The sequence below is a fragment of the Mus caroli genome, unplaced genomic scaffold (genome assembly GCF_978045245.1).
Source record: "Mus caroli unplaced genomic scaffold, Mus_caroli_1 scaffold_15, whole genome shotgun sequence".
Taxonomy (NCBI): domain Eukaryota; kingdom Metazoa; phylum Chordata; class Mammalia; order Rodentia; family Muridae; genus Mus; species Mus caroli.
This window is the reverse complement of record NW_028227270.1, coordinates 5,026,241-5,098,329: the sequence shown is the minus strand read 5'-3', so window position 1 is coordinate 5,098,329 and position 72,089 is coordinate 5,026,241. Positions and strand designations below refer to the sequence as shown.

Sequence of the window (72,089 nt, the reverse complement as noted above, 5' to 3'; positions counted from 1 at the left end):
AATGCAGGTGACCTTAGCTGAGATGCATAGCATAGGGGATATGGAACCTGAGGAAGCCACCCCCTAGAGCCAGCAGGACCCCCAGTGAAGAATAAAGACACCAACCCACCCACAAACCTTTTGACCCAAAATTTGTCCTGTCTACACACCAAAAGAGAATGGAACAGAGACTGAGGGAATGGCTAACCAATAACTCACCCAACTTGAAGACCCACCTCATGGGCAAGCACCAATCCCTGACACTATTAAAGATACTCTGTTATGCTTGCAGACAGGACCCTAGCATAACTGTCCTCTAAGAGGCTCCACCCAGCCTCTGACTGAAACCGTTGCAGAGACCCAGACTGAGCTCTGGCACTCTTATGGAAGAGTTGGGAGAAGGAATGGGAGCCCTGAAGGTAATAGGAACCCCACACAAATGCCAAAAGAGTCAACTACCTTGGACTTTTGAGGGCTCAGAGACTGAGCCACTAACCAAGGAGCATAAGCAGGTTGGACCTAGGTCTCCCCAAACATTTGTAGCAGATGTGCAGCTTGGTCTTCATGTGGGTCTCCCAACAACTAGAGCTGGTGCTGTCCCTAAAGCTGTTGTCTGTCTATGGAATCCATTCTCCTAACTGAGCTACTTTGCCTAGCCTCAGTGGCCAGACCTAACTCTGCAGAAACTTAATTCATCGGATTAGGAGTTAAAGAGGGCAGTCTCTACCTTCTCAGGAGAAAGGAAGGGGAAATGAGAGGATGGACTGTGTGAGGGAACAGGAAGGAGCAACTATCAGGATGTAAATTTAGTTAATTAATTAATTAATGGGGAAAATAGAAAAAGAAATTTCCAGCTAGACATTGTGGCACACACCTTTAATCCCAGCATGCAGGAGGTAGAGGCAGGCAGATCTCTATAAGTTTGAGGCCAGCCTGGTCTACAAAATTCATTCAAGGACGCTACAGAGAGAAACTCTGCCTCAAAAGTGTGTGTATGTGTGTAAACATATATATGTGTGTATGTGTGTATACATAAATACTTATATACATATGTAAGCATACATAAATGTACGTGTACATGTGGTGGGGAATGATTAATCTTTGGAAGTTATTTTAGGCCACTAAGATTAGACAGCCTAGCATTTACATATGTACTATTAGATGTAATTGTCACTTAATGGGCTTACCTTAAAGGCACACCTATAGCTGTTGTACTATACCATTGTGCACAAGCAGACTACAATGAAGAGATTCTATATGGTTTTTCTGTTTGTTTGTTTGTTTGTTTGTTTGTATACACCCCAAGAGGGGCAAGTTATGGAAGATAGTTTTCATGATTTTCTCCTACAATAGATCAATCACTCTGTGATACAAAACAATATACCATCTTGTTTGCACGTCTTTAGACTGACCCAGTATCTGCTGAAGGCTGAGTCATTTTACAACATACACAAGTGCCTTGCTACCCAGCATCTGAATTTCTACGGCCCATTGATTTCTTTGAATTTAATGTGATGTTCAAATGCACTGCCATTTTCAGAGCCTTTCATTGAGCTTTTTTTAAATAGGATAATACACAGATTATAGAATATACCTTCTGATGAAACAGCAGATTTTAGCCCAGTGTCAACAAAACCAAGCAAACTGCTAACCTCTCAAACAGTTTTACAACATGCCAAACTTTTTTCTCCCTCCTAAATTTTTGCCTAGACTCTTGTAATGATTGGATAATTACCTCTCCCCACTCACTTTTCCTTTGACAGCTTAGTCCCAGCCTCTGGGAGTTGAATGTCTAATTGGTCTAATTGGTTGAATTGTCTAATGTCTGCTTGGATTGTGGAATCTTGAGACTTCTTGAATTTAGCCAAACCAGACAGCCATAGGAGTGAGGAAAGAAAAAATGTCTTCCATAAGTCCTAGCCTCCCAAAGCACCTAAAAGTACTAAAGAAGCAAGAGGCTCTGGTAGAGTCTATCATCCCTCAACCATCTAAAGGGTTAAAGATGTAACAGGCTCTGATACTTCAGCCACTCTTCATGAACCTGGTAACTGGACACAGTGAATGCATGGTATCAGAGTAGAGCCTCATAGAATCACTACACTCAATAAATGTCCAATAACAATGGTAAAGACTTAGACGGACTATATTTAAAATATTTCCCCCTTAATTCCCCTCCTAAATCTGGCTTCCATCTTTACCTCTTTATGGTATCCAATGACCTCCATTCAGCCAAGTTCAAAGGCATTTTCTCAGCCCTTATCTTCCTTGATCTCTCTGATGTGTGGGGCACAGCTTTTCATACCTGCCCCTTTGAAGGCTTCTGGCTTCAGTTCCTGAGACATTTCTATTGTCTTTTATTTCTCCTCATCACCACCCAGATCTCTTCCCTTATTTCTCACATTTAGAAATGTCCTTCTCTCTTCTTTATGCCTTTCCTGTCACTTTTCTCCCAACAGATCTTTGGTGAAATTCTATATCACTTGTGTCTCCCTGATCTTTTTATTCGATGCATATCCTTTTGTTTTGACTGTCATGTAGAAGAATAACTTCCAGATTCTTCCCCTCCAATGCTCATCTATTTCTTTCTGTGTAGTGTACGGACATCAAGAGAAAATCTAAATTTAAAAACAGAGTTTCAGGATAGAGCTAATACATACATATGTACTTAATTGTCACTTACTGCCCTCCATGTCTCTCTCTCTCTCTCTCTCTCTCTCTCTCTCTCTCTCTCTCTCTCTCTCTCTCTCTCTCTCTCTTCTTTTCACAACATCTATGTAGACCTATACATCACGAAAGAAAATGATTCATGAAGGCAAGAACTTTATGTTTTCTTCATTTTTATTTAAACAGAATATGAATGACATGCGGCAAGCACTAAATAGTTAAATGCACTGGGAAATGAAGGAGGAGGTAAACAGAACACACATGCCTGGTAAAGAAGCAATCAGGTTCAGAGCATTAGAGACACCACCATCGACTTCTTGCCTACCTCAGTGCTTTAGTCTGCGTTCATGTATTCTAGACTCTGGAGTAAGGATATACAGATACACTACATAGGCAGCACCCACCAGACTTCGTGTTTAAAGAAAATAAAAATGCACTTCGCCTTTGCATTTTAAGCTGAATATTTTAACTTGGAAGCCAGCTGCCTGCCCCAAGGTTATTTACAACATTTTTTTTATTACATAGTGTTACTCCACCATAACTTTTGTGGTCCCTCAGCCATGATTTGCTAAAGCGGTGCCATGGTGGATGACAGACAATTAGAAAGAAAAAGGAGCAAAGAGGGAGCACATTCCATATTTCAAGATCTAAGGAAACTAAGAACCATGCTACTTCTAAGTTTCCCTTAGCAATAATCTAGCCATGGAGCCTACCCAGAGCCAAGGGGACGAGATGTGCTGCCAAGCCTTGTGCTAAGAAGGGAGGGGACGGCGAGGTGGCTCTGTAAGCAAACTCCTTGCTGGACAAGTGTAAGCATCTGAGTTCAGATAAGTTTATAAAACACAGATTCAGTCCCCAGGTATCTGGAACTCCAACACTGAGAAGGCATAGAGAAGAGAGCAGATGCCTGTACCTCATTGGCCAGCTAAGCTATAATGAGAGAACTTATTTCAAACCATAAGGTGAAGAGTGACCCAGGCAGAGAATCACACAACATTCACTTCTTGTCTTTATATGCATGCTTACAAGTGCCAATGTGCATCAGCATGTATATGTGAATATACATAAACACACATGCACACACACATGTATACACACACAAAAACACACACACCAAAAATGAGGGCAGTGGGTAGACAGATACCAGTCTAAATAGCCATTCTCAGATTCTCTTTCTTTAAAAAAAGTCCCCAGCACTTGGGAGGCAGAGACAGGCGGATTTCTGAGTTCGAGGCCAGCCTGGTCTACAAACTGAGTTCCAGGACAGCCAGGGCTACACAGAGAAACCCTGCCTCAAAAAAAAAAAAAATCCCTTTTTTTCTTAAATGCTGGCATGATTCATCTTGATGGCTAAATGTATATGAGTACACTGTCTCTGTCTTCAGACACATCAGAAGAGGTGTCCCATTATAGATGGTGGTGAGCCACCATGTGGTTTCTGGGAATTGAACTCAGGACCTGTGAAAGAGCTAAACTCAGGACCTCTGGTAGAGCAGCCAGTACCAGTGCTCTTAATGTGGGTGTGCATGCATGAGTGTACTCATATCTTAGGCTTTTGTTTGACTTATTGTTCTTATTGTTGCAAACAAGTATCTGATGATAATCAATTTGAGAGATTTGTTTGGTTGATAGTTCCATTGACGGAAGAGAGGATATGGATGCAGAAGGGGAAGGCATGACAACAGAAGCAGGAGGTGGGCTTGTCATATTACACTGCTACTCAAGAAGCAGAAACTTAACAGGAAGTGGATCCTGACTCTAAGGTCTCAAAGCCCGCTCCCAGTGACTCACTTTTTCCAAAAAGATTCTTCACCCTAAAGTTTCTACAGTCCTCTGAAGCAAAGCCACCAGACCACGACTAGATTTTCAGTCCAACGAGCCTATGAAGGACATTTTACATTCCAACTCAATAGCATGTCTTTATGCTTCTATAGGCCTTGAGCAGAGGTTGAGGCCCTACCATGAGTGTGAGCAGCCCCATTTTGTGACATGGAGTTGCAGAATGAATTAGGAAGGAAAACTGAATGGATCATTCATCAATCTCTGCTTCCTGACTGGAAGCAATTAGACCAGCTGCCTCACACTCCAGCCACCAAGTCTTCCTTACCATGATAGAACAGTCCTTCAAAACAGATTTTAAACTCTTCCGAGCATAAGTTGTTCTTGTCAAGAATTTTGTGGCAACATGAAAAGTAACCAGCACACATATCAACTATAACAAACACTTCTCTAAACCATCATGACACACCTCTTATCTTCCTGTCGGTATTCTTTAGTCAGCCACATTTATAGCAAAAGCCAAGTGACTTTTCAGAATCATAGTCTCCATGCTGAATTCATTATATCAAAATGGGATCAAGTTCCATCTAGTATCAATAGTACTGGGTACACACTGAGTGTTCAGCACTTTGATAACTTCGAAAGGTTAGGTTTTATAAAAAGCCTGGGGTCTCAGATGCTTTAAGAAGATCACTGAGCACACATGTGCCTGTCCCCTCAAGCATTTCTTATCATGCAGACTTAAAGTGTTCATCATGTGTCCATTATTTTTTCCTTGATACAAAGAACTTTCAGATGAATGTTTGATGAGGGAATTTAAAAGTCACACACACATACACATGTGTGTGTATCCATATATATGATGGAATTATCATAAAAACATATGTAAAACATATATAATATATTAGATGCAAATATATACATCATATATAATAAATATATGTATATAATGTATTTGTATATTATTTAGTACCTACATACACACACACATAGAGAGAGATGATGGGTTTATTTTAAAAAACAAAAACAGGGGGCTGGAGAGATGACTCAGTGGTTAAGAACATTGACTGCCCTTCCAGAGGTCCTGAGTTCAATTCCCAGCAACCACATGGTGGCTCACAACCATCTGTCATGAGATCTGATGCCCTCTTCTGGAGTGTCTGAAAACAGCTACACCTAAATTAAATAAATAATTATTTTTAAAAAACCAAAACAAGAAACAAAAACAAGGGGCTAGAAAGATGACTCAGCAGTTAAAAAAATTTGTTGTCCTGGCAGAGGACCTAGATTTGGTTTCCATCACGGAACCAATTCACAACTACAATTCTAGTTTCAGGTGATCTAATGCCCTCCTCTGGCTTCAATGGGCACCATCCATCTATGTACATGATTTGCAGAAAAACATAGGTATATGTATTCCTATATGAGCATATATAAAACGAGCATACATATGTATGTACATACATAAAAGAAAAATAAACATTTATAATAACATCTAACATTAGCCCAATACTATGCACAAGTAAATGTCCATAAGCAGCAGTTTCCTATAATCCTTTTGTACAAAGCCATTTTAAGGTTAGGGTTGTCAGGCTCTGTTCTGAGCCTCCCTGAGAAGATTTTCTAGGGGTTTGTGAGTCAAAAAAAAAATGTTAGCACATAGCTATTTCATAGATGCTGGGTTTTGTTTGTTTGTTTTTTGCTTTGTGAAAGGGTTTGATTGTCAGTTCTGACTGGCCTAGACCCTGCTGTGTACCCCAACATAGTCTCAAACCTGTTTGCTTTCTCCTGTCTCTGCCTCCTGTATGCTGGATTAGAGGTAAACACCACCATGCCTAACTTGAAAGCAAAACACTTATCAGAATAATTCTCTCACACCATTTGCTTTTTAAGCAGGCACTGAGGTGCAGAAGCTACAGCACTTGTGAGAGCACCAGGGACAGAAAGAAGATACAGGGACAGGAACTCAGACATCATCTAGCGACCAAAAAACCAGAAAGTGAGGCAATTCATTCTCAGCTTTTCTTTTTTTTTTTTCACAAGCAAAAGTTATTTTGTCATTAAAAAGTTTATTATGATAACATGTAGCAAGTTCTTTAAATGAAATAATAACATTGTAAGTTTGCCTTTTAAGTTTACCATGTAACAAGCAACCATAAATGTATGTGACTCTCCTTAAGAAACATGTTTTTCTCTAAGTGTGTATAGTGGCCTGGAGATAAAGAAATGCCTCGATCTATTGCCCTAAGAAGATAATTGTTAGGTTTGTTTTTTTGCAGCGTGTGGATCCTGCCCACTATCTTCTCAACAGCATCTTCCTTGACACCTGGTGTACTGGCTAGTTTTGTATCAACTTGACACAGGCTGGAGTTATCACAGAGAAAGGAGCTTCAGTTGGGAAAATTCCTCCAAGAGATCCAGCCTTAAGGCATTTTCTCAATTTGTGATCATGGGGGAAGGTCCCCTTGTGGATGGGACCATCTCTGGGCTGGTAGTCTTGGCTCTATAAGGGAGAAGGCTGAGCAATCCAGGGGAAGCAAGCCAGTAAGGAGCATCCCTCCATGGCTTCTGCATCAGCTCCTGCTTTCTGTCCTGCTTGAGTTCCAGTCCTGACTTCCTTCAGTGATGACCAGCAATGTGAAAGTGTAAGCTGAATAAACCCTTTCCTTCTCAACTTGCTTCTTGGTCATGATGTTTGTGCAGGAATAGAAACTCTGACTAAGACACCTGGGTTTAAAGAAAGTGGACATCACTAAAAACACCTATAGATAATACCCTCTGAACTAATGCAGACCTTACACAGTGGAGTCACTAACGACATCATATGACTTCTTGGATGCACTGTATATGAAAGAGAGATGAAGAGCCTGACAGCAGTGCAGAGAAGCAGGTGCCCATGTCACTGGCAACCAGGCCTTGGACATGCTCCTAGCCTAAGTGGTGCCTGGAATCTACTTTAGGTAGAGACACAGTGTTCTGTCCTGGCAGAAACAGCCACACTCTACCTGTGGTACAAGAGAAACCTACTCTTGTCTTAACATTCCCTGTTTTAAAAGACCTAAAAGAGGTTTTGGTCTACGGGGTCCCTTCAGAAGATTTAGATTCAACAACCTAAACATCGCACAGATCAATGCTCTACTCTACAAAGTTACAAGATGGCAGTCTAATGCCACACTTATCTTTGCCCCAAGAAACCTATAACCACAGCCAAGCAAGGCGACCATCATACACACCACAAAGGCATATATTTATCCATCGGACTGATTTCACATTGTTTACCCTTAGTGCTAACAAAACACAAATAAACAGCCTCACTCAAATGCCAATATATAATCTAATGGAAAAGACCTCCTCTACTGAGGGTTTGTAAGCAGCATCCAACAGCTCTGGTTCTAAACATCCCTGTATTTTGCCTGTCTGTATTTTCTTGGAATATTAGTTAATTCTCTAAATTGGTGTTAAAATTCTAAAAGCTGTGGGGAATTATTTCCAGAACATTTTTTCCCTTCCACAGAGCATCCGTGTCTAAAATAAATTCTAATTCTACCATTTTATATGTTTACTTTCACTTGCGAGACTAGCATACTGACTGAGCCTAGATACGATCAAAATTACTTTGTAGATTGTTTCGGCCTCGGAACACTTTCTGTGAAGACACTGCTGGTTGAAATCACTCCAAGACCCTTTTTACGCATGATACTCAAGGACATTTTCCATTAATGTTAATGAGACATACTAGTCTCCTTTGATGGGTTTATAGAACTGAAATGCAAGCTTTTGTTGGTGATATACTATGCTTCACACAATTGTTCCAATCTGGCAAAAGGGAGGAACTTGCCCATGTGCAAAATGCAAGAATGACTACTGAGACTGAGGTTATAAAATCAAAAATTAAGAATATGGGATAAGAATAAGTGTCTAATACACTTTCACACACACACACACACACACACACACACACACACACACACACACACATACACACACCCAAAGCACTCAGAATTCTAGGTAGGAAACTTCAAAATATTTTCATTTATTATGAAAAAAACTGAGTGATTTCAGAATTTTCTACAAAGTTTTACTTTCTAGGAATTGATAATCCATATTTTACTCCTCTGATCTTCGTAGGAACCAGCACTTAATTCTTAGTGAGAGTAAATGGCCATATCGTATCATACAAGGAAAGACACTCCTATTGTCTGGTGAATTAACATTTAATTGTTATTTCAGTTGCTTGGCCACTTTCCTTCAATTCTTTCTCCGTACAAAGCAACCTCCCATGACGAAAATTCTTAGACAACAGAAATAAAACATTAAATAACTCTGGGCTACATGTGACATTGTTATTAAAATGATATTTTAGCCCCTTAGCCCAAAATGTTTTCTCTCATTAATATTCAAAAATAAATTGTTTAGAAGTATGTGTGTCCATTTTAGAAAAAAACAAACTCTTTTCTTTACTATTTTGTAATAATCCCGCCAGAAACCAACTATAGATTTGTGCTTATTAAACATATTTCAACGACCCTGAGGGGGACAGTGACCAGGATTTAAAGTGAATAAGTAAAGTATAAAATTAAATTTAAAAATTATTTCAAACTAAACGTCTTTATTTAAAATGTTAACAATTATTCCAATGACTCATTGTTAAAATCTTTCAACCAAATATTTTTCTACTGTTTTAGCTGCTCTATAGGCCTTAATTCTAACAAAATTAAAGCAATTACATTCCCTGAGAGTAAAATTTAGAGTATCAAAAGAGCTACAGACTAGAACCTACAAGTAATATTTTTCAAATCTTTCTTTTGCATTGAACAAAGACTAGTTTGCTGTTTTGTGTTACAGACCTCTATGAGAAAGATAATAAAACATACTTAGAACTATGAATTTAAAATATATATATATTAGAGTAAACTCTTTCCTGGCTCTTAAAACTGAATTCCCACCATGCTCCACCTTATCATAGTCAGTGGTGTGTCTACTACTATCTCTCTATACCTGCTAAGTTTAACAAGTTTCAAGCAACACGTTGTATTCATGACAGGCCCATATAAACAATCACCTTTATCCATGAGAAAAAGAAACCTTGGTGCCAAGTTACAGTTAGAGATTATTTTGTGGAGAAACAAAGAACTTTTACTTTAAAACCTCCCTACAGAAATTGGTACATTTCATGAAAGTGAACGACTGAATTTGCCCTAGCCTATCTAGGTTTCTGGAGGTACACAGTCCTTATGCAGAAGAGAGACTGAAAAAGGCTTGCATTTGCTGCTCCACGAAAACAGGGAGAGAATGTTTCTCTCAACACTGCCTTTAACAATAATCCAGGAATCCAATTACTCTCACCTACACTTATGATTGGTATAAAAAGAGGCAGTAATAATTCTCTGTGTATGTCTCTGTCTCTGTCTCTCTTTCTCTGTTATTCTCTCTCTCTCTCTCTCTCTCTCTCTCTCTCTCTCTCTCTCTCTCTCTCTCTCTCTCTCATCTGCTGTCTTTCTCTCTCCCTGGTCTCTCCTTTCCTTCCCTCTCCCTCTTCCCCCCTCCACTCACTCTCTCCTCTTCTCTCTCCCTCACCAAAAATTGAGAATAACAAGAGGCAACTAGAACCCTTTCCCCTCTTTTTCCCCCCTCTTTTTTTTTATTTGAACCAAGAAAACAAAGCCAAAGGGAATGAGTAAAATTATAATTAGGTTAATCATGTTCAATTAATTTGAAATACAAGCCACAAAATGTTTACTAATCCCCAAGACTGGTTGTTTGTTACCCCAACAAAGGATTGTAAGATCTAACTCTTGGGTTCTCTTGTTCCCAAGCACAAGGCAGTGCCAGCATCTCTGATGGAAGCCAGTGAAGAAATACCAAGGTTTCCATGGTTTGTCCAGTGGAGTGGTCACAAAAACACAAGTCAGGACACTGACACTCACTTATGCTAGCCGTGGATAAAGGGCATCAGCCAAGCAGGGACACCCTGTCCAAGATGCTGACGCATTCTTTTGGGTACATTTTGAAAGGAAAGAAGAGCAGATTATTATTGAACTAAATGTTTTTATTGATCGCCCTTGAGCCAGTGCCCACTGACCCCGCAAACCATAAATGGCTGTAGCACAGAATAGTCATTTCCAGGCAAGTCTCGGAGATACTGAATTCTCCCACGGCTCTCTCCACAGTCCCTCGGATCCTCTGCCTCCTGGGTGTGTAGAAACAAGGAAAAAGGCAGAGGTTGGGTTTCCCCAAGGTTCTATCCAGGAGACCTGGAGGCCATGTGCACTCACAGGCACATGGCACAGCTGCCCAGTGTGAGGACCAGATCAGCCCAGAGCTGGAGGACATCCCCACCCAGCGCTGGTGGCATAAAGCAGACAGGGCGCGGGCGCGGGGGCGCAAAGACAAATCAATGTTTTGCAGCATTCTCCATTAAACAATAAAGCAAGCTGTAAAGCTTCAGGTGCTGTGTTTGCTGTGCGGTCTGCGCAGCGCGGTGGCTCCGGCCCCGGGAGCCGAGTGCAGTGGGCCGGGGAGCGCCTCTTCGGCTGATCCCAGGGAAAGATAAGGAGCCGCCGAGCCACCAGCTCTGTCTAGACTCACGACCTCACAAGTCAAGCGCCTTGTTTGGATTAGCCCTCCAGATCTGCCAACCTGATCAACTCCTGAAAGAGAAGGGCCCAGAAACACCCCCTTTTCCTCTTCTGGGCTACGACAATTGTCGCTCCTTTAAGGGATCAAGGGCCGACTTGCCCGCGGGAGTGGTGGGGCTGGTTAGACCAGTGTGAGGACCCCCGTCCCACCCCCAATTCCCAGCACTCCTCGCAACTAGCTGGTCTCCCAGCAAACAGGAAATGTAGCCGTGGGAAGACCACTAGAAATGCATAAAGAAATAAGTAACCAACCCAGTCAATTGCACAAATTACATCACTCAAAAAATGACGGTAAACTTTTTGATCAATAAAATCAAGAAGGATCCCAGTCAAGAAATAGGCAACATTCTAGTTAAGCGAAACCTCCCACCAGTTTCCTAAAAGGGCTGCCAGTGAGTTTCCTTACCCTGCCTGATCAAATCATAAACTTGGGTATCCTTTCTGGAAAGAAAACAACAGTATTTTCCTTTCATAAGTCATGTGTATATACCTGCTTCACATTTTTGCAGAAGTATAGCAGAATTATTTTGCTATTTTATTTTTTATTTTTTGTAGGTACAAAGAGTGCTAAGTCCTCTGAGAGGAGACTGTATTATTGAAGGATCAGATACTGACTTCTAGGAGCCCAAGTCTGAAGCATCATAAAATTAAAGAATGTGTTTGTAACAATGCTCACAAGCACTCCTCCCCCCTCCTCTGATGCCTGTGAACCAACGTCTCTGTCTACACTTCAGAAGTCTCTGGAGAGGTGTGGAGAGACCCTCCATCATGCTTGGGACAATGTAAGCTGTGAAGTTTATGTTTGTGGCGCCTGGGCTCAAACAGCCATTCAGTGGCTTGCTCGGTTATCAAGAAAACAACAATCAGGAAAGATGGGGAAACAGATTCTCTGCCAGAGCCTTGAATAAAGTACTTTTAGCTCGGAAAACACCACGTCACCATGTATGTGTTATACTGCTTTTATTACAAATCTGTAACAAGAACGTGTTGTTGTTGTTGTTGTTGTTGTTGAAGGCAGATCAATACTTGGTATTGCACATGTCCAAAGAAAATCTACCTTGCCCTGTTGTGACATAATCTTTAATTGTTGGTTTGCAGAGAGGGAAAGTTCAGTCAGTAGAACTCAAACCTAATTGGGATTATAAATCTCCTTGACAAAAGTTAACTAAACTGAACATTACAAATAAGAAAATAAGCAGTTTCTACTCGGTTCACTTGTGTTAGGGATGAGACCGAAAACCCAAAACACATAAACTCTTTTTGGGGAGTAGGGAAATGAATTAAAGGGATTTTTTTTTTACTCCTTTTGCAAAAAAAAAAAAAAAAAGCTACGTGATACCCCAAGGGGAATCAGAAAAGTTATACTTCAATGATCAATTTTATTTGTAGTTTATACGTGCAAAGTACTAAGGAAAGCTATTCAGTGTTTCTAAGACAACTCATTGTCTAAGACACACATTGTCTTTCTGTTTGGTAGTCAAAGGGATTAAGACAGATCTGAAGAGAGGTCAACAAATAGAGTTTAACAAGCTGATGGGGCGAGAGGCAAGAGAGTACCACCAAGTTGGCCCTTGGATATTGAACTCCAGATAAGTTGTTCATGGGCAACACACACACACACACACACACACACACACTCGAGCACACACACACCTATGCCTAATGATAAATAATCAAAAGTGTCATTGCAATGGATTGTAACTTAAAAAGAAACGTTTTAATAGTAAGAAAAAGTGTTCTCTTCTTGGATGAAAGAGGAACAGTCAATTGGAGAGGTTACTCTCCTGAAGAAACTATAGCTTAATCGTCTTACCTTTGAGAATGTAGGGGCTGATAGGAATCCCCTGGTTTAAGATGAGCACCCTCGATGTTTTCAGTTGCATGAAATAATGGCTTTCGGAAGCTAGGGGAAATGAGTCAGGGTATCCAGAATGAAGGACTAGGAATGAGAAACAGGAGAGTGGGGGCACAGACAACAGCAAATAAGGGGTTTGTTTAGAAGAAGGGTGCTCAAAACCGAGTCTCCAGAGGTGTGCAGAGGAAAGGAAGGAGGGAACCAAGATAATCTGCAAGCAGGAAGGCATGTCAGCTACTCATTTTAGCACACCCTCTAAGGAGACTAGAAGGGGAATCTTTCTCATTAATAATACAGGAACCCCACCCGTCAATCCACTCACAGACCCCAGGCAACAAACACATTGGATCTAGCAAGTGAAGTCAAAATTATTCACCACTGTCTGCTATATTACTTATATTTCAAGCTATGGACTGGACTTCGGAACACACTGATATCTATAGATGTGAGATATCACAACACACACACACACACTTTTTATCTCAGAAATCAGTGCCTAAATGGAAGATAAACAAAGATGTGTGTCTTGCACCAGTCCCTCCATTGCCTGAAAAGTCTCAAGTTGCACTTGCTGTTTCTGTCCTAATGCATGTCAGTCCACCACAGGCTATTGGTGGGGAAAGGGACTTCAGAGGCCTTTACACCTCCTTGGTTTGCATAGTCTAGTATCTTTGTAAGCCCAACTCCAAATTCACACTATACCTGCCAACCTTGGGCATGCTCTTCTTTGGTAGTTTTTCTACACGGTGAGAAAAGGGGAAAACAAACGGCAGATGAATTTATATAGCAGCCAAGAAACTAAGAAAATCACCTCTAGTGGTGAGAAGTTAGGGACAGTTTAAAAAAAAAAAAAAAGGAATGGAAAGAGAAGAAAAGAAGATGGTGGGGAGAGCCTTTCGTGGAAGAAGATCCGTAGGAGATAAGACAGAACTCTTGGTTTTTTTTTTCCCAGCAAACAACTACAAGCCATTATTACCACCCGCCAAATTATTACCCCTCTGTCAAGAATTAGACACAACAATCAAAGTAATCAAGGGCATGTCTAATGCACTGTAACGTTTCCAATGCAAAGTTTGTTTTCTTTCTGCCCTCGTGGTAGAGCCTGTAATTAACCCGTTATGTAGAACGATGCCAAACAAAAGCCTAATTGAGGCTCACTTCATGATTTGCGCAGGTTTGGAGAGGGTGAAAGCAGACTTAAGAGCTGCCGGCCTCGGGCGTCACGGGGTTTCCAGCCCAGCCTCCGGCCTCCGCCCTGTTCTGAGTCAGGGGCTACAGAGGGTGCCACATCACACACGGTTAGGATACTTAGCTTTCGTATTTATTAAGTTGTCAGATACTGAAAATGGCATTATACTCGCACAGACAAACGAGAAAGAACCTGGCATGGGGAGTGGAGGTCAAAGGGGACAAAGAGAGAACCGAGTGGTACTGACTCTAAACCCGCAGAACAAGAGCGCAATTTGAGCCAGGACTTTGTGTCCATCCCTAGGTTCTGTCGCTTGCAGGTGAGCCTTTGCTAAACGCGGCGTGGGTGGCAGTGTCTGATCCAGAGCGCACGTCCGCTCTTTCCACCACAGCCAGTGGGGCGCCTGCAACGCACAGAGCGGGGTCGCTCACTCCAAAACAAGGCGGTTCCCAAACAAAACGCTTTCCGCGCCTCTCCCTGAAAGCCAGCTACCTTTCTCTCAGGGGGTTGAAATTAGAGATGGGAGGGAGGAGCGGTGGGGGGTGGGGAGTGGACGGGGTAAGAAAATGCAGACACCTACAGTTCTGAGAACTGCTGAGAGAAGCCTTTCCTCTCCCAGTCTTTCCTACCTTCTGAGCAAAGAAAGCAACCTTTCTCAATCAGCCAGCGCTAGTCTACCATGGTCATCCTTCACTGGCTAGGCTAAGTTTCTTCATCAAGAGTTTATGTTTGACATGTGGGTGATTTTAACGATCTTAAGCTGTGACTTTGGTATAAAGCACTTGGCGTTAAGAAAATTTAGCGATTCCAATCAAAACCCATTCTTAGAGACCTTCTTCCTTTTGGGATAGATGTCGGGGTGGGGGTGGAGGGAAAAGACAGGGGGAGGGAAAGGATAGGGGCAGAAGAGAAAACAGCATCTCCTTTTCAAAAAACCCGTAACATTATCACAGCCGAGAGCGAAAAGACTTCTATTGAAATCGAAACTTGCAAACCCGACCTGAACTACTTGCAACACAATATCCCACCTAGTCTACTGTATGTCATTTTAGCCCAATTCGCAAGCAAATCCTTCATTTCAAACATGCCAAAGGTTTGCTAATAAACATATAAAAGAGGGACCCTGAATCATTGCGTTTATTTAATTATCTATGCCAAACGTTTATTAGTGAAATAGTCCTGAAGATATAATTCTACATATGGCGCTTTGATTTCACATAATATTTAAAGAAAAAAAAAGACAAAACACATAAAATTAGACATATAATTCAAAGACCACGGTACAACCTTTATCTTTTTTTTTACTTCAGCAAACAAAAAAAAAAAGTCAAATGACATGAAAAGTGGCAAGTCTCCTGACAATAAATAATAAATTACTTTATAATTTTTGCAATGCAAGAGCAAACAAAAAAGTTTCCTTTTTCCTCTTTATTTCCAGAAAGAGCGAAAACAGTCATTTTAACCAATAACTATACACATCTTTGGGGGAAAAGTTCTTGGACAGACAGGAGTCAAACACAATCCCGAGAAGTTTGTGGCAAAATAGAGGTAACCTTGTTGCAATGCTTTATAAGTTGGTTTTTAAATACAAATTTAAAAACCTTTAAAGTCGCTTCAGACTTCTTGATAGAGGATGGATCTCAAAAAAATTGTAAAGAGAAATAAAGAAAAGGAAAGAAAAGGATGGGAGGAGAGGCAAACGTAAAAGAGAAACCAGCTACAGGGCATGCTCAAGAGACCCAGAATTTCACGTAACCCCTTGTCAAAGTCAACTAAAAACATTGCAAACCAACGCAGCTCCGCCTTCCTGAAAGGACACTTTCAAGTCACTGAGGCCGGTTTCTTCCGCTCTGTGCTGGAGCTCCTGTTTGGCAAGGCAATGACCATTATAGAAACAGCACCATTCAGAATAGTATGGACTAGGAAATTCTCTGTTTCTGCTCTTCCTCTAGATGTGCAGTGAAATGAAAACGCGCATTTTTTGAGATCCTTGAATATAAATCCTCTACGTTTTAAAAACGTCTCTCTCTCTTTTTTTTTTCTTTTTCTTTTTTTAGTACTCCTAAGGTCATTGAATAGCATATGTTGGGCTTAGGGTTTTGTTTGTTTGTTTGTTTTTATTCTAGTAAAATCCCATGATTGTCTTCACAGTGTTGCTACCATATCACCTTGTCATTAGAACAGACTTCATGCGCTTCCTGGAGCGTTCGTTTCTTGATTCAGTTTCCATTGACTGGGTCGTTAAATACTTTTTATTTCGGAGTTCAACGTCATTTCCCACTTTCTCCAACAGGGGAAAAAAAAAACCAAACCAAACCAAACAAAACATCTGAATGAACGTTCCTCACGCCTCAATAGGACTGGCTACCATGCTGTTGGGTGTATCTGGGAGCTGAGAGGACATCGATGCTACTTCACTGCCAGTAGAATTAGAGCCTGGTCCTCCTTCTGAAAAATTGACCTGTATGGAAGGTTGAGAAGTCAGCAAAAGGGGCTTCAGTAGTGTCCGGAGCTATACAAAAGTATTACATTGTGTCTACGCCTATAAGTTCCTGTAAGTAGAACTGGTATACCAACAAAGATACCTATGCCTGTCATAGAATTTGAACAGGCTTTAAAGGAAGCCCAGGAGAAGCACTCGCAAAGAAATGCTCTCCATTTCTCCAACTTCCTAAAGAGCTCTCTTTTAACCCAAGCTGAATTCCCAACATTGTGTCCTATTAAATTATTTAAGAGCAAATGTGTTTCCCACTGTAAAAAAAAAAAAAAAAAAAACACAAAAAAAAAACTCTCCCTCTAAGGCTTGAAATAAAATTATCCTGCTGCCTACTCGGAGCCCGGGGAGTAGGAAAGTTCTCTAGGCCAGAAATTGAAGGCAGGCTCCTGAGGAACAATGCTTAACTCTTTAGTGGATTCACAGTGTGCTCTCATTGCCTGACCCCTCCTCCCCTTTCTACAAGGAGACCTGCACATTCATCATCTCATTATAAATTCGGTGTGACGTAAACTGTCACCCCCCCCCCATAACCATACCCTCCTACCCCTTCCTCGGGTTCCACTTCACTGTTCTCACCTGACACTCTACCAAGCCTCCCCTCACCTCCTTTTCTATTATTCAAATTTTACCTACAGAATGCTTCCTAGGGACAATTTATTTTATTTAAGGTAAAACTTTCTCTTTGGCTCCAGAATCCCTTATCTACTATCTATTAAACCTTCTCCTTGAGAGGTCAGGGGACTTCTCAAATTTGCCTGCTCACTAGATTGGCCCATTTTCACACATACACACACACACACACACACAGAGAGAGAGAGAGAGAGAGAGAGAGAGAGAGAGAGAGAGCGCCTGGTACCAAGCCCTTTTAACCACTTGCCTCTGGCCAATCACCCTTATAACTGTTGACAAAAAGCAAATACCCTTAGGGCACAGGATAGGATGGGGGGGGACCTATTCTCAACTGATGCATTAACTGTGCTTCTAAAGAAAGGGGTGTTTTTAGGACACAGCTTCGAGTTTAATAAAACAGTATCTATGGGGCTGATCATACTTTAAGGAAGAAGAAAAAACCTTAAGCATATGCACCACATCAAAAGGGATCTATCTTTAAATTTTTGTTTATCTTAACCTTTTATAGGCAAAATGAGTTAATTCTCTGCTATGGATGAATGTGTTAGACACTTTAGTGCTAAGACAGGTTTTCACAAGTTAAATATACATTGTCACTGACAATGCTCATGTTCCTTTTGGCATACATGCCACACTGAATGTAATCGTGTCATATCTGAACTCATTTGTTTAAAAATATTTTTAAAATCCTATGCTTTAGGTCAATATGCGCTTTGAACGAAACATAACAACAATAAATATCAACCAAACTATTTAAATAACTATTCTTGTTGTTGACATAGAAGAGAACTGTGTTCAGACAACTCCCTGCTGCTTATGCACAACAACATTCTAACTGGGTATTACACTGGGGGTGCACCACAGTCACTTTTCCTTGAATCAGTCACTAGATACAGGTAAAGAAATAAACTTACTGATTGCTGATCCAAATGCCAAGGTGGTCTCTGAAGTCCTTGTAATTTAGAACAGCCTAAAATATGTGACATTGCCACTGTTTGTACCTCTGTACACAGAACTACTTAGGCACTGAGAAGCTCAACCCACAAGAAATGCCTCCTTTGTAGGAAGATCACACTGCACACTTATGCTACATAGTTAAATTGTGGCATCTCAGTTTTAAACAAAGATTCACAAGAGATCTCCTTTCCTTCCATCTGCCTCCCTCCTCTTCACCACCACATCCTGCTTTCTCTCTAACCCTGGTACCCTCCCTCACCCCAGGGGACCTTTCAATGCTTAACAGTTAAAACTGAGTCTCCTTTTCAGTTGGGGATCCAGTCCTCTCCCATTTGGGAGCCCGACACTTACCAGTTGCTGAAAAGCAGGCTGATCTATGTCACTTTGCAAGGCGAAGTCACTCAGTACTTTCCAGGGCGGCTGGTAACTTTGCACCTCTACTGGGTTAGCCTGTAAACCACCGTCATGTCTCTCCGGACTAGCAGCCACCATGGGAGTTCCTGTCATCCCCTGGATATTCTGTGAATAATGTCCCCCCCATCCCAACATGTTAATGAGCAAACTCCCTCCCTTCCTGGTCTGCATGTGCTAAGTAAATATACCCAAGTATTTATCTTATCTACACAGTTGCCCAGTATTGACTCAGTTAATCTGCTGTACCTATGGATATTAGTTTGAGTTCAGTTTTGTTTTTCTACTTCTGTGCAGTGGATTATTAGACTGGTTGAGATCTTATTAAAACAATTCTGCTGCAACTATCATCTCCTGCTTCACCTTCACAGCTTATGCCCTACCCCAACACCTCCCATCTGCGTTAAGAGGCCACAGTCTTCCAGAAGTAGAAAACTGAGGTCCAGCCAGGGTCCCCCGCCCCCAAGCACTCTTCCTTCCAGAACCATACTTGCCCCACCCCAGCCCCAAGGTTTCTGCGTCTGGCTACTTCCGTGCTATTATGCTCTAACTTAGAAAGTACCCTTACTCAGTCTTGGTCTGCCCGCCAAGTTTAATGACAACGTTTTTTGTTTGTTTGTTTTTTTTATAATGACATTTAAAAATAGGGCTGAAGTAGTTTAAAAAAAAAAAAAGGAGAGGAGGAAAAAAAAAAACCCTTTACCTTAACTTAAGCAAGAGGTGGGGGAGGGGGAGGAAGGGGAGTGTGTTGTTGCCTAACATAATGATACCAAAGGCTGGAAGGAAGCTTGGAAGAGGGGATTGTCTGCTGGGCACCTTGAAGGGATCTCCCAAAGGCAAAAACAGTGGCAAGTCTTGCCAAGAGTTGGGGTGAGACCAGAATGCTGGATAGATGGAAAGTATATTGAATCATGTTCTAAATCAGCAGCACTCTAAGATGTTGTCCTTCACAACGGGGCAACACTAATGGTGCCAAAGCTTGCAGAACCTGAGTTCGAGACCTCACACCATCTGCTCTGGGAGGGAGGGAGCCACTAGGTCCTTTAGGTTCCAGGGTGCCCATTGATGTTGAAGACCAAGACCCCTTTTGGAATCAGCAATGGATGGGGGAGAATGGGCACCACTCAAAAGTCTGCAGTTTCTAACCAGCCAAATCTCAGCCTTTTTTGTAGAGAGTACACACTATACACCTGGGTTTAGGTTTAGTGAGAGGTCCTCCTTGTTTGGGCTCCTGCTGGTGCTCCACAGAGAACCAATCCATCAGTTCACAGGGAAGCCCCGCTAGCCCGGTCTTCCAAGGTCTCCTAGCATCCCTTCCTTGCTTAGCTTCGGGGCTACTCACAGTTTTGTCGTTGGGTTGCTGCTGCTGGAGCTGCTTCATCATGATGCTGCGTTTCTTGTCCTTGCACCGCTTGTTTTGAAACCACACTCGGATGACTCGGGGACTGAGGCCCGTCATCTCCACTAGTTGCTCCTTCATGAGCGCATCTGGCCGAGGGTTGGCGGCATAGCAGGTCCGCAAGGTGTGCAGCTGCTTCTCGTTGAGCACAGTCCGCACTCGGGTGGTCTTCTCCGGCTGCTTGTGGACGTGCGGCCGCAGAGCTGGCTGCCTAGCGGAGATGGGTTCGGCTACGGGGCAAAGGGTCTCGGTGAGCATGCAAGGCCACTCCCGCCACCATCAGCCCACTCCATTCCCTATCTAGCCCTAGCTCAGCACACCTCGCGGAAACAGCAGAGGGTAGGGGTGAGGAGGAAGAAGATCTCTTGCTCCTTAGCTCTTTAGTCAATAGACGACAATGCAGAGAGTAATGGGGGAGAGAAGAGATGCAGCCCTCCTCATTCACTATACAATTAGCCAAAAGAAGTCTGTCTCGGGCTGGTTTCTCCACCCGCACCAGAGACATTTTTTTTTCAACAGTAAGTCTCTCACTCCTCCCCTTCCCTCATAACCAGAAGAAGGTCCCAGATTACACCCCCACCTCCAGGCTTGCCTTTCCCATCTGGATAAAAGTCATAGGGGGTACCTGAAAATAAAACGCAGAACACCCCAGTGACAGCTAGAGACAGGACAGGGCTGGGAAGTCTGCGACCAAAAGTCAGATAATTATGCCGGAAAGCCTTGAACTTCAGTTCCAGGGGACAGTCATATTTAGAAGCTAAAGAAATGCTGGATTCCAACTACCCGAATGGTCCCCCTGTCTTTCTTAGTACTAAATCAACAATGTGGGATGTTCCTGAGACCCGCTGACCCCAAGCAAAGGAAAACTGAAACTCTGTTGAAGTGTCTGAGCTTGAGATGAATGAGGACTGGAGACTGTGTCCTTCCCTTCCCTCCCAAGATTTCTGCCTCTTCTGGCCGTTTCTCACCCTTGGCTTTACCCCTTGTCTGCTAGTTAGACATCACTCAGGGAAGAATTGCAGAGCAGCTAGAAGAGGTGAGTTGGGGGTTGGGGAAAAGCTGTCATTTTCTCACCTCTGGTATTTAGTAGGATCTGATGACTTAATACTAACCGGGGATGGAGGGATGGAGACCTGCTTCTGACTGGAAGGCAGGTAGGAAACACTGTTCTGCTGTCTGCCTGGTCTTGGTTTTAGCCAACCTTTATGTTTCCACTTTCCTTTATGGGCAACTGGTCCTCTGATCTCCACGGTACAAATCCCACACCTTCCACGACCCCCTGGGGTCAGGCCAAACACCTATGGGGTCAATTTAGAGCTGCAGCTACAGGCTTGGAGATGAAATTCTCACCAAATCACGTAGAATGAATGGCTTAAAGAGGCAGGCTCCTTTTTAAAAGGCAATTACTGCAGATTAGGCTGTTGACAGTTTTAAGTTACAGTCCTGTGCAGTGCCTGCAGTTACTGACACTGTATCTTTTAGGGACATGGGGGGGGGTTGTTTGTTTTGTTTTGTTTTGTTTTTTTGACAAAGGCATAAAAATAAATTTTAAAAAGCTTTTGGATTGGAAAGTAAATCTCGAGGAGGAGGGAGGGAGGGAGGGAGAGAGAGAGAGAGAGAGAGAGAGAGAGAGAGAGAGAGAGAGAGAGAGAGAGAGAGGAAAAAAGACGTGGGAAGCTAAATGCCTTGGGGCTGCTTAAGCTTCCCTCGCAGGGCTGGGGAGGAAACTCCTCAAGACCTAGGGCTCCACCCCTTTAATTAGGCGGCAGCTAGGAGAAAACCTGGCAGAGAGCTGAAGCCCATTTTCAGTAAGCTATGGGTTAGAGGCCAAAGTAAAGCTGACAGTACAGTTTGGGCTTGTGTATACATGTGTGCACAAGCGGGGTATGCTGTGTACTTGTATATAGACAGACATTTAGATGTGTGGTTGTGCCGTCAAGGCAGACGACGAGTGTAAGGAAATTTGCTAGAAAGGCAAAGAGCACGTGTGGTTTACTGCAGGCCACTTTCTGCACCAGCGTGTGACCCCTAGGTTGCAGGAAAGAAAGGTTATGATTTAGCCCCGCCTGCCTTTTCTCAGCCTCTGGGTGGAGGAGTACCTGCCATTTGCAGAGGCCGCGCTGGATGCAAGGGACTGAGAGGGTCTCCAGCTCCCAGGCTGGCTCTCTCCACCACATCGTGGTCTGCACGGCAGAAAAGCCCATCCTCCCGCAGGGCGAATTCGTCTCCCGGGATGAGCTGTCGGCTGCAGGCTACACAGCGGAAACACTCGATGTGGTACACCTTAGAGCGGGCGCGCATCACGAAGTCGTTCTTGCTGAAGCCTATGCTGCACTTGGCGCATTTGATCCCGTACAACCTGAATGGACCGGCCCCGGCGTGGGAAGAAAAGCACACACACACAAAATAGGGTGATTTCAGGCAGGTTCTGTCCCAAGATGGCCAGAGACCCGGGCCATAAACCTGACCTGCCTGGAAAAAAAAATAGCAATAGCAAAGTTGGGCAGAATGTAGAAACAACCCCACCCCCTTCCTCCCTCCTCCCCCTTCTCTTCCTCTCCCTCCTTCTTCCTTAACCTCCCCTTTAACAAGGGGAACCTTTATGGTGAACCTCTGTGTCTGTCTAAGTTTGTACCTCTTAGTTCAGGCACTCAGCCCAAACCAAGGAAAATTTATTGATGGATTCTAAACCTCGAACCAGCCTCTGGTACCAATCTCAGGATTATTCTTGTAAATACTTGCAGGGAGGGATTCAGGGGACATTAGTGGCCAGTAGCCCTATGCTTTCCATTCTCTATCCCTCAATTTCTGCTACTAAAAGTATTTCCGAAAAAGCACACTACCACCACCACCACCACCATCACCACCACCATCATCACCATCAACAACAACAAAGGTGGGGAAGGGGACTGAGGGTCAGTCACCCCACTCCATCTGCGAACACACAAAATCCCAGAACGGAATAACAAGATGAAGCACTAGAGAGTTTCCATATCCCCTCCAGCAAAGGCCTTCCAGTATTTATCCAACTAAAGATTTTCCACGGGTCTCTTGTTAATGGGAAGTTCCTTCTCCATTCTTTCTCTTTTATTTTAAAGCCCAGCTTCTGTTCCTCCAACCAGTCTTTGCCCCGGTTCCTAAAGCATGTACCTCTACTTCAGTTTGCCTGGGGGACAAGGCTAGCAAGACAAATGGGCAAAAAAACAACAAAACCAACCCGCACTGCTAAAAGCTTCCTCCCCTGTTAGCCTTTCCTTACCACCACTCAGTCCTTATAGTCCTTATAGTCCACCCACTGCTTCATTGCCTGGTTCCCTCAATAGCTATCAATAATTTCTACATAGAGAGTGAAAAAAAGATAGGACAAGATCCACACAAAGGAGGTGGCATGTTGCTTCCCCAATGAGAGATCTTAAAATAAAAATGGTCACTCTGCCCTGCTTTTACAACTATAGATCCTCCAAAAGGGTTGTGCATGGGTGTTACACACACACACACACACACACACACACACACACACACACACACACACACACATACTCCTAGGAGGAAGAGAAGAGAAGAGAAGAGAAAACGAAAAGTAACTAGGTGACTCCATCTGCAAATTGACAGATCCCGAATGAAGCCACTCTGTGTACAAGGGAGGGAAACAGTATCTTCGGAGGCATAAAGATGCTTTTGGAGTTTCAAAGTGGGTTCTCCCTCTCCAGTATCCTGAGAGCACACACCAGCCAAGTAAACGATGAAAAGGGCTTGTTTCTCAGAGGTTGGAAGATAGACTCGGATTTTCTTTTTCTCTACCTTCTGCCTCTCCAATGCAAGATCATCCATTTTATAGAAGGAAGACTTACTTTACCGGGGTTCCCAAACCATTGACGAAATCCCTCCCCTTTCCTGTATCCCACTTCCTCCCATTCTCTTCAAGTCATTAAAACCAAACCAACCAAACAAACAAGCAAACCCTCCCTAGTATATTGTTTAATTTCATCTATCACGAATATACCCTCCAATCTATGATATTTTAAAGCAAAACAAAACGGGATTATTCCAGCAGGAGAAAAACTGGTGGGGCCGTATTTTAAATCTTAACTAAACTTTAATGAAAGTTCTGAAGCTCCAAAGCCTTCTATAGCTTAGGAAAAGCCAATCACTTGCCAGTGGCCACCTCTGAAATTTAAAATCAGCTACATTTCTGCAATCGGCAGCCTAACAGTGAAGGGGAACAGTATCTTGTTCTGTATTAGAACAAACACATTTTCCTTTAGAAATTCTACCAGGCTTTCTAAGGTAGAAAGTCAAGTTTCTGATATAAACTGGTAGGTCAAAGAAACTTGAAATTAGAAAAGAAAAAAGTGCAACAAAAGCCAGCTCAGTTCCTCCTCCGTGGTTTTGGTCTTGTCCGTCAGCTGATTCCCTCATTTTATCAGTTACTAGATTTTAATGTGAGAAAGGAAGCTGATCAATTACCTAAATATACCAATTGTTCACAGACAGATGATGGGCAATTTGATCTGCTCTGTCTAATTCATCAGCCCAGATAAGATAAGAAAGAAAAGGCAGTTAGATATCACCAAAGGGTTAATATTTTAAAAGATTAAATTTCCGGTGTTTTTTTTTGGGGGGGGGGTTAAGGAATATTTTATTTTGGTTTTAAAATTTTCTACCAAGGAAGACTCACCCCAAAAGTAAAGGGAGCAATGTTTGTACTTGTTCTTCAAAGATCCTTTGGTGAAACTTATGTCTGTTTATTTGGAGCCCCCAAAATAATGTAAGTCATTGATAAAACAAGAGAAAAATAAATAAGATGATACACTATACAGTGAAAATAGAATTTTTAAAGTTTGAAACCCTAAACTTATTTGCCTTAATTTTGTTGTTGTCCTTAGGGAAGTTTAAAGAGGGAAATAATCTTTTGTATGAAAAATTCAAAGAATCATTAACAAACCTTATCAACACAAATTTATGAAACACAGCGACACCCCACCCCCCAAAGATATGAAATGAACAACAGTTTAATTTTAAAAACATTTTTTTTTGTACACTGGGCACTCTAAAGTAAACGTTCTCCCTCCCCCTAAAAACAACAAAACAAAACAAAGGCACATCAAATAATAAACAAGGAGAGCCAAGAAATCTCAGAAAATAACCCTGTAAAAATGGCATACCTGATATAATCTCTTTTACAGTAGGTTTTCCCATCCCTAACAAAGCACGTACAGCTTTCGTCCAAATACTGATTACACTCCGCACATTTCAAACATGCTGCATGCCACTCCAAATCCGGAGAAACCCTCAGAATATACTGGTCGTGAATTTGATTGCCGCAACCAACACACAGGGAAATCAGACGTTTTTCTGAAATGAAAATAAATGCATGATTGACTAACCGTTTACTTCCTACAGAGATAAACACACTTTTAGTGTCGTTCTCTTATAGGGTGTATTCTGGAAGAATTTTTTTCTTTCCTTTTTTTTTTTTTTTCTTCTTCTTCCCTTAAAGAGTATTGCACTTTGGGATGGTAATTGGAGTGTGCCATCAAAACCTTGACTCGCTTTTTTAAAAAGGGAGGTGGAATATATGTAAAACGCAGATTTGAATAGTCTACATTGTAAGCTTAGCACGCAATCAAACCCGCTCATTTTGTGTTTTCTCCCTCCTCCCTCTTTGCTATAATCATTAGGCAAGATTATGGATAAGTCATGTCAAAGAAAAGGTTTTGACTAGAAGCGTTAAAGCAACGCTGGGATGTCTATATTTTCCGTGAAGCACGTTCTTCAATAGCACACGGGAATGGATATTGTTAGAAGAGTAGACATCAATACAGTTGTCACTCGCTCTCTTTTGCAAGTCTAATGCTAATTCATATCTGCCGGTATGGTTCGTGCAGGCAGACCTTTGCTACATAATAACTTCTCCAAGAGCTCCGGATTCCGGAGGAGGAAATCACCGCTAAGCACCGGGCAGGCGGCTAGAGTTTGGGAGGGCACACAGCGTTCAAACACAAGATGTGATCAGTTTCCAAAAGATCGGAATTCACACCAAACATGCAAGCTGCAAGCGTGACAAGAAGAAACATACACACACACACACACACACACACACACTCACTCACAAACAGCAGCAGCAGCAGCAACAACAACAACAAAAGGACCACCTTTTCTTCTATCTCTCCAGACAGTGACTACAAATCCAAAGAGCCCTGTCATCGGTGCCTGAGAGAGACCCCCCACACCACAACAGCACACCAAGCCCCACAAGGTTAAACCGCTTCTTACTTTTTGGTGGATCGCCCATGTCTCCCATATCTGTAAGAGGGAGTAATGTCCACAGTGAAATGGTGGTTGGACAATTGGTGAATAGCCCACAGAGAGGATGCTGGTGCTGTGGCTAGGTGGCAAATAGTGGCCCCCGGGGTTGCCAAGACTGGGGGAAACCGCTGCCCGGCAGCTCCGCGCTCTCGCAGATCTGGGAGTCCGATTTAAGCCGGCGGAGTTGGCGGAGCGGAGGCGCAGCAGCAGCAGCGGACTCGCACGGCTCGGGGCACCTCTCTTCCTTATCTCTTACTCAAACTTCTCAGCTCCAACTCAGCTCCATCGCCATTGGTCTGACGCAGCGCGCGGGGACGTCAGGCGAGCGCCGCGCCCATTGGCTGCGGGGCGCGCGGCGCAGCTGTTCTGATTATCATATTTCAGCCCCGGCGCCTCCGCGCGCCACTGGCCGCTCTGCGAGCCCGCAGGAGAGGATTAAGCCTCCCGAGGCCACAGCGCTCCCTGGGCGCCGGGTGGCCCCGGTCCCCGGCCGCCGTCTCCTTGTCCACCGCCCCCTCCCCCGCGCCTTCCCGGACGCGCCGCGTCGTGTCCTGGGGTTCCAGCGCCGCGGGCTCCCCGGCTCCCCGCGGACCTCGGGCTGAGCTGAGCTCGGGGCTCCCTTTTCTGCCGCCCGTGGCGAGTAGCTGGTGGGTAGGTTCTTCCTGTGAAGCGGGTCCCTACCGGGCTCCAGGAAAAGGGGGGCACTTGGAACGGGCCGCTTTCCTTCACTGGTTCCCGTGCTGGCGCGCACAGCCCAGGGCTGGCTAACTTCGCTGCCTGCAGGAAGGGCGCATCTCCTAGAGCTAGCAGCGCGCTGCGCGTTAGGGGACAAACCCGGAGTGGGACGGTTAGACCCAAAGGAAATTTTTTTTTTTTATGACTTCGTTTTTGTGTTTTTTTTTTTTGTGTGTTCTTTTTTCTTTCTTTCTTTCTTTTTCTTTCTTTTTTTTTTTTTTCTTGCTACCGTGTTGACCCTGTCACTCCCCAATCTGAGCTCTCCAAAGACTTGGGGTGGGAGGAAAAGGGAGTTTGTCTCACTAGCGGACAATCGGGTTGGAAACGCAAAGGTCAAACGAAAAGGTAAAACGAATTAACTCCGAGGTTGGTTCCTTTCCTCCCGACCCGTGAGGTCTCCTGTTCAATTTTAAGTCTAGCATGAAAGTGTTCTAATGTAGAGACAGAGCGCAGTACCCTAAAGTTTACGGGGGTGGGGCGGGGGTGTCCATGTCTCTCTATGGATCTGTTGTCCACTCTTTTTAAAAGCAAAGGTGCACTCGGCCCTTAAACGGCTTGGTAATTATAAGCGCAACTTTACAATATTCTCTAGAGACTTTTAAATCTTTTAGTATGAAGGCGTGAGCAGGGAGGGTCTGTTGCAAAAGGAGACTGGGCGCCTACTCCCCTCCACTGAGGTTAGCTTTCTAATTTGTTTCCTCTGGGGAAGCCATCTGGAGATGTTGGCTGCATCTCACCGGTAACTTTTGCCAATAATTTCTTTCCTGATTCCTCCAAATCTACAGTCTTTCAGAGGCAGTTATTAGGGGACACACAGAATTCCCACACTTCTACCGGAGCTTCTACACCAATCATTTCTTATCTAGAGGGACTTTCGTGTGTGTGTGTGTGTGTGTGTGTGTGTGTGTGTGTGTGTGTGTGATGTGAGAGGGAGAGAGAGAGAGAGAGAGAGAGAGAGAGAGAGAGAGAGAGAGAGAGAGAGAGACTACAAACAGAATCGAAGAAGGGTTCAGCTTGTTTTTTTGTTTGGTTTGTTTTGTTTTCCTCTTAGAAGAGCCGAAGAGCCGGAGGTTAGGGAACTCCTTTTTGTGTTTCGTCCACCAGATCTAAACCATGATAAACCCTGTGAACCCCACCTAGGCCTCAGTGGCAGAGTTAGCAAGCCTGTGACTTTTCAGAGTATGCACAGAGAGAAAAGAGGTTAAGAAGCAGGAGTGGGTTTCCCCCCTTTCCCTGTAGAAGATTTACCAAGAAATCCATTTTGTCTTGTTTTGCTTTGTTTTCTTTGAGAAGGCAGATGGGAATCGCTTCCCTTTTTGTTTTGTTTGTTTGTTTGTTTGTTTGTTTAATTATAAATTATTTTGAAGTCCGAGAGCAGGATGGAAAGTTGCGGTAGACTTGGGTTAACTTTACCAGTTGTGTTGTTTCCTTTCAAACCCGGTTTCTGCTCTCTGACATCCTATGTGTGGAATCTTTTGTCAAGCTGCTTTTGCCCCAGAGAAGCAGTTCCCTGCGTACAAGGGCATGCTACCCTTTCCCTTCGTACAAGGGCATGCTATCCTTCTATACAGCCGGGTTGACTATAGTTCAAAAACAACAACAAACAACACCAAAGATAAATAGGGGATCTGAACCAATTTTATTTCTTCATGCTATGTTTATAATGTGGCATCTAAAAGAAGCATCAGAGTCTAGTGACTTGAGACCCACGAAGGACGCTCACTCTTCACCCTTCCAAACATTATACAAGGCGTTCACCAAAACAATTAGTAATGTTTTAATTCAAACAACACATTATTACAAAGGGTCGTTGGTCATAGCACTTCCAAGTAGAAAATCTAGCATACAGTTTGGGAACAAACTTCCAATGTGAGCAGTTCTTCCACAGCATTCCCCGACACATTTTCCTTTTTTTAGTTCAGGGCACTATTGTAAACAGGCATTCATTCCCCTGGTTCTTAGACAATAAAAGCCAGGATCCATGCAAAAGCTACTCCACTCATTAGAAGAAGCTGGAGGGAACTCGGTAATAGTAGGATCCCGTGATGAAAGTGCTCTGAAGATCTGTGTGTTTGTGATTATACAATTTGCATAGAAATCGAAGTTCCTGCTGCTGGCCACAGTGTTTCCCCTTACCTAGAGATTCTCATAGGACCACAGGTTTTTCCTCCTACCCGAGTTGATTGCTCTGTGTGTATTTAACACATCAAGCATATCTGGAAAGCTGTCAGTGTTTTTTATAGAATACATAAAACTGATTACATAAAAGTGATTAGCAATATTTTCCCCCCCTGAGCATTTGATTACAGGGGCGACCTCTTGTGTTCAATGAGGGATTAGACACTCTCCTATCAAAATTGGACTTCTCCTGACCTTTGAATGCTGCTAGGTCAAATATATGTCCTTCAAAACAGCAGGGGTGCGAATCTGTAGTTTGAGCTCCTTCATTTTGAAAATGAAGTAATGAATGAAATGCATACACTGTTTCTTCATCCTCCCTCACCTATATATGATTCCAGTGTCTTTGTACAATAGAGATACATGCTAAGATTACTTAGTAAGTTTCTCTTGAGTCTGTAGTATTTGCCTACATGACTTGGAGCACAGTTCCTGGAGCATGTTTGTTCCTCCTGAGCTCCCTGCTGGTCCATTTAAGATGGTTCTGTTTATCTGCTCCTGCTGCTTCTTTCTGTTTAATTAAGACTGAAACATTCCACGTTATATTTAAAGTCAGACACAGATCCCTGAACATCATGAAATCACACCATTTTCCAAAAAAAAAAAAAAATAGAAATTGTAATATGTTTTAGCTACCATTGGAAAGTAAATTCATACTCAGAACTTACTTATTCTCTAATGTCTGGCAGACAAAAGAGAATCCTAAGTGTTTCTCTGAAAAATCTGTATAATGAGAAAAGCTATGCTTTTCCACATAAATAATATTGAGCAAAAAAGGGAGGCTTTCTTTGGTCATTTTTTTCCCCTTAAGCAGTGACTATGTTCACTTATTTACTCCCAGGAACCAGAATTTGGTTTGAACTAGTAGAACAACTAGGCTTCCACTTTTAATGAGCAATCTATTCAGATGGAAAAGTGTAACAAAGGAGTATTCCCCTCACCTTCATAAACACATAATTTAGGGGTCGGAATGAAACACCGGAGGTGTTCATTCAGCTCTGAAGAGGACAAAGAATGCATGTGTACTCTTTCCTACTTTTTTTCTGAACAGCCTCTGATCCTGCAGAATAAGGCTCTATGAACCATTGGCATCTTTAATCATGTCCAAAGATCAGACAAAACAACATGCTCTTAAAGGGAGTCAGGATTAGCACTTATGTTCCATGGGGAGCTGGATGGAGATGCTTAGAGCTAATTTATTTCTCTTCCAGTTGCCTGTGGCTTGTTGGGGATCTGGGGAGAGACTTCTCTGATTTCACAGGGAGGGAGGGAGAGAGAGAGAGAGAGAGAGAGAGAGAGAGAGAGAGAGAGAGAGAGAGAGAGATCCCCACAGAGAGATCATGTCGGAAATTATTACCCGTTTATTCGTCCCTTTTTAATATTTTGCTAAGAAAAAGAAGCAACAACGGTAATAAAGGTAGCTGTTAACAATAACAAACCTTCACTGTGATTCCCATCTTATCGCCTAGGACTCCTACTGAGAATATAGTTGTGTTGAGTGCCAATTACTAAAACAATCCGAGTGAATTAGCCAGAACTTTTGTCTCCCGGCAGAGGCTCCGAGCCTGCATTTCTGAGTTCAGGTGGTTGTTTCTGTCATCAGCGTTCAGTTCCCCGGATTCTTTGCCGGCCGGCTCCAAAGGCAGTGATCTTGTGCGGTCTGCTGCTCGGCTCTCAGCCGGGATAGAATTGCACATTCCCGGCAGCGACGAAGCCGCAAACCTCAGGTCAGTCCTGAGACTGAGGATTCGAAGCTGATTGTTGTGAGGAGCTGGGTCAAGTGAGGACAGAGATTTGCCACCTCCTTTACAAACCATGCGTCTGGAGGTATTTACTGCTTTCTCTTAATCGGGGAACAACCCTTTTCAAAGGAAATCCCCCGCTTCCCCTCTGTAACTATTGAAAGATCAAGACAAAATTTAACTGAGTCCTGCCTAGGAACCAGAGATCATTGATGTACTAAGAGGCTTGGCTCAAGTTGGCCCAGAACCCTACCTTTGACAAAACTTGCCCTAAGTGTAGCCTTCCTCTAAGTTGATGGAGCGAGCCTACGTGGCAAAGGAGCTGTGGGCTCCGTGGTTGGGTTGTAGTCTACTAGATCTGCTCCAAAGCTTGCAAGTTGCACCCACCTTGCCGCCCAGATCTCGGAGAACCCAGGAGCATAGAAGCCTCATATAGCTGACGGAATTCATCAAATCCAGCTGATGGTCCTTTCAGAAAGCCCGGAACATTTTTCCTCTTCTGCAGTCTGTCTACGCCTCAGCTCTGAATTTAGAGTCTCTGAGTTGTTTTACCTTAGCCTCGGGAGGTTTACAGCGAGAAGGAGCGGGGGAGGGGGGGTGGGGTGGGATACCTCAGAGGTCAAAGAGGTGGGGGAGGAGTCGAAAATTACCAGCCTGAGCCGGAGAGGGAGTTGTCAAGCTGGGAAACTACCAGGGTTGAGTAAAGGCAACCTTCCCTTAAGTTTCTGTATCAGTGTGGGCAAGACGGCCTCCTAGGGCTGGGGTTTTCGGGTTGGCTGCCAAGGTGATGTCAAGAGTTACTGCTTGGTCCTTTGAATTAAGCTGTCTGTCGGCTAAAGCATATTGTGGCCGGTGGCATAGCTGAGGTTCCCGAATGTGGGTGCTTTTTTATTTATTTTTATAAAGGGGGCAGGGAGTCATGGGTGCACTATCAGCAGATTCTGGGCGCCTGAAGGAGTTTTGGGGCAAGAAAAAGATCTTCATTCCCTAGTAAAATCTGAAATCATTTTGAGGAAAGAGATCGTTGAAACAATTTTTTAAGTTTGGTGTGTGTTGCGCCCCCCCATGAAGGTTAATAAAAGGGTGAAGCAGCTCTTGTTGAGAATCTATGCCTCCAGATCCACACTAATAAAACTCATCGCTTCGAGATTTCACACAGAAAGAAGGATATGTCCTGTCCTGTACTTGATAAATATGAACAGGGTACAATATAGGACCTAGAGAAAGTACCCTGTTCATATTCATCAAGTACGGGGCAGGACATATCCTTTTCTGTGTGAAATCTCAAAGCGATGAGTTTTATTAGCTAGAGAAAGTACCCAAGAGCTGAAGGGGTCTGCAACCCTATAGGTGGAACAACAATATGAACTAATCAGTACCCCCCAGAGCTCATGTCTCTAGCAATATATGTAGCAGAAGATGGCCTAGTCAGCCATCACTGGGAAGAGAGTCCCCTTGGTATTGCAAACTTTATATGCCCTAGTACAGGGGAATGCCAGGGCCAAGAAGTGGGAATGGATGGGTAGGGAAGCAGGGCGGGGCAAGGGTATAGGGACTTTTGGGATAGCATTTGAAATGTAAATGAAGAAAATATCTAATAAAAATGTGGGGAAAATATGAACAGGGAAGAGAAAGGGGGCTCCAGGAGACGGCTCCTTTAGAAAACAACTTTACTTAAACAAATGGACTGAGTTATTAATAGGCTCCAAAAGGATGACCTGGCCCCGAGATGCTGAGCAAAGTGAACTTCATTGTACTAGATGAGATATAAAGGGAAATGTCTAAATGGGGCGCGGAGATGTCCCTGCTTCCCAGTATGGGCTGTAAACTGGGAGACCCTCCAAAACCCTAAGCATGCAATAAAGTAGGAAAAGACACACAACCCCGGCAATGTGAGCTCATAGATGCTACCTTTTGAGTAGGCTGAACATCCAGGCTTAACACACCCATGCTCCATTATCCAGCTTTCCCCAACATGAGCATGAGTGTGGAAAGGAATGATCTGAGACAGTATTTTAGCAATGTCTCAGACTGTCACATTCACCTTTCCCACCATCGCTGGGGTCTCTGCTTTTCCTGGGAGCCCACTTTCAAGAAAACCAACAGGATATGTCTCCGTAGCAGCTTTTGCAAACAATATACAGTACATTAATAGCAATGGAACACTTACATGAATATCTGAATATTAAAATTTTCACTCCGATGTTGGTATTAGTTGCATCTTTCTTATATTTGTCTTATTCAATTTATTAAGCAAACATTTTCTCTAGGGAAGGAGAACTGTATGCAGCCCCATGCTCAGATGTTAGGATGCATGGATGTTATGGGGGTGGGTAGACATAGCCTGAGGATCCAGACAGCTGGCATCTTTGTTGATTTAAGAGTTCCTTGGCCAAAAGGTAATACTTACCTTGTTGTCATTTTTCAGTCATCTCCTAACATATCTGATACACCTCTATTGTAAAAAAATTTAGTCCAGAAAACAAACAAACAAACAAACAAAAAACCAACAAAAAACAATTTTAATTAGAAAGATTCAAAAGATGCCTATTAAAGCTCTCTTTGGCTCTATTTATAGGTGGTGCGTACTTCACAATCTGATATGTAAAGATATCGAAAGTATGCAGCATTTCCTTTAAGTGTAATTATGAAGTAATTATATGCTAATGATAGTGCCACTTTAGAAGATAGTTCCATAGAGGGGGGAAAAAATCAAGTGCTCCTTCTAATATGCATAACCTTCTTCCAAGAAACTAATTGGCAGATTTAAAAATTATATTCAAAGATGCTTTCATGAAGAAAAAAAGAACAATATTTGAAACTTCATTAACCCAGGACCAATCAAAGATTATGATCTGAAACTAGATGTTAGAAGTCAATGCTACAAGGAAATATACTTCTATGTTACACACAGTTGTTTATGCACAAAAAATTACACATTATAAAGTTGTGTACTAAATGTGTTCGTGCTTACTATTCTGAAATCCTTAATTATGCCAGCAGTAGCTAAAACATGAATAAATCCTAAATGATGCTTAAGGGCTTACTATGAACTTAACTTTTGAAATAGGACAATATCACATGATCATTATTCAAATGTAAATGTTATAATTAATATAATGCTAGTTTTTATCACTTCATAACTTATAAGAAATTGACATAAAATAAAAGTAAGCATTGTGAATAGATTTGCTTTCTATATTGCCTAGTAGATATGTACCCATTATTAAAATACAGTGATAGTGGAAAGATTTCTATGTGTAACAATTTGTTTCAATCATTACTATCTGAGGGTTCAGTCTAGCTAGAAGAATACTACCCTGGGCAGTGATGGCCTATGCCTTTAATCCCAACACTAAAGAGGCAGAGGTAGGTGGATCTCTAAATTCAAGGCCAGCCTTGTCTACAAAAGCCAGGACTGGGCTACAGAGCAAGTTCTAGGACAGCTAGTGCTACACAGAGCAACACCCACTGTCTCAACAAACAAAGAATCTTAAAAATGTATGATGTGTATTCTCACTTGATTGAGCCTAAGTTAATGTTTTGTGGTATATTAAGACTCTCTAGCCTTTCCCTAGAGAGTATGATAATCCCCAAAGAACCTTACATGCTGAACTTTATTGATGTTGGAAGTTATATGATTACTTATAAGTAGTCTACAGAACTGCTAGCATTCAAACTTACTTTAGAATGTGCTGTTCTGTGGTTTTGGCCTGGTCTGGTCAAGGGGCTTACTACTGCACAGTCTTCTACTTTGTGTTATACGATTCATTGGTGACCATGACAAACACCATATGTAATATCACTGGTTTTGAATTTTCACACAGTATATGCAGAAGTATAATTCAGATCCTAACAGCTTGTTTCTTGCATCTCTTGAAGTGCATTATCTAAGTTACTCAAGCCGTGGAAGTTCTGTGTCTGTGTGTGACTTTGGCTATACTTCAGTAGTGCAAATGTGTTGCATTGGAAGCTGCTGTCTGTGAGGAAGGGACATGAGCATCTTTTAAACATGGAAGAAAAACTTAGCTGGATGGAGAAAAAATCAAACTTTTAAATATAGTGCTGGAGGAAGTACTGAGTTTTGGTGATGTTATCAAACACTAGAAGAAAGGATGAGAGTAGATTTAAGAGGAGAGAAGTAGGTTAAGATGAGAGAAGAAGTGTTTTGTTTTATGGAGAGAGAGAGAAAGATTATTGAAAAAGAAACATCAGGTACAACTCAAAGGGAACAAAGAAAGGGGTGGCCCTTGTTGACCCAGCTTCTCCTGGCACAGTGTGTCCTTAAGAGGGAAACTCGGATCTGGGACAGATTATAGATAGAGGCCAAAGGAAAAAAGACAGAATTTATAATCATTTTCATTTGATGCTTAAAACTTTAAAAACCAAAGCTAAGGATTCCTTTTGTAGAAAGTAGATTATTGGCGGGGGTAGGGTAGAGTGGGGGAATTTTAAAACTTTTATTGTTGATGGAAATGTATTACACTTGCATCTTTTATGAAAGACAGATTCACTGTTGGTATGAGGTGCTATCACAGAAAACATAAACAAGAAGCACTAGAAATGCCATAATGTGGAATTTTATGATACTTTATGTACCTAAATTGAACTAGCAATAGGATTCAGGACTCAGAAAGAGAAAAGACCAGATGTGAAGAGGAATTTGGAAAAAAACAAAACAAAACAAAAGACCCCAGACCCAATGACTTCAAAGTTTCCAAGAGTTTTTATTAGCCTTTGCCCTTTTTGCAGATTGGATTATAGCACAAAGTGTAATTCAAATATTTGGCACTGCTTATTTAAACCACAACAAAAGGGGAAAGGTGTTGTGGAAACACTGCTCATGATCCAAATTATACAAAGCGACTTGAGGAGCTCCCAGCAGCCAGGTTATCTTAGCAGTTCTGATGTGGCCTCATGAGACTAGCTACACTGCTCTGAGAAGAACAGACTTGCTAACCAGGAAAGAGGAACATTGCGTATATACCTGTAACTTGGGGGAAAAATTGGGGTGTCTGGCATCTCAGAAAGGCGGGATATAGTTGTTCTTGTAGAATGTGTTCTGCACATAATAGGGTCAAAACACCTGCACATGTGCAGAAATAAACTAGTCCATAAAAGCCTGACAGGAGGCAATGGAGCTCCATAAAAGGGCACACCCATCCAGAATCTGGCAAGATTTGATCAGTGTCTGCTCTGGAGAAGAAATACGAGACTAACAGCACCAGTGGCAATAGCCACAGCTCAGCAGCCACAGAAGACAATTGATCGGCAACTAATCATAGTAAAAGACCAAGCCAAAGAGATAATAGTTCCTCCAAGCTTGAATTCTTTATTCACAGGTTTCAAAAATACCTTTAAAGCACATCTAGACTGGCTAAGGCTGAGTCATTTAAAAAAAAATGTAGAGGTTGAGAATATCTAGTGGTGGATGGAGAACATATAAGGATCTTTTAAATGTTAAAATAAGGTAATAATTCACATTTCAACAGTGCAAATACTCCTGAATAACACAAAGCAATCAAAATTGCATTCTCTGCCGTGTTCATGGCGTGCACTTTGGACTAATACCAGTTTATGAATATCATTGGTTGCTATTAGGCTGTGGCTCTCTGGGGCTGTCCTTCTAATGTATTCTCCCCTGTGTTTCTGGATTTAGCACTTGGCCTCATTTTATAAGCTCTCCTCATTGAGATAATTTGTGTAAGCAAACACTGGATACATGGCCGTCTTTGGAGGACTGAATAGGCAAACTATTAAAATGTGTAGTTTAGAGTACTTTCTTCAAGACCACCCAAACTGAAAAGGTAACTCCTCCTCCAGTGCCTGTCCAGTCACTTCAATTACCTATAGGAATGATTTAGGAATGACTCTTGGACAGTCAGGGAGAGTCTGTGGTTTTCAAGGGTTTTGTTTGGAGGTTTTGAAATCCAGTGCCAAAGCTATGTAAAACTATGTATAGGCGATGTCTTCTTTCAGTTCCTTTCCTATTTATATGTTTATGAAACTGTCAAAAATCAGTGTGCCAATTAAAAGAAAAGGAAGAGGGGCCATTGAGACAGCTTAGTATATACATGGACTTGATGCTAAGCCTATGACCCGAGCTTGGACCCAAATGGTGGATGGAATCAAGGACCAACTGTCCTTTGCCTGCATTCACTCAGATGTCACCTGATGGTTTGAGCAAGTCATACACCTCTTCCTGCATTCCCTGGCCTTGTCCTGTGGGAGCAGGCATCAATACTATTCACATCCCACTTCCTCACAGCCCCTGAACACCACCATTCTCAGGGATCCAGAGCTTTCTAGATTACTCATCTTTCCTTTTCTGACCCATAAAGATATCCTCGTTCCTCCTTCTTCCGAAGCTTACATTTCTACATGCTAATGCTGGAATTTGACCTATACACAGCCATATTTGCCCTATCTTTAACTGCTGGTGTTTCTTTGAGACAAAGAGAAGGGGGAAAGAAGTAACTTAAATTTGATAGGCTAAAAGACCAGGTTTATATCTCTGCATGGAATTTGGATTTAAATCTTGAAAGCTCCTGACCAGAAAAACCATTGTTGAGTTTTATTGTCGCTCATATATGTGATATCTGTTTTTTGTCTTTTGTTTTTTGTTTGTTTGTTTGTTTTTGTGTTTGTTTTTTCCTTCCAGGCAGGGTTTCTCTCTGTAGCCTTGGCTGTCCTGGAACTCTGTAGATCAGGTTGGCCTTGAATTCAGAGATCTGCCTTCCTCTGCCTCTTGGGCACTGGGATTTAAGTGTGTGCCACCCTCACCCACGAGGCCTGAGAATCTTTCTACAGTGTAAGACACACCCCAATGAGGGAATTGAAAAGCATCCTGAAATGCAGAATTAAGTTTGAAATACTTGTAATAAGGACGATGGAACAAGATGAAGAGTGGAGGAAATAGCAAGGGCCTCTTCTCAATACTCTGAGCAGAGGCACACAACTGGGATAAATGTCATAAACCTCTGTGTTTATTATAAATGTTCTAGATCAGATTTGTTTCCTCCTGTCAGAAAGCTTCATTTATAAAAACAATTGAGAGACTAATTCAAGGAAAGTCCCTACTCTCACCTTTAGGGTTCATTGTTTGTTCGATAAATACCCATATTCTCCAGCCTTTCTCTTTCTTGCTAATACAGTCCTGTTTACCTACCAATTATAGTAAAATTATGGCAACCTTAAATGTCTAAGTCTCTCTAGAATTAGGAGGGGCTGAGTGATAGGTTTTCACAAGATAGCTTCTAGTTCTTTTAAATTTATTATTATTACTACCTATTATTCTGCTTTTACTTTTTATAACTTTTTTATTTCTTGAAATTATAATACTATATCACTTGTCCTTTCTCTTTCATCCCTATGAATCCTTCCCTCCTATAGACCCCTACTTGCTTTTTCTCAAATCTAAGGCCTCTTTTTTTGTTACTTCTTGCTACATGAACATATGTGTGTGTGTGCATATATATGTATATATACATATATGTGTATATATGTATATATACATATATATTCTTTAATACAATCTACTCAATCTGTAAAATACTTTTTGTTGTTTTGTTTTGTGTTGTTTGTTTGTTTTTGAGACAATGTCTCTCAAAGCTGTCATGGAGTTCACTTTGTAGACCAAGCTGTTCTTCACCTGACAGAGATCTGCCCAACTCTACCTCACAAGTGCTAAGATTAAAGGTATGTTTCTTCACACCTTGTTATGCTGCTAACTTCTTCTTGAAGGTCACTCTAAGAATATCTGTCTGTAGTATTTAAGTCATCTCTTAAAGGATTTCTTCTGAAATAATAGAGTCCAGGATAATCCTTTATCTATGAACTCAAAACCAACAGATTTTGAATCTTTTCAGTACTTGCCCCCCCCCCAAATATACAAGTGAAAATCAAAAGTGAAATTCCTCCCTTAAATACCCCAGAATCTTGTCTATCACAATGAGTAGACAATGTTAGGAACTCTGATCATGTTGGCCTATACACACGAACTCCAATATGGGTATTTTATGTATATATATATATATATATATAATAAAATAGGTAATTATATATTTATAAATGTGCATATATACCTCTATATTCATTTTAAATTGAATAATAAAATTCATAGCATTCTGGCAAAGCTGTTAGTACCTTTCCACCCAACTCTACTAAGCACCTACTTAAAGTTGGACAACTTGGGCTTAGTATTCATTGAACCAATGAATACAACGTCACCCGGAGCATTATAGTGTGTCTTCATAGCAGAGTGTTAGAAAAATCTAGAAAATTTGTCATTTTGGGGGTTATTTACAGAAAATTTCTGAGAAGTATAGGTTTTGTTTTGTTTTGTTTTTTTACCCTGGAATAGATGCTGTCAAGAATTTGGCATAATTTTAGGGATGAGTCATTCTGTCTCTTCTAAAAGCAGGAATGAGCACAAGGAAAATAAATCTGTAAATGGAAAGGAAGCAGTCACGCCCTGAAATAACTGGGAGAGAGAGAGGGATACCTGGTGTTTCTGCGGTCTGTACAATGCCCTTGTTTCTGTCCTTTGCTTAGACAAAATTATGAAGTGGTCTTGTACTCACAGCCAGAATTATCTTCTCTTGTTCTGTTTGTTCAACAAGAGATTCCTGGTCTCTGTGAGAGCTTGGCTAGCTCCTCTAGTAGTACAGAGGCCCAGCTGGAAGTGTTGGTGCAGTTCCCATGTCAGCGACTGTTTCTTTCTTATTCTGGATGACCCCTTGATTGAAAGAAAAGGAAAGCTACAACTGAAATTATACAGTACATTGTACTGTGAGTAGTGGAGTTATAAGCTGTCCTTTAAAAACATAATTATCTATGCAAGGAATAATGTAGCTTATAATTTCTGATTTTATTAATCACATTTGTGGGCTAAGAAATGCCTTATGTTGGTGAGGTTCTAACCTTGGTACATATGTATGTGAGTATATGTTCAGGTACATAACACAACATAGGTCACATGTTTAATATATATGATTATGTGTGCACATATGAATTTATATATGCATACACAGATATAAAGTAAGTTGTAAGTATACATTTAATACATAGATATTAAAAGAAGCTATCCTTAACTAATACGTCCTGAATCAATACTAAGTTAGAACTCTTAAGATTTATCATGGTTGGTCTTTGTTTCAAAACTGTGTAAAAAACAGCTAGCTGCTGCTGCTAATATCAACATTTTTCTAAAAATATGTTCACTATGTTGTATCCTTCTAAATATTTATCTTCCAAAATAATCTCAATAAGCTATATTTTGAAAATCTTATTGGGTGGGCAAATAAATACTTCCAACTGAAACAACTCGAACAAAGGCTTAACTCTTCCTTAGGACTTACAGAGATTCTCTTCCTAACTAGGGCAGTGAACATTCTTGGTTCAAAGTCGATCTAATCTGTAACCCCTTTCTCCCCACATTAAATTTGTGGAAAGAGACTTAATCAGCCAGCCATACTTCTCCTCTACAAAATACAGGACCTTTCCAAACCCATCCTGAGGTCTCAACATTTCTATTCTCTTCACTAGTGCTACAAGTCTTGTTGACAGTGTAATTACAGGGTTATCCTAAAGGCAAGGTGAGTTGCTAGCCAGAATTAAATACGAGAATTGTAATTTCTCCTATTTAATTGAAAAGTGTGAAAATAAAAGCTATTTGCTCCTATTGAATCTCACTATTCCCAGAAGGCCATCTTCTGTGGGTGTTTGTTTTGTTTTGTTTTATTTTGTTTTGTTTTACTATTTTATGCAGCACAAAGGTATGATGTAGGCAAAATATTGTTCCTTCTTTTTTATCACTCGGGGATGATGCTGCAGATTCTAGAGTATAGGGTGTGCATTTTATTTTGAGGCCATGCTCGAGGTAAGTCATCACCCCGGATCAGCTTAGCAGTCAAAAGGGGATGAAGTCACTGTATGAATTCCTGATTCCTGTTCCTGACAGATGTCTCACCTCCTTGCCTTGAAGCCTATCATATGAAATGTTGCTTCATATCCAAGTTACCCAGTGAACCAAAAGGAAAAGAGAGTGGGTGAAGTTTAAAAAGGGACGAGGAAGAAACAAGTTGCTTTGGAGCATTCTTTACTTTACTCTCCTTGAATGTGGAGTGCTGTGGGCCAGCTGCCGGCAAACCCCACTCATACATACCAACCAACCCTGAATTTTATGAGGACTTGAGTTCAGGTGCTCATGCTAAATGAGCTCAACTATATAAGTGGGGTAAGCTTACTCATCTCCAGTTCATTCATTTTGTCTGGTCCCCACTGCTATTGGCCAATAAGGTTCAGTCATTTTTCTCAGATGATGCCCTTGGTGGGGTAAGACAGCCTTTTATCAGCTAATAGTTGCTTTTTTATTTCAGTTATGAAAACAACTTCAATAAAAGCAATCCTTTAGGTGTCTGATTCAAGTTTCATAAAGAAAGAGGTTAGTTCCTAGAGAAGTCAACATATATTTAGTTAGACAACATGGTTGAGACATAAATAAATCCAAGTTTCCTTTTGCATTAAGTGTTTCTACCACAGAAAACATGTATTCAACATACCCATGGATTCAACTAACCAAAGACAGAAAATATTTGAAAAAGAATAGTGTGTATTTTCCATGATTAATCTCAATTGTCAGCTTGATGGGTTGATAGACATTCCAGGTGTCAGTGTGATACACTTTTGAGTCTGTAAGTCAATCTTTTTAGGAGTTAACTAAAGAGGGGAAACTTACTGTGAAATGTATCACCGTCCTTAGGTCCCTAGACTAAAGAAAAAGAGAAGGAGAAAGCCAACTAGCACTGCTATTTCCTTCTCTGCTCTCTTGTAAATAGCGTAGCCCAAGTGTTACTTCTCGTGCTATGATCTCTACATGATAATGAACTGCACTTCTTGGAACTATGAGCTAAAATAAAATTTCATCAAGTTACCCTTTGGTCAGACGTTAGGACACAACAACAAGAAGACTGACAAACAACAAACTGATACCAAGATTGAGGTCATGGCTGTTGGTTACCTAACCAAGTAGTTTAAGGCTTCTGGATTGGTTTAAATAATTAATAATAATAATAATAATAATAATAATAATAATAAATGGAATTGGGGACCATAGGCTAGAGAAGCCTATAATATTTTGAATGAGGATGATTCTCTATTGAATGCTTGTTCTCTAAGTGGTGGAGCAGGTTGAAAGGATTAGGAAGTCAGGACTTGTTGGAGGAGATCAGAGGTGGGGTGGGCAATCGAGGTTTCAAAAGTCTACACAAGGCCAAATGCCAATTCTCTCTGTCTCTCTCTGTCTCTCTCTCTTTGTCTCTCTCTGTCTCTCTCTCTTTATCTCTCTCTCCCTCACCCTCTCCCCCTCCATCTCCCTCCCTCTCTCTCTCTTTTCTCTCTCTCCTTCCCTCTCTCCCCCTCTCTCCCTCTCCCCCTCTCCATCCCTCTCTCTCTTTCTCTCTCCCTCTCCCTCCCTCTCTCTCTTTCTTTGTCTCTCTCTCTCTCTTTGTCTCTCTCTCTCTCCCTCCCCCTCTTCCCCTCCCTCTCTCTGTCTCTGTCTCTCTGTCTCTGTCTTTCTCTCTCTCATCTCTGTCCCTCCTTCTGTCCCTCCCCTCTCTGTTTGTCTCTCACTTTCTCTTCCTCTCTCCTTGTACTTACTTATTCCTTGGCCCCTCCTGCTTGTGGGTCAGAACAATGCTCTGAGCGATTGCTCTAGCACCAAAACTACCTTACTGTCACCATACTCATCGCTAAGATGATGATTGTAGAATAACCCTCTGAAACTGTATGCAATGTCCCAAATAAACTCTTTACAATTTGCCTTTGGTATGGTGTGTCTTCTTCACACTGAGAGAACCCTGACTAGGGCAAAGGCTTACAGACAGGAGCCTACCATGGCTGTCCTCTGAGAGGCTCAACCAGCAGCAGACTGAGACAGACACACACACACACTTATACCCAACCATTGGATTGGAGGTGGAGACCCTTATGGTGGAACTAGTGGAAGGATTGATGAAACTGAAAGGGAAAGTGACCCCATAGGAAGACCAGCAGTTTCAACTAACCCAGACCCTTGGCAGCTCCCAGACACTGAGCCACCAACCAGGCTGCTTACACCCACTAGTCCAAGACCTCTGACACATATACAACAGAGGACTGCCTGGTCTGGTCTCAGTAGGAGAAGATAGCACCTAATCCTGGAGAGACTGAAGCCCCAGCAAGTGGAAAAGCTTGGTGGTGGTGAGAAGCATCCTCTTGGAAACAAGGGTAGGAGGAATGGGATAAGGAACTGTGGTAGGGGGAACTGGGAGGGGAGCAATGGCTGATTCATTAATAATAATAATAATAATGTTTAATACCAGCACTTGTGATGCAGAAAGTTTTTTTTTTTTTTTTTTCCTGAATCCAAGGCTAACCTGGTTTACCTACCAAGTTCCAGGCCACCAAGGGTTATATAGTGAGACCCTGTCTCAAAGCAAAATTATTCTGTCTGTTCTAGAGGGCGTGCAGATGCAGAAGACTGAGACTACAAGTATAGATTCCCTGCTTTAAAAAATTCCCTGCCTCTTTCAAGGCAGAATGAGGAATTTGTTGAAATCAGCCTAGAGGCCATTCCTGTTACATCCCAGCAAAGACTATGGTCGTATTTGTCCTAAGAATTTGAACAAGGATGAGTTCAAAACAAAACAAAATAAAACAAAAGAACAATAGACTGAATTGATTGGTATTAATCTATGTGCTGCTGGTTTTGCAGACATGCTTGCAAGATGAAAAGTGATGGGTTCATGGAGGCTTGCAACATTGTTTCAGAAAACCAGCTAACTATGGGGTTTACAGCCTGATCAGATTCCATACATGGAACTCTTGCATGAATGAGACAGAATACTGCAGATATCAGAAACACTGGGTACATTCGAAGGAAGGCTTCAGGCACCAGTTACAGCTAGCCCAAGAGAGAAACCACATTTGCCTCAAAGAACTTGAGCTGGAGGCACATGGTCATCCAAGGCTATGGGTGCTTCGATAATATCACCAGATTCTGGTCCTGGATTTGTGTGCAGAATTTGAAGTTAGCCGTGCTGGGTTTCTATCTTGTTTTGATCGTACCTTTCCTTGCTGTGACTTTTGGCATGGGACTGTTCACAGTATATTAGAAATCTGAAGCATTAAAAAAAAATTCTCAGGGCTCATAGTTACAAGATTGCCTGGGTGTTAGTAGTAGAAGACTCTGAATTTAGACTATTGAACAGAGTAGAAAATGTTGAGGCTATGGGACTTTTGAAGTAAAAAAAAATGAATGCTTGTTTTTGTTATGAGATGGTCCTAAGCCTATTAGGACTAGAGGTAGAATATCATGGCTTAAAGTGTTGTATTTGGATATCATGCAGTTAAGTGGTAGCTTTGTGATGGCCAATTTCACCTGTTTACTGGAATATATTAATAAATATCTAGATCAGTAATGAGGTATGTTCTTGTGAGGTTTACTGGAGGAAGGGAGACCCACCATGGATGTAAGCAGCACCCTGTGGACTAAGGTCCTGGATTGAATGGAAACTGAAAAGAGAGAAAGCCAGTTGATACTGCAATTCTTCTGTCTGTACTTCCTGGTCAGTGCTTTAGAACAAGCCACCCCTGTCCCCGTGGCCTCCTTGCTATGATGGACTTTGTTCCTCTTAATGAAGAACCAAAGAGAAAACCTTTAATTCCTAAGCTGCTTTTTATCAGGCAGTTGGTCACAGTGACAAGAAAAGTGACTTAATATGGTGTAACTATTTGCATAGAATTTACATTGTATTACTTAGTATATGTAATCTGGAGATGCCTTAAAGCAGGTCAGAGGATGTCAGTAGTTTATATATGCAAATATAATTTCATTTGAAGGAGTTGAACATCTCAGGACTTTGGCATATAGGTTTGAAGGAAGCCCTGCTATTGATTCTGAATAGAGAATGAATAGCCATATATTAATACATAAGCTTGATGGGAAAAAGAAAGTATTTGATATAAAAGTGATTTATAAATAAATACAAAGCAGATTGGTCTGTAGGGCCAGAAGAAACACCACTTTTACTTTCATTTATTGTTTTTATTATTTTAATATTGCCATGATTAATGATAGAGTCAGTAATGGCATTAAGAAGGATAAAATACTTAAGTTAGCCAGACATGGTAGTACACCCCTTTAATCCTAGTGCTCGGGAAACAGAAGGAGACCTATCTCTGTGAATTCTACAGGAGCCCAGACTTGGATCACAATAACTTCTTTGCTCTGTCATCAGAGTCCTATCTAGGGTGGTTGAATGCATGTTTAATTCTCCCCAGGAAGAGTGATGCATCAGATAATGACAAAACTTAAGAAGAGGAAATGCATTAAGTACTTCATTTCTAGGTAATCACCTCTGTAGAAATATACAGAATCACTATTTGCTTAAAGCTGATAAAATTATATTATGTATTATTATAGTATATTAATTATATTATATATAATATGCATAATATGTTATAGCACAAATATGAACAACCACATGCTTGTTAATGTACATGCATTTTGTAAATGCTACCTGCTCTGCTGGTTATTTTGACTTCAACTTGACACAGCGAGGCTTATTTTGGAAAAGAAAACCTCAGCTAAGAAAACATAAACCCTAGACTGGCCCTTAGTGTGTTTCCTTCTTTGATATTTGATGTGGGGCAGCCCTGCTCACTTTGGGCAGTGCTATCTCTCAGCTGGTGGGCCCTGAGCTTTATAAGAGAGCTGACTAAAGAATCCATGAGTTACAAGTCTGTTAGCATCATTCCTTCATGTTCTCTACATCAGTTTCTGCCTCCAGGTTCCTGCTTCAAGCTTCTGTCCTGACTTCCCTGGGTGATGGACTACAAGATGTAAGACAAAACAAGCCCTGCTGGGCGTGGTGGCGCACGCCTTTAATCCCAGCACTCAGGAGGCAGAGGCAGGCGGATTTCTGAGTTCGAGGCCAGCCTGGTCTACAAAGTGAGTGCCAGGACAGCCAGGGCTACACAGAGAAACCCTGTCCCGAAAAACCAAAAAAAAAAAAAAAAAAAAAAAAAACCCAAAAAAACAAACAAACAAAAAAAATAAGCCCTTTCCTCCCCAAGTTTCTCTGTGTCATTTTATGGCAGCAATAGAAACACTAAGACAGCTACAATGTGGTTCAGTGTTTCAGCATAACAATGCCCATTCTGTACAAGCTATGCTACATTTAAACATTAACTTAAGTAGGAGTTGCAGTTCTTGTCCAACAATTATACATATTAATTAGAGACCCATGTTGAGTTCCACAGAAAACTACAATTATTTACAATTATGGAAAAAAAATGTTTAGCTCACCTTGAAAATGGAAGAATTCACCCAAACTTGTGCACTCGAAGCACTTGAAGCACTTGAATTGTAATTCACTATAAGCATCAGAAAGCCCAGTGAAGGCTACTCAGGTTGCTTTATCCAAATGCCAAGCACAGACAGCATGAGCATGAATCTGGCCTCTTCTTAGCATGTCTGTAGAAGTGGGAATCTATCTTACAGCTTAAAGGCAGGAGCTAAAATTGTAACATGAATGTGCATATTTAATTGGGTTTATATTTTTTTCTACAACACATTGATTTGAGGCATTTTTATTATGCAGTATGTAGAGAGTGAAGCCTGTTCTTTGTTTCAGTGAGAATGCAGAAGGGACACTATTGTATCTCTGAATGTGTAGCTGTGTCATTTCCAGGAGTGCTAATGTGCTCTGGGTCATTCTCAGGCCTTTTTTTCTCTGATATGACATTAATGAATGACATGGAAGAGAGATCAGAGCTAAGAGTTGAGGTGGAAAAAAACGGCAATGAAAACCAACTTTAATTCTTGTAAGAAATCCTAAGCCCACTTGGTGGGGGAACTGTGGGTTTATTTCACCGTGTTTTATCACTCAGTCTAAGTGTAAAAAATAAGAGACATATTTGTGATCTGTATCAAACAAGACTTTGGCAAATTTGAGGGGACTAGTGGGGAGATTACAGAGTTGTGGAACATTTTTTTTACCTAAATTATTTTATTTGAGCTATGAATGTGTACAATGTAAAGTATATAACAGAACTGTCTTTGCATTAGTAACTCTGTCCCAGTTCTTATTTGGGTATAATTAAGTTAATCTATCTATCTATCTATCTATCTATCTATCTATCTATCTATCTATCTATCTATCTATCTATCTATCTATCATTCTAGTTTTGAAAGAACTAAAAATCAAATGGCTTTCATTGTGGATATTTATTTTCTAGATAGCTGACCAAACACTTCTATTCAATCTAGATATTTTACTTTGCATCTATGTAGTTTCTAAAAAAACATCTGTATAAATAACTTTTCTTTTTTTAGTATTTATTCATTTATTTTTATGTATATGAGTGATTTATCTTCACACACACACACACACACACACACACACACACACACACAGAAGAGGGAGTCAGATCCCATTATTGATGGTTTGTGAGACACCATGTAGATGCTGGGAATTGAACTCACAACCTCTGGAAGAGCAGCCAATACTCTTAACCACTCAGCCATCTCTCCAGAGCTCCACACTACCCCCCCCCCCTTTTTGTATTTTTAAAACTTTTTATTACAGTTTTAGTCATTAATTTGTATATGTAATAGGTTCTAAGGACAACTTGCCAAACTCAGCTCGCTCCCTCCACCTTGTGAAATCCTGGAACCAAACTACCTCCTTTTTAAAACAGACTTAGTTCACTTTATTTTTCTTGTGTAAAAACCCTTATGCAGTAGCTAGAGTTGGAGCCTGGGTTTTCTGACCAGAGACTCTGCTGTACATTTTCACAAGATGGTCAGTGGCTTTCTGATAAGACTTGGTGAACACAATCTCCTGGCAGAGCTCAGAGGTCAGATAGCTGTAGGTGTTGGAAATGGAATCAAAGGTAGCTGGGAGTGGTAGTGCAGCCCGGACTCATCTGTAGCACTCATCAACACTGGCCACCAGCAACAGCTACAGGGGACTAGTGCCTCTGGACATAGCAACACAGAGCCACAGGGGCCTGTCACCTTGCAGGGAACAGTGTGGGGCTTGCCAATCTTGTTCCCCCAGTAACCTCCCCTCAAAGGGAAAATGGAAAGCTTGGCCAAGTCGATGATCCCTTGGATGGCAGTGGCTACCTCCTTAGAGCATTTAACACTAAGACCAACAAGACCATTGTAGTTCTCAATAGCGACAAAGCCTTGAGCCTGGTCTGCTGGCCAGCCAGAGTTGCCTTCTTCACGGACACAATCCTTAGAGCCTCATCATCCTTTAGGGATGTGACAGGAAAAAAGTCAATAATCTCAGATTCCTTGATGGGTAAGGAGAACATGTAGGTCTCCTCCAGGGACTCAATCTTCGTGTCCTTGATCAGGTGGCCCAGCTTGGTGGCTGGGATCCATTCCCTGTCTTTGGCTTTACCTCCAGGAGCACTGCACCCTGGACCATAGCTAACAGCCCTTAAGCCCACAGCAATGGAGTCTTGAATGCTAAAGCCATTGAGGCCTTGGAATTCTGGAAACCAGGTCCTCCTGGGGCCCTTCCACCATTCAGCATTTTCCCAAGGAAGAAAGCATTTCTTCTCTCTTCTCTCTTCTCTTCTCTTCTCTTCTCTTCTCTTCTCTTCTCTTCTCTTCTCTTCTCTTCTCTTCTCTTCTCTTCTCTTCTCTTCTCTTCTCTTCTCTTCTCTTCTCTTCTCTTCTCTTCTCTCCTCTCCTCTCCTCTCCTCTCCTCTCCTCTCCTCTCCTCTCCTCTCCTCTCCTCTCCTCTCCTCTCCTCTCCTCTCCTCTCCTCTCCTCTCCTCTCCTCTCCTCTCCTCTCCTCTCCTCTCCTCTCCTCTCCTCTCTCCTCTTCCTCTCTCTTCCTCTCTCTTCCTCTCTCTTCCTCTCTCTTCCTCTCTCTTCCTCTCTCTTCCTCTCTCTTCCTCTCTCTTCCTCTCTCTTCCTCTCTCTTCCTCTCTCTTCCTCTCTCTTCCTCTCTCTTCCTCTCTCTTCCTCTCTCTTCCTCTCTCCTTTCTCCTCTCTCCTCCTCTCTCCTCCTCTCTCCTCCTTTCTCCTCCTCTCTCCTCTCCTCCCCTCCTCTCTCCTCCTCTCTCCTCCTCTCTCCTCTCCCCTCCCCTCCCCTCCCCTCCCCTCCCCTCCCCTCCCCTCCCCTCCCCTCCCCTCCCCTCCCCTCCCCTCCCCTCCCCTCCCCTCCCCTCCCCTCCCCTCCCCTCCCCTCCCCTCCCCTCCCCTCCCCTCCCCTCCCCTCCCCTCCCCTCTCCTCTCCTCTCCTCTCCTCTCCTCCCCTCCCCTCCCCTCCCCTCCCCTCCCCTCCCCTCCCCTCCCCTCCCCTTCCCTTCCCCTTCCCTTCCCTTCCCTTTTCTTTCTTTCTTCTCTGTTCCATGATGCTGAAGATTGAGCCGAAAACCTCTCCATAGAAGACTGGTGCTTTAGTACTGAGCTACACATCCCCAGGCTATGTGTAATCGTTTTGATAGATCATAAGCAAAAATAAATATGCCCCCAATGGGCAAATGCATTTTAAAGACTGAATTCTATTTGCCACTCACCTATTCATGTAATGATCAATAACATCAGATTGGCTTTTTATTGCAGTAATTCTAAGACTTCATGAAGTGTCTACTCATTTTGTCTTGGCTAATTAGGACAGGTGACAAATCAATTGTTCTGCTCTTTGGAATTATTTCTGTAGCATTTTGCATTTTTCATTTTATAAACACCATCTTTTTGTGTGTAAATATGATCAGCCACCGTTATATACCTTTTGTTGTTTGACAAGTGAGGAGGATCCTTTTTCTTTTCTTTTTTATTGTAAGGGCAGCTACATCACTACTCAACTTAAAAAGATGAAATCAAACTTGACTTACCGATAGACAACTGAACACACTTCCATAATTAGCTCCCTGTTTCAGTGTTCTCCAGCTAAGCTATATGACTTTGGTATCTCTGTGCTGTCAGTATACGATGAAGTTCAACCCAGAATATCTTTTTATAATTATTTATTTAAGACTCAGATACTTGAATCTTAACAGTATTTTGAGGTACTCTAAAGAGAAACTAAACATGAGATCATTTAAAACCATGCCTTCAGGAACAGACAGGATTAGCTGAACCCCTGGGACTAGAAGCAGTGGGGAGTTGTTCCTGTTTGGGATCTGGGGTCCTGAAGCTTCTGGAAGAATGGCTTTAAACTTGGCAAGCATCAACAGGACCTCAGGCTATAGTGATCTCAGAGGCTCACAGGAGGAAATGCTCTGTCCTCTCTTCTCTGCATGACCACTGTCTGACAGTCTCTCATCTAGAAGCAAAGGTTTGCTTCCTATGGTATAGACCAAGCCAGAGAAGGGACAGAGGAAAACAATATGGAGAATGGAAGGCTCGTTTCTGCTATAATTATAGACTTACTGGTTTAAAACTACATTAATTCACCATCCAACATATGTGAAGATCAAAAAGTATAAACTGAAGAAAAAAACCCAAAAAACAACCCAGAAGCATGGAATACCTTCTGAAGGCTCAAGATGGTGAGCTCATTGCTTTGCATTGCTCTGTCTTTTCCAACCCCCAGTGCATGGTCCTTGCCTGCTGACCCTGGCCTCAGTCACAGCAGTGAACACTGTGCTTCAGTCATCACCTGCCTGTCCCACTGTGGCCTTCCTGTTTCCTCCTGTAAGGACCTTTGTGATTACATGTGTCCCACCTGGATAATCCCAGATAATCTCTTCATTTTAACATGCTTAATTTAATCCTACATATTGCAGTGTTTGGTAGTACACTCACAGGCTCTGGGGATTAGCTTGTAGATAGCTCTCAGGGAGCCACATTTCTCTCTACACAGAGCAGAAGGCTCTATCTAACTGCTGGTCTGGAAGGTGTTACTATCTGATAGAGACTAAAGCTAGAGGATGTTTTACACATTGTACAGTGAAAACGGGCAACTTTTAATCTCTCTCTCTCTCTCTTCTGTTCATCTGTCTATTTTTATTTCATTTTTCCCTCTTTTTCTGTCTGTCTATCTGTTTGCTTTCTTTTCTTTCTTTCTTTCTTTCTTTCTTTCTTTCTTTCTTTCTTTCTTTCTTTCTTTCTTTCTTTCTTTCCTTCTTCCCTTCCTTCCTTCCTTCCTTTCTTCCTACCTTCTTTCCTTCCTTTCTTCCTTCCTTATTTTCCCTTCCTGCCTTCCTTACTTCCTACATTTCTTCCTTACTTTTTTTGTCTTTGAGACTATCTCACTACATAACAAAGCCTGACTTTGAACTGTTTCATCTTCTCAAGAGCTGGAAATTATAGGTATGTATCACCATGCTTCACAAGAATTGATTTTTGAAAATTGCTTTCTTTTCAATGAATGCAAAAAAAAAATTTAAACTGATATCCTGGTCAATTTTTATATCTTATAAACTTTTATTATATATACACATATATTTATGTAACATATAACAAAACTAAAACCGTTTTATTTTTGTTTTATTTCTTTTCTGTGAGACTATATGTATATACATACATATACATATACATTATACATACATATATATATATATGTATATACACACACACATACACAATATCTTCTAAATTTTCAACTGCTCGAGTTATGTTCTTTTTAACTTCACAGAAAAAAATCCTATGACATTTTCCATAAACAAACTTACTTAAAAAAGATATTTTCTAGAATTTGTAGTGTTATTTTGATTTTCCTACTGATTTTCAGGTTTCCTTTCAAAACAAGGAAGTATGTGTTACTCATATATTAAAAATAATGAAAGAGAAGGGTAAGATTAGGTTATTTGCCTTAGGTAGTGTAACTGATAAGTGAATATGTCAGATAGCATTTTCTTGTTTGCTTGTCCAAATCCTTTTTTCACTTGGGATTGTGGCTGGTTTCTACCAACGGGATGTATCAGCAGGACTCTTAAAGGGGTAGAAGAAAGAAATGGAGCTATCTCTTTCTTGCCCAAGGGCCACCCTCACTCTTTTCTTGTCTTTTATTTTTTGAATGCCAAATGTTTTTTTAAAAAATTATTTTTAATTATTTTTATTTTACAGTCCAGTTGTTATCCCCCTCCCGATCCACACTCTGACAATTCCTCCTCCCATTCCTTTCTTGTCTTGCTTCATTTCTCTGGATCTGTAGTTGGTGCTGGCTTCCCTCTACTCTCCTATGATTGTGGTAACTAGATCTCAAATCCTGTAAGTAACAATGCTGTTTCTTCTTTAAAATTTATTTTCTCTAATCCCCGAATGCTTTTCTCTTTCTCACATTTAAAGTTGTAGATCATTAAATAAATGTTGTTGTTGTTGGTGGCAACATGCCTTTAATCCCACTATCTGGAGTGCAGATTGCTGTTTGAGATGAACACAATTAGCTCCAGGCAGCTAGGGCTATATAATGAGATCTAGTAAACAAGCAAGCAAACAATATCAAAGACAGAAAGAAGAAGAAGAAGAAGAAGAAGAAGAAGAAGAAGAAGAAGAAGAGGAGGAGGAGGAGGAGGAGGTCAGAACTCCTGGATCTGGCATTACAGGCTTTTGAGAGCTGTCCAGTGAGGTACCAAGAACTGAATTGGGTTCTTGGGAAGAGGAGCAAGTGCTTTTAATCACAGACCCACCCTTCTAGTCATACCTGTACCATCACTTGCTTTAATCTCCCATCTCAGAAAACTATCTTTTCACTAAATTATTTACAGTTGAACTGTTTGGAGTGTGCCACTCTCCTCAATTATGGGAAGCTAGCTAAAATACGATTATAAAGATATTTAACAATAGAACCTGGTTTTTCACTATATTGTCTCTAGTCAAAATATAGTCTTCAAGCAAATAAATTTATAATTTGAAATAAATTAGTTGCTGCTTGTCAATGACTTTTATGTTTGCTTTTAGTTACTGATCACTGAATTAAGTAAATATCATTTCAAATATGTACATAGTATACTATAGGTTTTGTATAATGGGTACATTCTGTAATAAACTTTTATCAAACTAATATTTTGCCTGGTTTTTACTCTGCTATTAGTGGGCTTTGTTCCTAGCATCTACTGTGTTAGGCTTTGATGTCAGGCTTTGCAGTGAGTTTGAATTTGATTCACTAACGCAGGAAAAATGATGTTGTTCACAGAAGTGAAGTCTTACGTACCACGATATACAATATACTTTTCTTCTTTTCTGGATCTCTTTTCACCATTTCCAAAGTGTTGCTGATGCCCGTTTCCTTGACAACAAGGTGATGTGAGAGCTGAAATGAAGGAGTGCATGTGAGGTGTATACACAAAGCAATTGTAGGTTTGTAAAGGAAATATCAGAGCAACCTTATCTCCTTTTGTGCACACAGATGCTAATGCTAATGTAGGAACATCACACTGAAGGTGGTTTCCATGGTGCCAAGTCGGTAAGTGGGTAGGTACACATAGCATTCAGTACTGGCCTGTTATAATTCTATCTCTGTATCTTACTACTGTTCATTTCTTTTCCTTCAGTTATTCTTTTAAAAATTAAAAACAATAGTTGTGTGTGTGTGTGTGTGTGCATTGGATGACATGGCATGCAGGCTGGAAGGCAACTTTTGGAAGTCCATTCTTTATTTCCACTGTGGATTTTTGGGATCAGACTAAGGCAATTGGGTTTCTGCGGTATGCATCTATTCAGCAACCTTTCTCCAACCCATGTTACAGCTATCCTGTGTCACACACACTCACCATCTAATGTACAATATGAAAACTAAGCAAGCATATTTGGGATATACAATTAAGCACAGCATAATAGTTTGGGGATCAGACTCAGGCAATTGGGTTTCTGTCGTATGCATCTATTCAGCAACCTCTCTCCTACCGATGTTACAGCTATCCTGTGTCACACACACTCACCATCTAATGTACAATATGAAAACTAAGCAAGCATATTTGGGATATACAAGTAAGCACAGCATAATAGTCTCTAGTGGTCTTTGATTGGGGCAAGAGCATATAATTCAAGATGTATTATGGCAACCAGGAATTGTGGTGCCTAACTATCATGCCAGGACCCGGATAGCTGAGACTGAAGTATAACATACATATTAGAGGCTGGCCTAGAGTACATACTGAGACCCTGTCCCAAACAAAACTGGATTACCAGTGTATAGTGTCCAGTTAGCCCTTAAATCCGAGGCAGTCACTTGAGACCACGTGTACTAAATGATCTGTAATCCTGTGAATAGCAGTGCTTGTTAAGGCCGTGTGGCCAAATACTAAAGACATAACTCCCACTCAAAACGATGTGTCTGTTATCAACAAAATATAACAATGGTTCTTCCCAAAGTAGAAGGTATCAAATGAGATACATTGGTAAGTGACCATTTGATTCATTAGTTGCTCAGCTTTGGTCCCTGTGGCCAGGAGTTTGGAATTCAACAGCAGCAGCAGTAACCTTTTCAACCTCTGTGAGTTGGAACCCACATTGACTATCCTATTAGCCACTACCGCTGCCATTCTGTCTCCCCAGTTTGAGCTCTCTTGTCTCAGTGTTATGGTGGTTGGTAACCAGTGTTGACTTTTAAGCTGGACAAAATATTCTATCCATCAGGTGTCTGTTGTCTATGCCCTGCTGAGAACTGTCTCTGTCAATACTTGCAGAACAGGATTGGGCCTAGTGAGACAATGGCTCCTGTCATAATAAGGCCTCAGTGGAGATTATTTATAACATTTTCAAGAAATTACTTTAAAAAGATTAAAACAACAACAACAGCCAAAAGGGAAACAAAAGGAAAACGTACTCTTCCTCGTGTGAGTGAAACATTTCTGAAAAGGGACCATGACTTGGAATTTAGCTCTGTGGTCGAGAGACCTCCTGCCACAAGGGAGGTTGTGTGAGTCTGACCTCCAGCACGCCTAGAACAGAAACAAAATACAAGCAAAAGTTTATTTATAAAACATCTTAGTCTGGCTGATGCAGGATGAGAAACACAATGAGAATTGAGAGTCAGAAAAAAAACCATTAAAAGTATATCTTATCACTTCCAACAGATATTTAAGTTTAATACAGCTTTGCATTTTGTCACTATCTATATTTTAAAAGACTGCCCACATGACAATATGCACAACTCTTTTGGGAAAATCAAGTCTCTTGCAACTCCATTGTTTGTGTGAAAGTGAGAAATTCGGGCTACTTTAAACTCTCCCAAAGGAAGATTTATTTAAGTTTCTATTCAAATAGCTAATGGTTGTCTGGGAGTTTTGAAAACAGCTTTTGATTAAAAATTTTCATTTGCTCAAGATTGGCCAACGTCTATACTTATAATCAACATCAGCCCCTTAGGAACAATGATTTCCTGTGTTTTTCCATTAATTACATATATGATGTACATGTAAACTTTAAAGCCAATAGATAGGAATGAATGCATATGCATTTGAGATGTTCTTAGGTTTAGCCTATACATTAATTTAGCCTATACATTAATTTAGCCTATACATTAATTTAGATACCATTACTCATCATTGAGCCCTTTTTTGTTTAATTCTTTTTTTTAAAGTGGGCATTAATTAGTTTAGAAAATATTTGTGTTGTAAGGAAATGAATCTCTAAACTTAAATATCTTTTGGTTGACTTCACTTAGCTTTGTGTAAAATGATACTGCATTTTCTCACCCGTAAGAGGCTGATGTAATACTTTCCAATTTGCTGTGTGCTTCTTTTTCATTGTAAAAGTTATGGTTTCACAGAGAATTATTACAGAAGGCATGTTAATTATTTATACACATATATTATTTTATTTCCTCCACTTTTTAAAACCTCTGCACATGGGTCTCTTTAAAAAAAAACCCGTAGTCTGACAGTTGGCAACTAGTCAACACTGAGCCTACTTCCTGCAAAGGGACATTATTTTGCATGTCCTTGGAGACTGGATAATTAATGTGTAATGCTTTACTTAAAACTGTAATTAAGTTTAAATTAAAATTCTTTGGGTTTTTAACAGAGGAGGAAGTATTTTGGTGCCCCTTTCACTTAAATGTAATATTTGCCAGCTAGTCTGGGCTAAACCACCTCCATTTATAGATTCTTATATTGTTGTTTTAATGTTGGCATTTGGTCTGGGAACTGTAAGAAAATTGCTATGTTCTTCCTACGTTCCATTATTGCTCTTTCACTTCAGTTTTTGGTAACGATGATATCAAGCAAACCAGCCACCTGTTGTCTTTCCTTATTTGTCACTATTATTATCACAGATAGAAAGGTACGACTTAATCTTTCCTAGAAACTCCAGTTAGAAGCACTAGGAAGGAAGAAACGGCTCCAGGAGACGTTGCTCATGTTTGCCAAGGATTTAAGCTGATTTGCAGATACGGCTCCTCAATTACCCCAACGTCCTACTCTGTGGAGTCCTGCCTTATAGTCAGGACGATCCCTACAAGTTCACCCATGCACTCATCAGTTGAAGAATCATAGGTACTTCTTTGTTTTCATCTTAAGAATATTCTGCACCTCCCTTGCTGAATGCTATTGTCAAGTTCTGGACTCAAAATGTCTTAATTTCTACAGTTGATGGAACTTGTTGTCATTTTATTTTCAGTGTTATCTTTTGGGAGTTTTAAGTTATAATTCATGCACTATTATTCTTACCCATGAATTTATTTGTGACATCAGAACTTGCTTTGTACACCAGGCTAGCCTCACACTTTTCATGATTCATTCACAGTTGGTAATTTTTAATGTCTGAACAACACACCAAGTTGGAAAGCCAGAAAGCCTTAGACCTAAACAACTCTCTAGTGTGAACTAGTGTGTTCAATAATACCTCAAAGTAAATGACTTGTTAGCCATGAACTGATTCATTTCTAGAATCAGTGTGGCAACGAATTTGTTTAAAAATTTAGTCATTTGAAATGTAAATGAAGAAAATATCTAATAAGAAATGTGGGAAAAAAATTTAAAAAAATTTAGTCATGGTCTGGTGAGATGGCACCGCAAGTAAATGAACTTGCTGCCAAACCTGTTGACATGAGTTTAACCACAGGAATCCATAGAATAGGAGAGAACTGACTCCCAAAAGCAGTCCTCTCACCTTTGCACTGGGTGCCATGACTTGTGTACAAGTGTGTATCTGCACACATGCATGCATGCATGCACACACATGCACACACATGCACATGCACACACACACATACAATGAATGATGGAGTGAGTGAGTAAATTTAAATGTAAAACAAACAAACAACAACAACAACAAACCCCACCAAAGTTCCAGTCATCATCAGGTTTGTCATCAGGAGTAAGGTTTAAAAAAAAAAAAAGAAAGAAAAAACAAAAACAAAACATCCGGCTTACCTCACTGCTCACTAGGAAAGTAACTTTCGCGCTCTGTGGCGTGTTACTTGGTATATTACTTCATTCATTAAAATCCAAGATGGGGGGCAGGGGAGCCAATAAATTTGTTGAATTGTGAAAAAAAATTGTTGAATTTTGCTATATGTTTTCAAATTACACTATGGCCAAATATCCAAGTAAAAATTAGGGCAAATCCCTGAATTAATTGTAGTTTATGCTAAAATGGAGAGAGATAGATGGTGGTGCATTTAATGCACAAAGGTGCTGTTCTACCTGGTCGGCATTTATACAACTTAGTGAAACAAGCAGTACTTCAATGATGTCATCTGGAAGAGAGCATTTCATGCCAAATGTATACCAACAAGTCCATTTACAGGGAAAATATAATATGAAATATTAGTAATAACTTCTAAGAGATTTATTTTGTATTTTCAGCAATTATTTTTGTTCCTCCATAAAGGAGGAGAAGAGACTGCACTTGAGATTTGGACCTAGGCCAGTTCATTAAATCCTAAAGAATCCCAATGCTTTTGTGAAGTAATTGAGTATTTACAATATGTCACTGTTTTTCTAGCACAAGAACCTTTGGTTTATTTTATTTTATTTTTTTTAAAGAAGTGTATACTCTTGTCTTTTCAATGTAATACAAGCTATTGATGTCATTGATCACATCTGCTCCTTTAGTAGCAGTATATGTGTAATTCAGAAGCAGAAAACATCAGCACATTATATGTAACAATAAGTATATAATGCCTTAATATGTATGGTTTGGTTAATAGAGGACTAATCATAGCCAATGGTTTATAATCATTTAAAATAATCTTCTGTATATCATGTATAGTAAGTCCTCAGTTTTGAAATTGAAAAAAAAACTGAAAATGGGCATATTTTAGCACACCTAAGTATATATTTTGAGTATCAAATTAAATTAAATTTGTCATTTTATTCCATTTAGACAGGCTACAAGATATATAAAAATATAAACCCATGAATTTGGTCTCTTAAATTTTCTAAGTATAACAGACAATGTTAGCTATACCTAAGTATAAAAATTCTATTACTGTTGTTAAATAAAAGGTTTTACCAAGCTGAGCCGTGGTGGCGCACACCTTTAATCCTAGCACTTGGGAAGCAGAGTCAGGCAGATTTCTGAATTTGAGGCCAGCCTGGTCTACAGAGTGAGTTCCAGGACAGCCAGGGCTACAGAGGGAATCACTATTGAAAAACCAAAAGGAAAAAAAAACCAAAAACAACGATTTTACTAGTAAGTGTAAAGGAATTTAAATCCATCAATGTGGCTGCTCTGGTCACATCCAAAGATGCTGGAAAGCAGAGATGCCCTTAGTACACATCTTTAATCCCTGGGGCTGAAACCCTTTAGTAAACACCTTTGGTTCCAAACAATGGGATCTAATTAAGGGACAGATAAAGTGATGAGTCAGAGAAATATGTGACAAAATGAGTTAGAGATAAGGATATGCCTAACACTCAGGAGAAAAGCTGTTTAAGAGCAGCTCTGGGAGGGAGAGTGCAGTTTGCCTGTGAGTTGGGAATCAGTGCAGTGAATACAAGGGGGTTGAGTTCATTCATGAGTTCATGCAGTTTAGTAAACTCAGGTCATCAGAGGCTGTAAAAGACAAAGAATAAGAAGGAACCAGGAGATTATATCAAACTGCCAAAGTTAATTTGAGGCCAAGCAGATCAATTCATTGAGAAGCTCAGAGAAGCAAGATTGAGTCAGTCAGCTTGGAGAAGAGTTTGAGCCAGAACAGCTGAGTTGAATCAGCCAGCCAAAGATCAGGAAGAACTAGAAATGGTAAACTTATTCAGAATAAGCCTCTGAGATGACAATTATATCAGGCAAATAAAAGTTACTTTTGTAATTATGCTAATTATTGCTCAGTACATATTTTAGAAACCATTGTCATTGAGCTGTGCACATGTCTGTGTTTCCAGGTTAAATTGATGTTTCCTTTAAAATTTACGAATCTTTCTCAAACTTGTTAATTATCAAACTACTAAAGAATAATAAATTTTAGATTTTTTTGTCTCTGGGATGGATTTATTGCAAATATGTATATATTGTGTTGTTTAATCTGTCTTATTTTCCCAGTGATTGCTTGATATAAACCTTATGTCATTACTAACCATCTAGTCCAGTTTAATCTTTTATTTAATCTTTTTACTAGCCTCTATTTTTTGTACCTCTCTTTTATATTTTAACAATAAAGATTGGACTTTGGCAAATTTTACATGTCTATAATTTATTGTGGTTATTTCTCTCTCTTATTTCTCTCCCATGCCTACAACAATTCTTCACCCTAGCAAACCTATACCATACATTTGGATTTCTTTTGTGTTGCCCAGACTTTAACATAAGTCATCCAGGCTCATGTTAATCCTGGGTTTGGAATTATCTACTGAGTCTGGTGAGCTCACTAGTGGATATGCCATCCCTGTCTTTGAATCTGTTGCTAATAAGTGAACAGTAAGTTGTAGGGTCCTGTGAGATCTTTTTCTTCCAAAGATGATTACTACAAGGCCTGATTCATGTGAACCAAGAGTCAATAGACATAACTGCTGTAAATTCATGATTTCCATGATCTTGCTATGCTTAGGAGATGACACGTTGCCATCTTTCTCCCTATCTTTCAAGTCTACCTACTCTTTCTTCTACAGTACTTCCTGAGCCTTAAGGGAGTAGTAGCATGTCTTGTTTAGGGCTATGCCTTCACCTGTCCTTTTCTTTCAGCATCTTGTGCAACAGGGAACTTTGTATTTACCTCTGAAGAGTGCAAAGAGAAGTCTCTCTGATTAAGCCTGAGAGTAGCCTTTGTATGTGAGTATATATATACATAATGTTTTTTGATGATAGATCAACTCAGCTAATTCAGCAGTATTAGGTTCACTCCTAGGACCCAAGTTTTCTTCAGTCATGGGTTTTGCAACAGGTTTACAGTACTAGACAAGAATTCCCTCTTATAAAGCAGACCTCAAATCGAAGCAGCTAGTGGTTTTTCGCTCCCATAACTGTCATGGCACTATTGCAAGAATACACTCATTTTTATTGAAGTTCACAGAGTCTACGTCTTGATAAAACTTGGATGGCTGTAGACTCTTCCCCTCTACAGTCTATATAATACAATCTAGTGCTATGAAAGCTATCCAGCAGTAGCGTATGTGCTATCTTATCCACTGAGCAAGACAGCCTGGAGATAGCAAAATCCTGTACTGCCTTAGTATGATCTGGAACTTCAGTTACCAACGACTCCTATGGAGATATGCCATATCTGGCACTAGGGGTTTCACTTAGTGTGTCATTCCTTCTAGAAGTAGCATTGGATAGCCTCATTCGACATCTGCCTTCAAAGGCTCTTTTATGTCTTTTGATAAGGTTGCCAAATAATAGGTATACAGTGATGATTCTATTTTTAGTTCACTCGTGCTCCCCTCTCCCACAATAGTGACTTCTGAGTGGCTTTCTCATGCCCTTCTATTATTGATTAAACCCAATTCTCCTAATTCTTCTACCTTTACCACCTCCCTGTTTGAGCCTTTCTACTCCCAATAATCCTCAACCTTCATTTTACCTACGTACTTCCATCTATCCTTGCTCAAGGCCAATCTTTAGTCTACTGTTCCCTTCTAGTTTCCCAGCTTCCAGAAAGGGTCCAAATTAAACACACAGCACTAAAGAGTTGAAGTTAGCATCTACATATACGAGAAACATAAGACATAATTTCTGGGCCTACGTTATCTTGTTCAGTATAATCTTCCCAGTATGATTGATTTATCTGCTAACCTCAGAATTTCAATTTTCTTTAGAACTGAATATAATCCCACTCTGTACATGTATGTCTTAGTTAGGGTTTTACTGCTGTGAACAGACATCAGGTCAGTGCAAGTCTTATAAAGGACAACTCTTAATTGGAGATGGCTTATAGGTTCAAAGGTTCATTCCATTATCATTAAGGGAGAAGCATGGCAGTGTCCAGGCAGGTATGGTTCAGGCAGAAGCTGAGAGTTCTATATCTTCATCTGAAGGATGCTGGCAGAAGACTGGTTTCCAGGGAACTAGGATGAGGGTCTTAAAACCCACACCCATAGTGAGACACATGCTTTGTATATAGGTTCTGGGACTCAGGTATTTTGTTTATCAACAAGCACTTTACACACTGAGCTGTATCATCAGCCCCATAGGAATATTTTATGACAGTGGTTTTTTTTTAATTTTTCTTCATAAATATCTTATTTGATGAATTTGTTTTAGTGTACCATGGTTTCTCTATTCCACAATATCTTTCTTTAATCACTGATATGCTAACTTAAATTTTCTTAAAGATATTAAGCATTTTATTTATTTTTTTAACTATTTATTTTATTCATTTACATTTCAAATGATAACACCCTTCCTGGTTTCCCCTTCCCAAACCTCTTGTCACATCCCCCCTCTCCCCCTCCCCATTGCCTCTATGAGGGTGCTCCTTCATCTAACCACCCACTCCTGCCTCACCACTCTAGTATTCCCCTACACTGGGGCAGCAAACCCAAAGACCAAGGGCTTCCCCTCCTACTGATGCCAAATGAAGCCCACCTCTACTATGTATGTGTCTAGAGCCATAGATTCTTGATCCTGTCCTGCTTTTTCCCCTCTCCTTCATCTCTCCCTCCAAGTCCCCCCTCCCTCTACCTCCTATAAGTATTTTCCCCATATATGTAGGATTGAAGCATCTACACTTTGGTCTTCCTTCTTCTTATGCTCCATATGGTTTGTGGGTTGTATCTTGGGTGTTCTAAGCTTTGGGGCTAATATCCACTTATCAGTGAGTACATACCATGTGGATACTAAGAATTTTATTCTTGTTAATTTTTAATCAGTGTAGTATCGATAGTTTCTACGATATCATTTCTGCCATTGGTATATTTCTTGACCATAATTCTCTTAAAATTTCCCTGTGAATTCATGTTGTTTGAGGCTTTCCCTGCAGGAATTCCTTTCAAGGTTTAATTACACTCTTCCCAACCCCTCAAAGCACTTGCATGTTCTTGGAGGAACTCTGTTGAAATTACTGTTTTCTCAATTTGGGTTTGGACTTTTCAGGATAACTTGTTGGTAGGAATTTTCAGGTAATACTTCTTCATAAGTTTTGTCTAATTTGAGCCTAACTCAAATGATCAAAGGTTTCCTTCATATCCCTCAATGCGATTCTTTCTTGGGGAATCCTGTGTCTATTCAGGAAGTACTCATACCTATATTTTCTTTAAACTTTTTTCATTATTGAGCATTTGGTACATAAGCAATATAATATGATCATATATGTTTCCGACTTCCTCCTACAATTCCTCCTATGTACTTTATGACATGTCTTCTTCCCAACTCTATGTTTTTTTTGTTGTTGTTTTTTGTCTTTAAAAACAACTCACTAAATACTGTGAGAACTACTACCTGTATGTTCATGGGTGGGGTCATCCACTGGAACATGAGAGCTGTTGGTGAAGGAGATTCCCGAGGTCCATAATGCAGCAGAGACTATCCTCATCATCCTTGATTATTCACCATAAATACACAGCAAGTCCCCCTTGCTGAAGGAACCATTTGTTTTTGCTGATGAACATAGACGAGATTAACCTTAAACCAATCAGGGAAAAATCCTTCTTGCTGCATCACTTTTACAACACCAGAAGATGCTCTGTAGGGTGCTGGGGAAGCAAGAAAATTAATGGTCTTACCCTGTATTAGTGTCTGTTTTCATTCACAGATCTTGACTTTCCTCTGATTGCTTTGGTCCTCTTTAATGAATGTCGGGGACATGAAAGATTGTCATATGCAACTCTGAAGTGTCTTGGCTTACAAAATTACTCTTTTGACTTGAAGCACTCTTATTGACTCTGATTTTGGTAGAAATTCCTTCTTTTCCTTACTATATTAAAAAATAAAGGTTTACCCAGAACTCTAGAAGATTTATACAAATATACCTTTTGCTGAAAATGGCAAGAATTGCCTGTAATCCCATTACAGGAGAAGAGGAGAGAGAGGCAGAGGGACATCTACATAGAGAATTTGAGGCTAGCTCCAGTCCCTTGAAATCCTACAGAGAAAGAGAAAGAGAGAGAGAGAGAGAGAGAGAGAGAGAGAGAGAGAGAGAGAGAGAGAGAGAGAGAGAGAGAGAGAGAGGAAAAAAGACGTGGGAAGCTAAATGCCTTGGGGCTGCTTAAGCTTAGAGAGAGAGAGAGAGAGAGAGAGAGAGAGAGAACAAATGAGACAAATACTTTGCAATAATTACATAGCCAGTTTTACTGATTCGATATCAAATCACAAGTATTGATAAAAAGTCAAGATAGACTTCTATACTCTATCAGAGGTAATTTCCAAAGGTGCCTTTTCTAGACCATTGATATTAAATTAAAAAGTCTTTGACACTTGATTATAAATAATATATTGTTTAAAAACAATCTCCTTTAGATTACATTAACTTAACCATATGTTGGATATCATGATATCTGCCACTAAAATCCTAAAATTTCAGGCCAATGTCCTATCATTTTATAAAATGTATTTTCTTTATATTTTACTGTTACACTGTAAGTTTTCACATTTTCATGGTAAAATAAACCTATGTCCAATTGTAAGAGAAAAAAACAAAAGAAACATTAATGAAAACATGAAACTGGCAAATTATATATGCCTGTTGCAATAGTAAATATTCTTGATAACTTCTGAACAGAAAATACGTTTGGAAGTTAATGTTATATTCAAATCTTATTTTTGCGGGGGTTGGGGAGGAAACAAGTATTCTGAATGCATCTGTTAGGGATTTAAATGTATAACCAGGTCTTACCAGATTTGCCATGTAATCTTTAATTGCTGGAAAACATTGATTTAACATTTAATGTAAAAGATATTCCTCTAGATTTCACTACTGAAGCCAGAATTTCATGCATTTTGTGGTGTTCAAAAAGTTACCAAGATATGCGTGTATTCAGGTGAGTGACTTTTCCACAGGTTTTTAAACTCCTTATTTTTAAACTCCTCATGAAAACAAAACAAAACAAAAGAAAACAAAACAAAACAAAACAAACAAAATACTAGAAAGCAGGATCACACCCATAGAAACTTTTCAATTTTATCAATTTCTTAGTTCTAAGGATATTCTTCCCACTTCATTATTAAAAGTCTCATTTAAGTTTATTTATTACTATTAAATACATACTTTTAAAAAATGAAACATTCCAGTTAAGGGTTTGAGGTGAATGAATTTTGGCTTTTCCATAATTATTCAGTATTTGTAGAATGCTTTGTGTGATTCTTATAGAGAGTTTACACGCTATTCAAGTTGGGTAACACTATATAATCAATTTCACAATATGCCTCGTTTTCATCTAAGTATTAGTCTTGAAATTCTATACTTAAGATGTGCCAGGGCTCATGGCATAAAACAAAATCTCTAGAGCAAAGGAATTTCAGGCGTATACGATTGTATTTCATTTTATAATGTCAGAAGATACACAGAAAATATTCATAACGATTAAGAAGTCTGACCTTTAAATTAGTCACATCAAATTCCAGGCATGAACATTAAAATTAGCTCATGAGCAATCTATTCCTGAAAGAGAAAAAAAAAAGGAGGGTCGGGGAATCAGCATGGTCATATTACAAAGGCTGTTACATTAGAAAGATCTTTAAAGAAGGGTTAGTTATGTGGAAAAAAATAAAGAATTCTAAGGTTTTGAATTAAGGATGAAGAATATGATGTGTTGACTCCTAGCTCTTGAATGTAGACACTATCCTCATATTATTCACGTTGCTTCTCTGGTGGTAGTGTCTGCAAACTTTATTCCATTGTAATCTTGTCCCTGGATTTCCTTGTTATTAGAGTGCTTTGAACTTGGTACGCTGAAATTAGTGCTTAAGACATGGCTAAAATGAAGTTAATATATGTACTAGAGAGTTAACCTTGTCCTTTGCTTTAGATTTGGGCTTCTTCCCACTCCCATGCTTCCTCAGGCTTCTCTGTCCAGTGTGTGTCAGCACATATTTTAGAACCCCCCTTACCTATCAAGCAGTTGTGTTAACCATGTCTAGAGCACAGAATTGAACACTTGAGAAAGGTTTTATTATGACTTTGGGGGTCTATGAAGAAAGACAAAGATTGCCTATGTTAAGTTTCAGGGAACAACAGGAACAAACATTAAAATATACAAATCACTGCAATGGTATTTGAAAGCTCTTGTTTTGTTCCTTTGTTTTGTATTATTTTTGTCTAAGACAATATTGATTCTGATAAGCTAGTGGGATATTATCTACTCCACATTATAAATAATAGATTGATCAGTTTGATCAATTATACAGGTTGATCTATCTGATTATGGGCTTGGCATGTCAATTACTTATTTATAAGCTTAGACTGTGTGAAGCCTCTTCTGATAATACCTAAGACAGAAATATTTGCCCCCAAAAGAAACTGTCCTCTTTATGATCCAATGGTACAATTGCTGAGGGAGTGGTAGATAAATTCGATCAAAAAGATATTCTGCTATAAAGTTCTTTGACAAATCCGGATTAGTTAAGTGTTGGATAAATTGTTAAAATTCTGATAAACTGATAAAATTGGTCTGATCAAAATGATAAATTGTATACATGTACCAGGTTGCTTTGCTAGCTCAATGACTATGCTGTGCATAAAGTATGTCTTACTTAGAATTTCATTTGCTGTGATAAGCACCATGACCAAAAGCTACTTGGGCAGGAAAGGGTTTATCCCAGATTACAACTCCTAGGTCACATAGTCTATTATGGAAGAAAGTCAGGGCAGGAATTCAAGGCAGGAACCTGGAAGCAAGAACAAATGCAGAGGCCATGGTGCTGTTTTCTGGCTTGCTCCTTGTGACCTGCAGACTTTGTTGTCTTATAACACCCAGGACCACCTGCCTAGGGAAGGCACTTTCCAGAGTGAGCTGAGTAGCCCCCCACCAATCATTAATCAAGAAAATTTACTTCCCATTTTCTTATAGGCAAATCTTATTGAGGCATTCTCTCAATTGAAAATCCTTTTTCTCAAATTACTCTATTTTGTGTCAAACTGACATGAAACTGACCATCACAATGTATAAATAAGATAATAAACTCATAACATATAAAAGACACGCTGAACATTTATGGCATGCACTGGAAATTACTCTAAAGGAGTCAGTCTATCTGAGAGTATGGATTTTAACCTCACATTTCATTCTCTTTATTTGTAAACTGAAAGATGAAAATATGTTGAGTGACAGGACACACTGGTTTTGGAGCTTGTGTATGTCTTGAATAATAATTCTAAAAATGGAAGAACTGTTCTGTATTATTGTAGAGAGGGAGTACCATTGTCATGTAAACAAAAGGACCCCAACAGTAATTTAACCCAAGTTACATACTTGACAGCTTACTCCCTTGCCAGACTTCCCTATTCTTTCATTATAAAAATAAATAATGGATTTTTACCTAATTTGCTTTTCTAAGTAGGACATCTATTTAATATAGTTGCACATTATAAATACATATATTTTATTACATACAAAAATTTAATGTGATGTTCTGTAGGGATTAAGAATTAAGTACTAAATAAAGCAATTAATGTGTGATAATATAGTTTTAGATTATGGTTTGGTTGGTGTGCAAATATGTTACCCAGCCTATATTTATGGTTTTTGTGATTCAAATGAACAATTTGTATACAAGTACCATGTTTTTGTGCCAAGAGATTTCATTTTACTGCCTTGAATAAAATCTTTTCATATTTGTCATAATGCAGTCAAAATTCTTTGGAAATAATACAATGAAATATTTTAATAATCAGCTGTGGAACTGATAAATATTCTTTTGTTAAGGAGCAAAAAAGAACATTTCAGGTGGAAGCACCCGGGATGAATATTATGTGTAAGAGAAATTATCTCTTTAGAAGGACAGGGTTCCTTTAAAAAATCTTTACTAAAGTGAGAATTAATAACTATTTCCTCTGACTATTTGGTGCTCTGTTTAGGAAATTAATAAAGAAGAAAACTTCTCCTGCAGCTGTTAATGTAGTGGAAATGCATTAATTATGTTGAATTTATAACTAGTTTATAGTAATTAACTCTATTTTCTATAGTTCATTTGTATCTCATATTAGAAATAATATAAATGGAATATAGCACATCTTTATGGGATGAGGAAATCATCCAGAACAATGAGCTTATTTACTTATGATTCTTTCTGTAACAATGTTTCTAACCTTTATTTTATGTGAAGTGGTATCCTGCTTACATGTGTGTCTATTCATCGTAGGCATGTTGAATCCCCTGAGATCTGATTTCCAGACAATTAATTGTAATCTGTCATGTGGACGCTGAGAATCGAACCCAGGTCTTCTGGAAGAACAACCAGTGCTCTTAATCTTTGAGCCATCTCTCTAGTCCTACTTATGACTCTTAAAAGAGGGCATTATGCAAATCATAACACCTATTTTATTTATCTCTAGATTATTTAAATGCCCCCAGCATGAGAATCTTACAACTGAAAATAGCAACTGTATTTAATTACGTCACTGTTGAAGGTTGTCATAGTGCTTACAGCTGTTTATTTAATTCATTAGATTTTGTTAGCTAACTAATAAAAACTCACTAACAAAAGGAATTACAAAGTGGTAAAGCAAAGCAGTATGAATAGACAGCAGAAGATCTGATGGGAAATCTATAAACAAAACTCAAGATGCTCAATAAACATCCGTGACAAACACAGCTTATCATTATTGCATGGCATTTGTTGTACTTTGATTTCTACCATGATAATAAACCATGACCAAAATCAACTTGGGAGAGAAGAGTTTATTTAACTTATACATCCTGATCACAACCCTCCACTGAGGGCAGCCAAGGTAGGAATGTGAGAAGGGCAAGAACATGAAGGCAGGAGTTGATATAGAGGTCATGGAGGAACACTACTTACTGGTTTGGCTTTCTTAGACTGATTTCTTTTTTTTTTTATTAGGTATTTTCCTCAATTACATTTCCAATGCTATCCAAAAAGTCCCCAATACACTCCCCCACCCAGTCCCCCACCCACCCACCCCACCCCTTGGCCCTGGCATTCCCCTGTACTGGGGCATATAAAGTTGGCAAGTCCAATGGGCCTCTCTTTCCAGTGATGGCCGACTAGGCTATCTTTTGATACAAATGCAGCTAGAGTCAAGAGCTCTGGGGTACTGGTTAGTTCATAATAATGTTCCACCTATGGGGTTGCAGTTCCCTTTAGCTCCTTGGGTACTTTCTCTAGCTCCTCCATTGGGGGCCCTGTGATCCATCCAATAGCTGACTGTGAGCATCCACTTCTGTGTTTGCTAGGCCCCGGCATTGTCTCACAAGAGACAGCTATATCTGGGTCCTTTCAGCAAAATCTTGCTAGTGTATGCAATGGTGTCAGCGTTTGGAAGCTGATTATGGGATGGATCCCTGGATATGGCAGTCTTTAGATGGTCCATCCTTTCTTCACAGCTCCAAACTTTATCTCTGTAACTCTTTCCATGGGTGTTTTGTTCCCAATTCCAAGAAGGGGCACAGTGTCCACACTTTGGTCTTCCTTCTTCTTGAGTTTCATGCGTTTAACAAATTGTATCTTATATCTTGGGTATCCTAAGTGTTTGGGCTAATATCCACTTCTCAGTGAGTACATATTGTGTGAGTTCCTTTGTGAATATGTTACCTCACTCAGGATGATGCCCTCCAGATCCATCCATTTGCCTAGGAATTTCATAAATTCATTCCTTTTAATAGCTGAGTAGTACTCCAGGATCTTTACCTATCCTAAATCAGATAGGGGACTAATATCCAATATATATAAAGAACTCAAGAAGGTGGACTCCAGAAAATCAAATAACCCCGTTAAAAAATGGGGCTCAGAACTGAACAAAGAATTCTCACCTGAGGAATAACGAATGGCAGAGAAGCACCTGAAAAAAATGTTCAACATCCTTAATCATCAGGGAAATGCAACTCAAAACAACCCTGAGATTCCACCTCACACCAGTCAGAATGGCTAAGATCAAAAATTCAGGTGACAGCAGATGCTGGCGAGGATGTGGAGAAAGAGGACCACTCCTTCATTGTTGGTGGGATTGCAAGCTGGTACAACCACTCTGGAAATCAGTTTGGTGGTTCCTCAGAAAATTGGACATAATACTACCAGAGGATCCAGCAATACCTCTCCTGGGCATATATCCAGAAGATGTTCCAACCGGTAAGAAGGACACATGCTCCACTATGTTCATAGCAGCCCTATTTATAATAGCCAGAAGCTGGAAAGAACCCAGATGCCCCTCAACAGAGGAATGGATACAGAAAATGTGGTACATTTACACAATAGACTGATTTCTTATGCATCCCAAGAACACCTGCCAAGGGGCAGCACCATCTACACTGGATTAGGGTATCTTACATCATTCAGTAATCTATGGAATGCTTCCACAGGCTTTTCAATAGGCTGTGATGGAGGCACCTGTCTTCCCAGGTAACAGGAGTTCGTCGTCTCAAATTGGCAAAACAACAGTAGAGAATATTTGAAGCGGCATGTAAGTCTACCTTTGCAACCCTACAGATGGAACAATATGAACTAACCAGTACCCCCAGAGCTCATGTCTCTAGCTGCATATGTGGAAGTCACTTTCTTAACTGTACTGGCTAGTTTTGTGTCAACTTGACACAGCTGGAATTATCACAGAGAAAGGAGCTTCAGTTGAGGAAATACCTCCATGAGATCCAACTGTAAGGCAATTTCTCAATTAGTGATCAAGGGGGAAAGATCCCTTGTGGGTGGAACCATCTCTGGGCTCGTAGTCTTGGTTTTATAAGAGAGCGGGCTGAGCAAGCCAGGGGAGGCAGACCAGTAAAGAACATCCCTCCATGGCCTCTGCTTCAGCTCCTGCTTGCTGACCTGCTTGAGTTCCAGTCCTGACTCCCTTGGTGATGAACAGCAGTATGGAAGTGTAAGCTGAATAAACCCTTTCCTCCCCAACTTGCTTCTTGGTCATGATGTTTGTGCAGGAATAGAAACCCTGACTAAGACATTAACCAAATACATTTAGTATAGCAAGGCAAATTCTATTATTCAACAATGAAGTCCTAAAAACAGTTTCATCAATGTGGTAAATATCAAGAGTCATTACCACATTGCAAACTTTATATTTTAATGCTACTTTAATACTTTTTGATTCTGTATAATCTGTTACAAATCATAAGAAATGAAAATTTAACATGTTCATACAGGCAATGTGCTCCATCTGAAATTATTGATCTTGTAGAGAAAAGTAGCTTATTTTTTTTAGGTTTTGAGATCAATAGGAATGGGAATAACTATAAGTGTAAATCTGAACAATTAGGAAATAAATGAAACAACTAGAGGTTTAATGTAGTTGTAAACACTTTTCTAGAGGAATTTGAGAGAGTGTTATATAATACTCATTTTTAGCTTTAGTCAGACCATGTATGTGAGTTGATGGTCAAATATTGCTTGGATCAATTTTTTGGAAGGCACTGAAAGAAATTTTATGATCTTTCTTGAGGATACCATTCTACTCACTGTTATTGAAACTTTCATCTCCCTAAATAACCACCAAGCCTTTTAATCTGTCAATATTTGTTCCAACTGATACATTTGTGATGCAACCCCTAAACCTAATGCTTAAGAAATATTATGGGAGAAGAGGCAGAAGGATTATAAAAGCCAAAAGCCCAGGATGTCTTTTGATGGATCATGTCCAAGACATGTGTCTAGACATGATTGAGAAAATGGACCCATGAACACTGAACAATATGGTCACCTGAACAAGACCAGCATAATGATAGTTGGCATGCTGATGAAGACATTCCACATGGTAAAATCTGTACTTGAAGAGGTACAGGTGATCAATGGCTGCAGGGGGAGAATCAGATGTCTTGAAAGATGAACTCCCACATAGCTGTGTAATCCTAAGTATCAGCTTTGCATCATATGAGTAAAGCCAAATGGATGCAGTAGGTTATATGTATATGTGTGCAAGTATGCACATAAACCCATGTTTATATATATTAAATAATAATAAAATATGATTTTGGAGTAAGGGCAAGAAAAGACTTGGGTTGGAGAGAGGGAGGGCCAACAGAAATGCAGATATATATTGTCCTCAAACCTTAAGCATTAAAAATGTATGCTACTATGGAGAAACACCAACTGAGGTTTTATCTCTTTCTCTGGAGAGTTTGGGTATAATTGGGTATGTAAAATATATACTTGAATATAATTGGGTAAGTAAGAGATACTCTGGCTATCCTGAAGTTCACTTTGTAGACCAGGCTGGCCTCAAACTCAGAGATCCATCTACCTCTGCCTCCAGAGTCCTAGGATTATAGGCATGAACCACTACTTTCCAGAAAGTATATTGTGTATTTTGACTTTAAGAAATCTTTTCATTTTTTTACATTGTAAAAGTGTGTTTACATCATTTACATTTTACATTACTCTAGGTAGCCAAGTACTAGGTAGTTCTAGGAGAGAAACCCTGTCTCGGAAAAAAAAAAAGATTTTTTCATTTTGTATAAAGTTCTTCAACATTAAGATAAATGGAGTATATGAATATAACATTAATTGAACTGAAGAAACATATAAATGGGGCCCTTTGTAGACATTGTCTTTGTTGGGTAGACAAAGATATCCGAAGGTATTACTGGAAGGTATCTTGTCAACCACTTCAAATAGGTTTATAATAACTTAACACATTTTTTATTGTCCAAATACAACTATCTTTTTAAATG

General features: G+C 40.4%; 1 protein-coding gene and 1 pseudogene across 2 annotated transcripts; both read right to left on the bottom strand.

Annotated features, from left to right (window-relative positions):
* Positions 1-15,276: 15,276 nt before the first annotated feature.
* Positions 15,277-26,516, bottom strand: Isl1 (ISL LIM homeobox 1). Of its 2 annotated transcripts, none has more exons than XM_021180792.2 (6): positions 26,275-26,516; positions 25,164-25,353; positions 22,098-22,357; positions 19,942-20,228; positions 18,540-18,707; positions 15,277-16,565 (listed from the first exon to the last, which is right to left on the bottom strand). In XM_021180792.2, exons 1-6 carry the CDS (start codon positions 26,300-26,302, stop codon positions 16,449-16,451), a joined length of 1,050 nt encoding a protein of 349 aa, XP_021036451.1. In that variant the 5' UTR covers positions 26,303-26,516; the 3' UTR covers positions 15,277-16,448. The 2 variants fall into 2 exon arrangements, with proteins under 2 accessions (XP_021036451.1, XP_085687438.1); XM_085831312.1 differs by having other exon boundaries at positions 18,540-18,638.
* A 21,349-nt stretch (positions 26,517-47,865) lies between these two features.
* Positions 47,866-49,174, bottom strand: LOC110307755 (small ribosomal subunit protein uS5 pseudogene; annotated as a pseudogene).
* Positions 49,175-72,089: the final 22,915 nt, after the last annotated feature.

Bases quoted from the DNA above. Each gene is read 5' to 3' on its own strand.
- Isl1 (XM_021180792.2), bottom strand. From the start codon at position 26,302: ATGGGAGACATGGGCGATCCACCAAAAA. The intron at 25,354-26,274 runs GTAAGAAGCGGT...TTTTCATTTCAG, and splicing joins CATGGGCGATCCACCAAAAA to AAAAACGTCTGATTTCCCTG. The intron at 18,708-19,941 runs GTGAGTAGCCCC...CATTATTCACAG, and splicing joins AGCAACCCAACGACAAAACT to AATATCCAGGGGATGACAGG.